The 72,089-nt window shown below is 43.5% G+C and overlaps 1 protein-coding gene across 2 annotated transcripts; it reads right to left on the minus strand.

The window, feature by feature from the left end:
* Window positions 1-10,898: 10,898 nt before the first annotated feature.
* On the minus strand, window positions 10,899-39,412 carry LOC137371764 (uncharacterized). 2 transcript variants are annotated; one of them, XM_068034618.1, is made up of 6 exons: window positions 39,334-39,412; window positions 39,079-39,203; window positions 35,831-35,953; window positions 22,373-22,612; window positions 16,554-16,829; window positions 10,899-11,251 (listed from the first exon to the last, which is right to left on the minus strand). In XM_068034618.1, exons 1-6 carry the CDS (start codon window positions 39,383-39,385, stop codon window positions 11,246-11,248), a joined length of 822 nt encoding a protein of 273 aa, XP_067890719.1. In that variant the 5' UTR covers window positions 39,386-39,412; the 3' UTR covers window positions 10,899-11,245. The 2 variants fall into 2 exon arrangements, with proteins under 2 accessions (XP_067890719.1, XP_067890718.1); XM_068034617.1 differs by having other exon boundaries at window positions 22,361-22,612.
* Window positions 39,413-72,089: the final 32,677 nt, after the last annotated feature.

Genomic DNA, 72,089 nt, shown 5'->3' on the forward strand with positions numbered 1-72,089 from the left:
TAATATTATGAATAAAATCTCAGTCAATCGGCCTCTTAAATACTTTAATTGCCTGCCTGGCATGTCACCAACTGATCTCCACCCTCCACCTTTGCTGTCATTGATAAAATTAGGATGGGACATCTGACGTCTCCTGTCTCATTTTATCCACCATCCCCCCTCCCCCATCTCCGTTCCCATCCTCAAGGTCTGCACAAAATTCAGCCCAAAGTCTGCAAAGGGATATGGATAGGTTAAGTGAGTCGGTAAGAATTTGACAAATGGAATATAATGTGGGAAAATGTGAGGTTTTCTACTTTGGTAGGAAGAATAGAACAGCAAAATATTATTTAAGTGGAGAGAGATTGCAGAATGCAGTAGTACGGAGGGATCTGGGTGTCCTTGTACATGAATCACAAAAAGTTAGCATGTGGTTACAGCAAGTAATTAGGAAGGCAAATGGAATGCTGGCCTTTGTTTCAAAGAAGGTGTTGCATAAAAGTAAGGAAGTCTTGCGACAACTGTACAGGGTATTGTTGAGGCCACACCTAGGTGGAATTTTATGCTCCCCCCTGCAGCAGGTTTGAAGGTGGGGAGAGCATAAAATCAGGTGGGATGGTGGTGGGGGGAGCGGGGGGTCTCTGCCACCATTCCGCGTCCGCTGGAAGTATTAAGCCTGTGAACGGCCTTCCCGCCCTGCCATCAATTGAGGCCCTTAACTGGGCAATTAACCTACAATTAAGGACCTCTTTCTGCTGCTCATCGTCAGTTTCCCCCAACGTCGAGACCCCACCACTCGCATAAATTTCACACCCTAGAGTAGTATGTACAGTTTTGGTCGGCTTATTTTAAGAGGGATAAACTTGCATTGGAGGCAGTTTAGAGAAGATTCATTAGGTTAATTCCTGGTATGAAGGGGTTGTCTTATGACGAAAGGTTGATCAGGTTGAACCTACACTCATTGGAGTTTAGAAGAATGAGAGGTGATTTTATTGAAACATATAAGATTCTGAGCGGGCTTGTCAGAGTAGATGGTGTGAGGATGTTTCCCCTGTGTGGGAATCTAGAACTAGGGGGCACAGTTTCAAAATAAGGGGTCTCTTTTAAGACAGAGATGAGGAGGAATTTCTTCTCTCGGAGGGTTGTTAATCTTTGAAATTCTCTACTGTAGCGAGCAGTGGAGGTTGGTCTTGAATATATTCGAGGTGGAGATAGACAGATTCTTGAAGTATAGAAGAGTCAAGGGTTATGGGGAACAGGCAGGAGAGTAGAGATGAGCACAAGATCAGATCAGCCATGATCTTATTGAATGGTGGGCAGGCTCGAGGTGCTGTATGATTCACTCCTGCTCCTATTTCTTATGTTCTTACAGACAGCTGAAAGCAGAGGAGTGATGAAAATCAGGCATGAATAAGAGGTCAAAATTGAAGGAGAACAGATATCTCGAGGGTTGTGGGGCTGGAGGAGTTTACAAAGATAGGGAGGGGCAAAGCCATGGAGGGATCCGAAAGCAAGTATGAGAATTTTAAAATCAAGGTGTTGCTCAATCAGGAGCCAATGTCGGTCAGCGAACACAGAGGCATTGGGCGAACAGGACTTGGTGTGAGTTAGGTTATGGATAGTAGAGGTTTGGATGAGCTGTAGTTTATGTAGGGTGGCAGATGGGAAGCTGGCCAGGAGAGCATTGTTATAGTCAAGTCTAGAGATAAAAAAGGCATGGATGAGGGTTTCAACAGCAGTGTGGAGAGGGGCAACGGTATGGAGATGGAAGTAGCAATGTTCAGCTGTTGTTCAACCACAAGGAAAGGATTTGTGGGTGTGCTCCAGATTCCCGAAGAGCTGCCATGATGCTATCGTCTATGGCAACCCAAGCTCCCGACATTGGACCTGCAAGCAGACCTAAAGTGTGGCTGCTAGGAGACAAGATCATTTAGCTGATGCCATCAATGAGAAAACCTACCAAAGAAGCCCAATAGCAGTACAATGAAAGCTGTTTGACAACCAGATGATTCGTCGAGCAAGTTACATGCATGTTCACGATGCATTTCAGGTGCCTGGACAGATTTAGAAGTCCCTTCAGTGCTAGCTGACCAGGGTGTCCAGAATAGTCATGGTGTACTGTGATCTGCAAATTGCACAGCAGTGAGGATTGAACCTGCAGCATGAACAGAACACTGACCACAATCCATCTGCAAATGAATCCAATGAAGAGGAGAAGGAGGAGGAGAAGGAATCCAAGGACAAAGTTGGTGACTCCATCACAGCATAGCCACTCACATTGCTGCTCATGATGTCTTCCCTTATAGCTGTAAATTCCAGTTAGTCACTGCCACTGGACCTATGCAACATAACATCCAACAGTCACTCTCATTCCCCCACTCACCCCAATCCGACTGATTCAAAGCAGCCACATAACCAACGATCCACCTATTGCACATACCCCCTCTCCATTCAAAGAACAGTACAGCACAGGAACAGGCCATTCGGCCCTCCAAGCCTGCGCCGATCTTGATGCCTGCCGAAACTAACACCTTCTGCACTTCCGGGGCCCATATCCCTCTATTCCCTTCCTATTCATATATTTGTCAAGATGTCTCTTAAACGTCGCTATTGTATCTGCTTCCACCATCTCCCCTGGCAGCAAGTTCCAGGCACTCACCACCCTCTGTGTAAAAAACTTGCCTCGCACATCCCCTCTAAACTTTGCCCCTCGCACCTTAAACCTATGTCCCCATCAATTCACATCCTTCCATTCTTCAAGAAGCAACTGAAAAGGCAAGTTATCACTCAGTAACCTGGATAGATAACGTGGGGAAATGGTGCAAAGTAATGCATTTTATGTGATTCTACTAAACAACAGAAATTTAATTTAACATTTTGCCGTATACCATGTGCAAACCTTTGTTGAGCTACAAATCTTTAATCTTCCTTTTTCTATTGCTCCGATGTAGTGCAACCCCTGTGTCTTCAGTAGAGGTACTGGTTGGCAGCTCACATCCCTTTCCTGATTGTGATTCTTTTGGTTGATGACCTCTGAGTTTTGCGGCTCATGAGGATCCCACCAAAGACTGCCCCACGTGTGAGGATGTATCATGTGGGGTACTGACTTAGGTCGCTGGTGGGGGTGGGGTGTGGCCTGGTGGGCAATGGGTGAAAAGTAGAAATGCTTTCAGCGGAGTCCCAACTTCCATGTCCCCTTTCATTAGTATCCCTTTGATGGCCCAGCTGCACTTCACTGTTCCAAGTCTGCTGGAGAACATCTTGGTGCAGATCAGTGTGGTTCCGTCATGCCCAGGTTAAGGAGTGTCAGACATACCAGACATGATTCAGAGTCTGCGTGGCTGTGATCAAGACCTGCATGTATTGAATTGTTTGGAGCATTTGGCTAATCTCGCCATGGAAGGAGACATGCTCGCAGTGCCCTGCGACATCAACACACAAAGACTTGAGTTGGATTCCTGCATTCTCTCTGCAATTGTGGTCAGTGTGTTTGGGTGATCTGTCAGTATTGCGCTGCCTCTGAATGATTATTCACTTCATCGATGATCCTCATGATACATTATCTGTGTCCAGCTGAGCAAAGCTTGGAGAGTGCTGGACAAGGACATTCCACTACAGTCCCTGCCATCACCACCTGCTCTTGCTCACTTGTGTGGTGTCATTCACCAGGTGAAGTCCCACCTCATTCTCTAACTGGTTCTACTGACGTGTATGGTTGGCATGTGTCCTGTGATGGTGCAGACTCAGAAGGAATCAGCTCCTCTGAAGAATCATTGTCCAGAAATTTCATGGACTGCTGTTCTACAAGCTCTGTATGAATTAGTGCTGTCAGCATTGTTAATAAACACAATTAAGGTGATAACATTTCACTCGCTGCTGAAATCAAATCGACATGACTGAATGTTGCATGACATGTGGGTTGCTGATGTTTAATTCTTCCATCAGGTAGCTGGGAGGTCACAACTTTCTGTCTCTGATGCTCAGTGATGTAGATGCATCATTGACCTCCATGGCCTTGACCTCAGATGATGTCAGTTACACTATGTGTGCTGGCCCACCTTAGGTCCTCTCCCTCTCCCTTGTGTTTTGTGCTCACTTCTCTTCCAATGGGGAAAATGACAGACCTATGATTGTCTCTAAACTGTGTTCACCTGATAGATGCAATGCATTCGGTGAGGGTGACTATCAGGCAGATGCACCACACTGCATAAAGACTGGGCTAAGTAGCACTGCTGGATGTAGAAAGGAGAAGATGAGAAAGTGTATGGAGAGTGAATGATGGGTGCTCTTCAAGTCTGTGTGTGTGTGTGTGTGTGAGATGAGCGATATAATGGAATATGCTTTACAAGTCTGAGTGATGGGAGTGGGAATCACAGGACGTAGGTGAATTTGTAACTGTACTAACCCTTCCTGATCTGGTTAGATCATTAAACTGCTTCCTGCATTGGATCCAGGGACACAGCACATTATTTCTGCTGCTTTTCTCCTCAGTCAACTCTAATCACTTCTTGCTAACAGCAATAGGTTTCTTCTTCCCATTGTTGGGAAGATTATCTCCTTCCTACTCCTTACTGCCTCCCTGCAGTACATCAGGGGAGGTGTTGTTAAAGTCCATCTTCATTCTGAATCCATCTCGTACAATCACCACCTCTACACAAAGCCTCCCAACTCCTCCAAGTTGCATCTTGGAACTGGCCCTTTAAATACTTGTATGTGTATTTTGGGGATGTGAAACTCAGAAGTAAAATTATAATCAGATATCCAGGCTGAAATCGAGGAGTTCTGACATCCTTAAATGTCTTCCAGGTTTCAGGCCCACTATTGTCCTCCAGCCCCTGCCCAGCCCCCTCCTCAGCTCATTTCAGACACTAAAAAAACAACATAAAGCACTCTGGTTGAAGCTAAAAAGGCAACAAAAGATCTGATTTTTTAGAACTTCTTTCGAAGCAATGAAGCAGTTGTAGATATAAAATTCTTTGGTTGATAACATAGTCCCCAGTCAATTGAAATCAGTACAACTTTTTATGACACAGACCCTCACTCAACTGGACAGCAGTTCAGACAATCAGCACAGGCATCAATGTGCCCAGTAGGACCCCCTATTTCCTGGTTATTAATTATGATAATGAGGTAGCTCTCTCACACTGACATCACATCTGGCCAACTTAGCCAGTCAACCGAAAGGACTATATGAGTGCCAGTAAGGTAGCAGGGACAGCCAGTCGGAAATGCTATTTGTGGCTGCAAGGTCAGCGTATAACTGAGCACAATAGAGCAGCAATACTACATCCATCCTCCAAATCCCAATGAACAGCAGCAACCTGTCACCACACTTGCTCACAACACTTAGCAATGCCAATAGAATTATTTCAAACAGAATTCTTTCAAAAAACTGACTGTCACCAAGGAGAAGAACCATAGAAACATTGATACAACAGACTTAATTCACTGTACAGAAATTAAATGGTAAAAAATGTGTTCAGTTTTGGGCTGAACCATTTCTTTGACAAGGCACATCAACATTGTAATTGATAGGTTAATAGCAACGGATCGTAGTCAAGGTGCAGCAGATGATAGTGGATGGCTCATGTTGATCAGGACACAATTGTAAATAATAGGACAGGACTGTTAGTGGAGGGATTGAACTACTTACTGAAGCAAATACAAAAGAAAAATACTGTGGATATAGGAAACCTGAAATAAAGTCAGAAAATGCTGGAGAAACAGAGATAATGTTTCAGGTTGATGACCTTTCATCAAAACTGGAAAAAGTTTGAGGTGTAACGGGTTTTAAGCAACTCCACAGATGCTGTCAGACCCGTTGAATATTTACAGCATTTTCTGTTTTTATTTCACTTAAGTAAATATTTTGCCAATCAACCTTCTTTGCTGAAACTTGCCTCCATCCATTCCTTCCTGTTCTTTTTCATCCATCTGTACAAATGCCATTGGAATCCCAAAATACTAATTTACTTGCTACAATTGTGAGATTCAACTGACAAGTCTGATACATGAAAAGCAGTGAGGAAGAAAGTTTTCCAATACAAAACCTTGGGGTAGTATACCTGTGGGAGATAAGGCAACATCCAAAACAGAGTTTAAAGTGTTAAAAATAATAAAGTCAAACCTTTGACCCAGCTGTAATCAATCATTAAAGAAACAACTCCCAAACATCAAAGCATCAAATCCTTTCTGCACCCATTTGATAATATAAAGGGCTTGATATCACGTGTAAGTGGTTTAAATTTTACCATCTTGGTGAGATATGGTTAACCATCACTTTATTCAACAATGTAAGACTGTGTATCTGTTTCCCAATTTGGGCCTCAAAAGATTTTTCAGATTACCTGCTCCCAGATCTTCACAGTTCATTGAGATAGAGGCATTATTATGATGAACCATTATTAGAGAGTTGTGTTTTAAGATACAACAGGCATCTCATATCAATTCAAGCTCTGTGCTTTAAGGGTAAATTCACAAAGGTACAACCTCCTCCCATTTGTTCTTGACAATTGGACAATTGAATGGGAACATGTGATTGAATAAGTTTGGCATGGGACACCCACGAGCCTCCTAGAAATAAGGTATATAAACAGGCACTTGGGAGAGAAAAATCACTTCGGATGGAAGAGAGCTTTTCAAGATGGATCCATGCTGGTTCTGGCCTAACACCATGGTTAGGTCAAGAAGACTGAGAACAGAAGAGACTGCCATTACCACCCCGCATCATCTGTCCTTTCATCCAATTCGGGACCGGGAAAACCTTCTCATCTGTTGTGGGTTGTATGTCTTCCCTGTCTATTTAACTTATGCACTGTATCTAAACTGTTGGTATTTAATAAACTGTTTTAAACTGCTACTAGTGATGTCGATCCCCTTTTGGGTAAGCTGTGACTCACAGATCAAATCTTACACACCTTCCAACACATGACCTCTACCACATCAGTGGTGGGTAAGGTTTTAGAAACAATAATCAGCGAAAAAATGAATGGGCACTTGGAGAAGTTTGAGTTAATTAAGAAGAACCAACATGGATTTGTAAAAGGCAGATTATGCTTGACTAATCTAATTGAATGTTTTGATGAAGTAAGAGAGAAGGTTGATGAAGGGAATGCAATGGATATTGTCTACATGGATTTTAAGAAAACATTTGACAAAGCTCTGCACAAAAGGCTGGTTAAAAAAATTGAGGCTCATGGAATAGGGGTGTCAATGTCAGCTTGGTTAAAAAGTCGGCTTAAGGACAGCAAACAGCAAGTCATAGTAAATGATTGTTTTTCAGACGGGAGGATGGTAGACAATGGTGTTCCCCAAGGTTCAGTGCTAAGAGCAATGCTTTTTTGATATATATTGTTACGACCAAGTGAGAAATGTGCCTAGGGGTCCTTCTCAGCTTTCACCTGGTCTTACCGTAACAGGGTTTGATTTTAAACACTCTGTGTTTTTCGCTCCCCCTTGGTGAATCCTTGTTCGCCGCTTTCCAATTATAAGGCAAAGAAACCAGCACAAACAGGCTTTCTTAGGTTTAAAGAAGAAAAGTTGAAATTTATTAAAATTAAACTCCAATTTAGTTAACGCCTACGGGTACACGATGGGATTAAAATTGATAGGTGCTTGATGGCCGGCACAGACACGATGGGCCAAAGGGTCTTTTTCTGTGCTGTATAACTCTATGACTCTATGACACGCCCATGCTAGCATGCATACATGATACACACATGCAAATAGAGACAGAAAACAACAGAAGAAAAATAAAGTGGAGAAGTTTGAGGCAACGTTTGAAGAGGTTTTTGTTATGGTTCTCCAAGTTAACTGTGGAGTCCTTGATTGTAGGTAGATCTTGCTTTTCGTTGAGGCCCAGTATTCTTCTTAAACCTTGTTCGTTGTGGGAGACTTTTCTCTCTTGGGCTTCATGTGTCTTCAGTGGATTCAGAGGCTTATGAGAAAGAGATTGGAGCAGATAGGGGAGAGATCTTCTCAGTCCAGGAGAAAGCAGACACTCTGCCTTCAAACTCTCTGCGGCCAGTTCAAAAGAAAACCCTGGAACAGCCAGGTAGACATGTGACCAGTTGGTCTAACCAGTCCTGGCACTTGTGGATTGTATCCTCCTTAGCAGGCCCTGGAATGCGCTTCCGCACCTTCGATGTCTGTTAGTATGTAAATTCTTTTTCCAGCCACGGCAGATCTGTTTAACAAGTCATTTCCTCACTCCAACAACAGTTAAAAAATCAATGTCCATGACAAAATTGATGTGCCTCATTCCTAGCAGGTGGTGGCCTAGCTTGACAATATAAATAACTTGAATATTGGAATGCAGAATAAAATTCTAAAATTTGCTGATGATACAAAGCTTGGAGGTGTGACAAACAATGAGGATGATACCAATCGACTGCAACAGGACATATAGGCTCGCAGAATGGGCAGACATGTGGCAGATGGAATTTAATACAGAGAAGTATGAGGTGATGCATTTTGATGGAAGGGATAGGGAGAGGCAATTTAGACTAAATGGCACACTTCTAATGAGTATACATGGATAGAGGTACCTGGGGGTTCATGTGCATTGATCTTTGAAAGACGAGGACATATTGAGAGAGTACCTAGCAAAGCATATGGGAACTTGAGCTTCATGATAGAGGTATTGAGTACAAAAGCAGGGAAGTTATGCTGAAACTTTATAAAGCTCTGGTTAGGTCACAACTAGAGTTGCATCCAGTTCTGGTCACTGCACTTTAGGAAGGATGTGAGGGTCCTTGAGTGAGTGCAGTAGGGATATACCAGAATAGTTACAGGGATGAGGGAATTTAGCTGCAAGGTTATGTCGGAGAAGCTGGTGTTGTTCTCCTTGGAGCAAAGGAGATTGAGGGGAGATTTGAACGAGGTATACAAGATTATGACGGGTTTAGATAAGGTAGTTAAAGAAAAACTGTTCCCGTTAACTGATGATACAAAGGCTAGAGGACACAGATTAAAGGTTTTGGCCAACAGATGCAGAGGGGATGTGAGGAAAGACTTTTTTATGCAGCAAGTGGTAATGATCTGGAACTCACTGCCTACGAGGGTGGTGGAAGTGAGGACGATGAATGATTTCAAAAGGAAATCGGTTGGGCACTTGAGGGAAATAAACTTGCAGGGCTACGGGGATACAGTGGGGGATTGGGAGTGATTGGATTGTTCTGCAGAGAACCGGCATGAACTCAATGGGCTGAACAGCCTCCTTCTGTGCCATAATTCTATGACCGAGAAGGGATCACCCATTTAAGACAGAGATGAGGAGAAATGTTTTCTCTCAGAGGGTCGTGAGTCTTTGGAACTCTTTTCCTCAAAAGGCGTTGGAAGCAGAGTCTTTGAATATTTTTAAGGTAGAGGTAAGTAGATTCTTGACAAGCAAGAGGGTGAAAGGTTATTGGGGGTAGGCGAGGATGTGGAGTTCAGGTTACAATCAGATCAGCCATGATCTTGTTGAATAGCAGAGCAGGCTCGAGGGGCCAAGTGTCCTTCTCCTCTTAATTCGTATGTTTGTATGGAAGGTCAGCGGTAGGTAGATGCAGTGCAAGATCCCATCTGCAGGTTCCCCTCCAAGCCACACACCATCCTGACTTGGAACTAGATCATCGTTCCTTCAGTGACACTGTCAAAATCCTGGAACTCCCTTCCAACACTCCCTGTGGGTGTACCTACACCATATGGACTGCAGGTCACCACCACCTTCTCAAGATCATTTAGAGATGGGCAATAAATTCTGGCCTTGCCAGCGATGCTCACATCCCAAGAATGAATTTTTTAAAATGCAAATTAATCTGTTCATTTAAAGTCTAAAATGGAGATAGATTTTGTTATCCAAAGCCATTAAAGGAGATGGAGCAAAGGTGGGTGTATGGAGTTAGGTCACAGATCAGCTGCGATCTCATTGAATAGTGGAACAAGCTCGAGAGTCTAAGTGGTCTATTCCTGCTCCTATGTTCCTATCAGTTTGTGCTAAATACACTGGTTCAGCTTCAGAGTTATTAGAAGTTAGCAAAGTGTGACATATTTATTATTTTCATGCTGTTTTTCTGCTGATATATCTTTCTGATCCTCTCCAGTTATGCTTTTAATAAATCTGATTCATAGCCTTGCATTCACAGTCTGAGTTGCTTGATTTTGGTGAATTGCGCACTCTTCACTAACTGTCTAAAGAAAAATGAAGCTGCATGTCAATTGCGGTGAGTTAGTTACAGTAATATAGGTCTCTGTTTGATCACTGGACAATGATACATTGACAGATATTTTGCACTAAAATCACACTCACTTCATAAGAAACAAGTGTATGTATATAGGTGTGATTTTTCGTGCCAAGCATGAGAAAAATATCAAACAACATCCTAAAACATTAACTCATACATCTGGGATGTATTAGCACCTGAGCCAGGAAGTGAGTTAGGGAAAATCCCAATTAAAAATCCTGAAGGATTATATGCAGAATGAATTGTTCTGACTGGAACATGACGCAAATTGGGCGTTGCCTGTTACACCAGAGCTTGAACCTATGGTCAGGCAATCAGCTAAACCTGGGCTCCAGACTTGGTAACTACTTTGGACTCCATGACATCTATATTTGCCTCTGGTGACCCAGTCTTTTACTTAATAGACTGGTATTCTGGGTTCTTTAGCTGCTGTGTGGGCTCTAGTTGGGATGGAGAAGGCCTCTGGGTATTGGTGAGAAAAGCTCTAAACAGATTCACATGATATTATCCTCATTCCTGGCTCTCACTGAAGCAATGAATTTCCTCATGAACATGGAACTGACTGAGAGCTGGAATTTGTGACAACTCACCACAAATTTTAATAACAACACATAAAGAAAGATATTCCTTTTTTATTGATCTGCTGTGTATTGTGGGAGCTCCATCATGCATGTAAAATCTCCCACTTGGTTAACAACTTGGGACTGTTACTTCTTGTTTTACAGAATTGAAAGAGTTCCAGTGATACAGAAATTAGAAAGCAATGTTCTGTTTATTAACCAGGTTCATAATGATGTCTGGTATGGAATATATCACATTGTTGATTTAGTTAAATTTAGATCACATCCCAGACATTGCTGAGCAGTGATAATATGATGAACACCAGGGTAGTTAGCTATAGTATGAAATACTAACAATTAAACAGTAAACTGCTGATAATCAAATGCTTTAAAATTAAACAGTTTAAGCCATGTGGAATTTTCTTCACGTTTATCATATTCCATTGCACTGATATCTCCATCCAATCTTCAGTTTTCTTATCAAATCTGTAATTTAATCAGCAAAATTAATTCAGTGGGACTTTCCAGTAGTTTCAGCTGAATATTAGTTAAACATTTTTCTAAGAGATCTTGGTGATTATTATTCAGTTAGTGAATGAGCTGAAGAGTCTCTTAGTGAAATAAATGTGCCCTTGATTTAACTACCCATGTAGAAAGGGGCTGATGTTTTCCTCGGGATATTCATGGTGCCACCATTAGGTTAATTGTTAATTCTGGAAGTATCATTCACAGTTACTGCAATAAAAGAGCACAAATACTTTTTAACTCTGCTCACACACAGCAGCTGTGGGAGGAAAGGAAATTTAAAAGAAATTACTTCACTCTCAAAGATTTCGTAAGTCCTCCAATATGTACAAATGCTGGTAACACTTCAGTGTACACAATGGCCCCAATATTTATAGGGATGGGTGGGGAGTGCGCTTGTTGAATTGAAACCCGGAAAAGTCATGGGCACAGAGGTCCGACCAAATTTAATGACAGAGACCTCATTATTGCATATACAATATAAAATAAAAACAGAAAGTGCTGGAAATATGCAGCAGATCTTGCAGCATCTGTGGAGAGAGAAGCAAAGTTCACGTTTCAGGTCTGTGGCCTTTCATCAGAACTGGCCTCCATCGCGAGACGATTCGAGTACAGGAGCAGGGATGTCTTGCTGCAATTATACAGGGCCTAGGTGAGGCCACACCTGGAATATTGTGTGCAGTTTTAGTCTCCTTATCTGAGGAAGGATGTTCTTACTATAGAAGGATTGCAGCGAAGGTTTACCAGACTGATTCCTGGGATGGTGGGACTTACGTATGAGGAGAGATTGAGTCGGTTAGGATTATATTTGCTGGAGTTCAGAAGAATGAGGGGAGATCCCAAAGAAGCCGATAAAATTCTAACAGGACTTGGTAGGGGAGCTGCAGGAAGGATGTTCCCGATGCTGGGAGAATCCAGAACCGGGGTCATATTCTAAGGATACAGGGTATACCATTCAGGACAGAGATGAGGAGAAATTACTTCACCCAGAGAGTGGTGAGCCTGTGGAATTTGCTACCACAGCAAGCAGTTGAGGTCAAAACATTGTTTGTTTTCAAGAAGGAGTTAGATATAGCTCTTGGGGCGAAAGGGGTCAAAGGATCTGGGGGGAAAGCGGGAACAGGTTACTGAGTTGGATGATCAGCCATGATCATAATGAATGCTGCAGCAGGCTCGAAGGGCCGAATGACCTACTCCGGCTCCTATTTTCTATGTTTCTATGTTTCTGGCAAAGGTTAGAAATGTAATCGGTTTTAAGCAAGTAAAGCAGGGGTGGGGGGGGGTGGTGGTGTGGGGTGGGCAAGAGAACAAAAGGGAAGGTGTGTGATAGGACAGAGGACAGGAGAGATTAACTGACAAGGAGGTCACGGGCAAAGGCAAAGTGAGTATGCTAATGATGTGGTGAAAGAAAGCATTAGTGCAGAGTGAGTGTTAATGACAGAATAATGAACAGCCCTAGCCAAAAGCACCAATATGAAAAACCCAGTTGAAGGCAGGCACATGGTAAAAAATTGATAAAACAAAATAAAATATTAATAAAAAGAGCCAGTCATGCTATGAAATTATTGAACTCATGTTCAGTCCGGAAGGCCGTAGATTGCCTAATCAGAAAATAATGTGCTGTTCCGCGAGCTTGCCTTGATGTTCACTGGAACACTGCAGCAGGCCAAAGACAGAAATGTGGGCATGAGAGCAGGGGGCGGTGTTGAAATGGCAAGCAACCGGAAGCTCGGGGTCATGCTTTCGAACTGAGTGGGCACCCAATCTGCGTTTGGTCTCCCCAGTGTAGAGGAGGCCACATTATGAGCAGCGAATACAGTATAGTAAATTGAAAGAAGTACAAGTAAATCATTACTTCACCTGAAAAGAGTGTTTGGGGCCTTGGATAGTGAGGAGAGAGGAGGTAAAAGGGCAGGTATTACACCTCCTGCCATTGCATGGGAAGGTGCAATGGGAAGGGGACGAGGTGTGGGAGGTAATGTAGGAGTGCACCAGGGTGTTGCGGAGGGAACGATCCCATGATCTCTTCAGAATGCTGACAGGGGAAGGGAGAGGAAGATGCGATTGGTGATGGCATCATGATGGAGGTAGCAGAAATGGCAGAGGATGATCCTTTGGGTGTGTAAGCTGGTGGAATGGATAGTAAGGACAAGGGGAACCCTGTCGCAGTTCGAGGAGGGAGGGGAAGGGGTGAGGGCAGAAGTGTGGGAAATGGGTCAGACACGGTCGAGGACCCTGTCAACCACAGTGGGGGGGAATCCTCAGTTGAGGAAAAAAGAAGACATATCAGAAATGCTGTTGGGGGAGATTGCATCATCAGAATAGATGCGTTGGAGATGGAGAAATTGGGAGAATGGAATGGAGTCCTTACAGGAAGCAGTGTGTGAGGAAGTGGATTTGAGGTAGCTGTGGGAGTAGGTGGGCTTATAATGAATATTAGTAGACAGCCTATCCCCAGAGATGGAGACAGAGAAGTCAAGGAAGGGAAGGGAAGTGTTGGAGATGGACCACGTAAAGGTGAGAGAAGGGTGAAAATTGGAAGCAAAGTTGATGACGTTTTCCAGTTTGGGGCGAGAGCCGGAAACAGCAACAATACAGTCATCACTGGACTGGAAAAAGAGTTAGGGGAGGAGGCCTGAATCAGACTGGAACAAGGAATGTTCGACATACTCCACAAAAAGACAGGCATAACTAGGACCCATGTGGGTACCCATAGCAACATCTTTTATTTGAAGGAAGTGAGTGGAGTTGAAGGAGAAGTTGTTCAATGTGAGCACAAGTTTAGCCAGGCAGAGGAGGGTGGTGGTGGATGGGGACTGGTTGGGCCTCTGTTCAAGGAGGAAGCAGAGAGCCTTCAGACTGGTGGGTGATGGAGATGTAGAGAGATTGGACATGCATAGTGAACAGGCAGCAGCTAGTGCCAGGAATCTGGAAATTGACAAAATGGCACAGGGCGTCCGAAGACTCACAGATGTAGATGGGAAGAGAGTGGACCAGGGGAGAAAAGGTAGAGTCAAGATAGGAAGAAATATTATGTTCATTATTGCTTTGTTTACTCAGTTTCCTGCCAGGCAGCCAGCACAGATTGGCCGGTTGGAAAGCCAGCCACAGAGGCAGGGAACTATCCCAGCAAGCAGGAGGGAGGGAGCACTGACAATCGGAACGGGAGGGGAAGGACCGGGGTGAGGGGGTGGGGTGCAATCATGGGTTTGGGGGTTGTGGGGGGAAATAGACCGATTGTGGAGAGATTTGCTTGATGTGCTGGGGGAAGCATTCCCGTTTCATTGGCCCACAAGCAATGCTGTTACCTGCTGGATCCAGCTGTTTCACAAACCCTGGGAACCCAGCCAGCCAGTGTTAAATTTAAATAGCTGCCGAATTCTTAGACCTTATTAAAATATTACAGTGACATACCCGCCTCTCCAGAGCCACAAACCTGCCACCATTAAACACGGCATGTTGGGGGTTGGGTTTCGGTAATTTGACAATTTAACCCCAGGCATCTCATGGGAGAGTTAACATTTCCCCCCAGTGATTTCTACAGCCTATATCTGCAGCAGAGAATTGAGTTATAATGAAAAACTAGAGAAACCTGGTCCAGAATTTTACACCCCTCTGCAGAATCAGGCTGGCGGTGGGTGCGGGGGGGGGAATCATAAAATTGAGTGGGACGCAGCGGGGGGCGGTGGTGGGGGGGGGGGGGTGCCATTCGTGACACCTTCCCACCCCCACAGCAAATTTATGGGTGGTGGTGGCAAGAAACAGCCTGCCCACCCCAGGCCAATCAAGGCCCTTATATGGCCAATTAACTCCACTACACAACACACCCAACCAACCCCCCTCCCCTTGCCTCACCAGGGCCCGGCCATTCGACCCCGGCGAGGCCCCACAAACTTACCTTTTTTCTGGGCGGCACCCCTCTTGCTGTTGAAGCTGGGTGCAGTCCTAGCAGTGGCCACCACTCCCAGTGGTGCAGCTGGGTCTGTGAGCTGTCAGCCTGCTAATTGACGGGCAGCTCTTGGAGGTGGGACTTCCTGCGTCAGAGGGATAGAACTCCTGTCCAAAGCCAATTAAAGGCCTGGGCCACGCAAAATCCTGGCGTGGCTCCCAGGCCTGGTGGAGGCGCTCGCCCCTGACTTTTTGGCCAATCTCCCGCCCAACGTAAAATTCCAGCTTTGGGCTTTTGAGCCTTGAGTTGAGGCATCTGAGAGGTGACCATATTGAGATGTAGAAGATAATAAATAGTATAGAAGATAACAAATTCATAATATTACTTAAAATAGAACCACCACAGTCAACCATATCAACATTTAAAAATAGGTTGCAAATGAAGCTGAAGGAAAAGGGGGTAGAAAAAAGAAAAAGTTCCATTTCATTGGCACATCTCACCACCTCAGAATGTCCCAAAGTGCTTTACAGCCAAAGAAGTACTTTTGAAGTGTTGTCACAGTTGCAACGTATGAAATGCAGCAGCCAATGTGGACACAAAATGCGCCCACTAGCAGCAATGTAATAATGACTAAATTATCTGTTTTTTTAACATAACATTGATTTCGGGATAAATATTGGTAGTGATACTGGAGATAACTCCCCTACTCTTCTTCATGGGATTCCTTGCATTCACTTGAGGGGTTAGACAGGGACTTGGTTTAACATTTCATCCAAAAGATGGCATCTCCAACACAATGCAGGAATCCATCAGTGTTGCTCTGCGCTGGCAATACAGATGTTTTTTTATTTGCTTGTGAGATGTGGGTGTCGCTGACTAGACCAGCATTTATTGTTCATCCCTCATTGCCCTTGACAATTGAGTGGCTTGCTAGGCCATTTCAGAGGGCATTTAAGAGTCAATCACATTTCTGTGGGTCTGGAGTTACATGTAGGCCAGACCAGGTAAGGATGGCAGATTTCTTTCCGTAAAGGACATTAGTGAACAAGATGGGTTTTTACAACAATCGACAGTGGTTTCATGGTCACCATTAGACTAGCTTTTAATTCCAGATTTATTTTCATGCTCAAGTCTCTGGAGTGGGACTATGAACTCACAAACTTCTGATTCAAGGGCGCGACTGCTCCCAACCGAGCCACAGCTGAGACCTATTAAAAGGATATGGGAACTAGGTGAACACATAAATATCAACACTTACGAACAGCCTATTTATGTACTGTGTAACTCTGAGACACAAAAATTGAATGAAAATAAGGAGAATTTATTCTTCAAAAAATAACAAATCTGGTGATACTTGCTAAATCTGTATTTTACCATTCCTAGTTTCTTCTGCGTTGCAAGTTTTATTTGTAGATTCCCTCTAGGGTTGCCCCTTCTTCTTTTCCATTTGGGTTTTCTTCCTACTGGATTGCGTTTCCCTTGTTTTGGGTTACGTTTTACTTTGCGGTCCTTTCCTCTTCTCCATATGGGATTTCTTCCTACTGAAATGTGTTTTTCTTGTTCTGGGTATTGTTTTCTTCCATTCCAACCATGTCCTTTTGAACCAAGTTTCGTCGTGCAATGTTGATTTCTTTCATGTTTGCAGTTTTTCTAAATCAAAGCACATTATTTATATTCTAGGCCAGAGAAAACATAATTTTCTTCATGTATGCAGTTTTTTAGAACAGAATGTTAATGTTAAATATCTGATGGATCCACGTCTATATAAACCAATCAGGTCGTACTTGCAGTTAAACCTGATAATCATCCATTCCTGGCTTTAGTATCGTGTCCTCAATAGACAGCTTTAAATTTGTCTCAGGTAGCGGTGTGGCAGCTTAGTTCAGTAATGCAGCTCCTTCCTTTGAGCCAAACAATCATGGGATTAATCCTGACTGCAGGAGATGAGCATATAATCTAGTTTAACATTTCAGTGTGGGTCTTCGATTGAGGTTATTTATAGATTAAGTGAATGGTCAAAACTGTAGCAAATGGATTTCAATGTAAGCAAATGTGAGGTCACCCACTTTGGGCCTAAAAAGAATGGAACAGGGCACTTTCTAAATGGTGAAAAGCTGAAAACAATGGAGGTCTGAAGAAACTTGGGGATCCAGGTGCATAGATCATTAAAATGTCATGAACAAGTACATAAAATAATCAAAAAGGCTAATGGAATTCTTGCCTTTATATCTGGAGGACTAGAATACCAGTGGGTAGAAGTCATGCTTCAACTATACAAAGTCCTGGGTAGACCACACTTGGAGTACTGTGAGCACTTGCTTAATAGGGCAATATTGACCTTGGAGGGAGTGCTGCGAAAATTTAACAGAATGACACCCAGACTCCAAAGATTAAATTACAAGGAGAGATTACACAAGTTAGGGTTGTATTCCCTGAATTTAGAAAGTAAAGGGGTGATTTGATCAATGTTTTCAAACTATGAAGGGGAACATATAGGGTAGATGGAGAGAAATTATTTCCGCTGGTTGGGGAATCTTGGACTAGTTTAAAAATTAGAGCCAGGCCTTTCAGGAGTGGAATTCGGAAACACTTCTACACGCGCAAAGGGTGATAGAAGTTCGGAATGCTCTTCCACAAAAGGCAACTGATGCTAAATCAATTGTGAATTTGAAATCCCAGATTGATAGATTATTGTTATTCAAAGGTATTAAGGGATGTGGGACAAAGGCAGGTATATGGAGTACGGGCGCAGATCAGCCATGATCCCATTGAATGTCAGGAAAGACTCCGGGGACTAAATGGTCTCCTACTGTTCCTATGTTCTTGTGTTTCTATGAGGGAGTGCTGTATGATTGGTGGTGCAAATCTTTAAATGAGATGTCAAACAGAGACCGTCTGCTCATGTAGGTGGCCATACAAGATCCCACAATGTTACCCGAAGAAGAGCAGGGGGCTCTCCTGGCCAACACCTACTCCCTCAACCAGCACCACCAAAAACAGATTGATTCATTTGCTATTTGTCGGGCCTCACTATGAGCAAGTTGCTTGCTGCATTTGCTAAAAGAAATACTGTGCATTGTGGGTTTAACCAGTCACATTCATTCGGTTTGAGAAGATATCAAGTGCTGTCATCAGTGATCTGATTATGGAGTCACTGTGCCAGCTTTGTGTAAGAATCCACCCTTATTCTCTCTGAGAAATGGGACCGAGATTTCCGAGGTCTCTCGGCGCTGCCAGGGCCTCATACGCAGCGAGCAGGGAATCACAAAATCATGGGTGCACTGCCTGCAATTATTGGTCCAATAACAAAAGAATTTATCAGGCAGTTAGAACATTGGAAAGAAATATATAAAGGGTCACAAAACAGAAGGATGCCTTTCAGGCCATCATGTTCCTCCTCTATGCAATAGAGCTATCCAGTCTAATCTGGAGCCAGGGTGTTAAATTTGAACAAAGTAAATTATAAAGGTATGAGGTGAAAATTGGTTGAGGTGGATTGGGAAAATACATTAAAAGGTATGACAGGACATAGGCAATGGATAGTCTTTCAAGAATTCTTACATAGTTTGTAGTAACTATATATTCCTTCAAGGCACAAAAACCCCAAAAGAAAAGGCAGTCAACTGTGGCTAACAAAGGAAGTTAAGGATTGTATAAGATTAAAAGAAAAGGCTTATGAGTTGCCAGAAATAGTAGTAAACCTGAGGATTCAGAGGATTTTAGAATACAGCAAAGGAGGACGAAGAAACTGATAAAGAAATAGAGAATAGGATATGAATGTAAACTAGCAAAAACATAAAAACGGGCTGTAAATGCCTCTCTAGATATGTAAAGAGGAAATGTTTGGCTAAGACAAATGTGGGTCCATTACAGGCAGAGTCAGGAGAATTTATAATGGAGAATAGAGAAATGGCAGGGAAGCTAAATGATTACTTTGGGTCTGTCTTCACTGAGGAAGATACAAGAAATCTCCCAGAAGTAGAGGTCCAAGGACCTACGGAGAATGAGGAATTGAAGGAAATTAGTATTAGTAAGAAGGTTGTATTGGAGAAATTAATGAGGCTGAAGGTCAATAAGTCCCTAGGATCTGATATTCTACATCCCAGAGTATTGAAAGAGGTAGCTATGGAGATAATGGATGCATTGGTGACCATCTTCCAAAATTCTATAGATGCTGGAATGGTACCTGCAGATTGGAAAACAGAGAGGAAGAATAAATGGTTCATTCTCACGTTGGCAGGTTGTGACTAGTGGGGTACCGCAAGGATCAGTACTTGGGCCCCAGCTGTTCACAATAAAGGCCTGCTCAGGTCGGAAAAAGAACCCGGCCCGAACCCAACTGAACCACAGCGGACCTGAGCCTGACCCGGCCCGTGTTCGTGCGATTTTGCCCTGAGCCAAAACCCCACCCGAGCCTGACCCCGACTCGACCTGACCCGAGCCCGACCCAACCATCCCTTTACTTACCTTCCTGACACCGAACCTGCAGGAAGCTTCAGTGCATGAGTGATGGCGTCATAGTGATGTCACTCGCTCACTGTGCAGGCTCAATTTCACCACGGACTCCCGGCTCAAGTAAGGTTTTTAATTTCAATACTTACCAGCAGAGCACTTATCGTGTCTGCCTGGCCCGACCCGAGCCGTGCCCAAAGCCTTTAGTTCACAATTTATATCAATGATTTGGATGTGGGGACCAAATGGAATTTTTCCAAGTTTGCGCATGACACAAAACTAGGTGGGAATGTATGTTTTGAGGAAGATGCAAAGCGGCTTCAAGGGAATTTGGACATGCTAAGTGAATGGGCAAGAACATCGTAAATGGAATAGAATGTGGAAAAATGTGAGGTTATCCCCTTTGGTAGGAAGAATAGATGTGCAGAGTGTTTCTTAAATGGTAAGAGATTAGAAAGTGTAGATGTACAAAGAGACCTGGGTGTCCTCGTTAATAAGTCACTGAAAGCTAACATGCAGGTGCAGCAAGCAATTATTGCAAGAGGATTTGAGTACAGGAGTAGCAAAGTCTTGTTTCAATTGTATAGAACCTTGGTTAGACCGCACCTGGAGTACTGTGTGCAGTTTTGGTCCCCTGACTTTAGGAAGGATATTATTGTCGTAGAGGGTGTGCAACGAAGATTCACCAGACTTGTTCCTGGGATAGCGGGACTGTCCTATGAAGACAGATTGGGGAAACTGGGCCTATATTCTCTAGAGTTTCGAAGAATGAGAGGTGATCTAACTGAAACCTACAAAATACTTAAATGGATAGACAGGGTAGATGCAGCTAAGATACCTCCCCTCGTTGGGGAGTCTAGAACCAGGGGACACAATTTCAAAATAAGGGGGAAGCAACTTAGGACTGAGATGAAGAGAAATTTTTTTACTCAGAGAGTTGTGAATCTTTGGAATTCTCTACCCCAGAGGGCTGTGGAAGCTCAGTCACTGAGTCTGTTTAAAGCAGAGATTGACAGATTTCTAAATACCAATGACATAAGGGGATATGGGGATAGTGGGGGGAAAATGCATTGAAGTGGAAGATCAGCCATGATCATATTGAATGGTGAGGTAGGCTCGACGGGATGAATAGCTGACTCCTGTTCCTATGCTCCTAAATCCCTAATCTCATTTTGCAGCTTTTATTCTGCAGCCAATAATTTTCTGGAAAGCTATCTATGGCATGCCCTGTCCTACCAGTGGCCAGGGGACTTAGATAGCTCCTCCTACTGTTTCCTCAAGGTGTGCTTTCCAAATGATTTTGTCCAGAATTTTCAAAAACAGTATAACTGACAAATTAAGTTGAAATTTATGTTGAATTTCCAATTCACAAGTTATGTTTGGATTCTCGAAGAATCTCATTAACATATGCCAGAATGTAAAAACCAGTGTCATAACAACCTAAAAACATAAAAATAGGAGCAAGAGTAGACCATATATCCCTCAAGCCTGCTGCGCCATTCATTACGATCATGGCAACTAAGAACATAGGAAATAGGAGCAGGAGTAGACCATTCAGCCCCTCAAGCCTGCTCTGTCATTCAACTAGATCATAACTGATCTTCTGTTTCAATTCCACTTTCCCACCTGTGTCCCATATCCCTTGATTCCCAGAGAGGCCAAAATTCTGTCGATCTCAACCTTCAATATATTCACAACCCTCTGGGGTAGAGAATTCCAAAGATTCACAACCCCTTGATTGAAGAAATTTCTCCTCATCTCAGTCCTAAATGATTGATCCCTTATTCTGAGACTGTGCCCCTGTGTTCTAGATTTCTGTGCTAGGGGAAACATCCTCTCAGTGTCTACCCTGTCAAGCCTCTTCAGAATCTTGTACGTTTCTAGAGATCACCTCGAACTCTTCTAAACCCCGGAGAGTATAGGTCCAATTTACTCAGTCTTTCATTATAGGACAAACGTCGCATCCTAGGAACCAATCTAATGAATCTTCGCTGTTCTGCCTCCAAGGCAAGTATAACCTTCCTTAAATAGAGACCAAAACTGCACACAGTATTCCAAGTTTGGTGTCACCAAAGCCCTGTAAAATTGGAGCAAGACTTCTTTATTCTTGTACTCCAGTCAGCTTGCAAAAAAGGCCAAGTAAGTGGAAATAAGTGTAAACACTTGTAGGCCCAGGAAAGTGCTGAACTTACAATATATTCCTTCGTTAAGTCCTTTTTTATGCATGGGAATTAAAATTTAAAGTGATTGAACCATCTTTTATGCACATTAGAAACAGCATGTTGACGAAAATGCAATCAAGAGGGAAGAAATTCTTTTGTGTAGCGCCGCATCGAGGAGCAGAATGCAGACTACGTTAATTCCCCAAAGGCAGGCAGTGTGTGGCATTCTTCAATGATGTCATTGAAGAACGCTGTGCCAACCGTACAGGTAGCAGCCTGGGTGCTGTGTGCCTGCAGGGAATTGACGTAAGTCTGCATAGCACTGCTAGAAGCAGCACTACGTGAACAAATTTCTCCCACAAGAAGTTTTTCAATTTTTAATATTTGCCATGAAGATGCATTCAAAGATGCAGAAAGCCCCCAGTAACTCTCATGAGAAGTCAGTGATGCCATAATTTGCTTGATCTTTTTTGTGAGAATCTGCACTAGACTGTACTTACTGCATTGGTTTACAGAAAATATCAGGCAATTAGAACATTCAGATGAAGTTCAAAAACAAAAAAATACCTTTCTGGTTACCTCTGATGATTTATTTTTTTCCAATGATGATTGTATTGATGATAATGTTGGAGTTGATGTTGATGTTGGAATTGATGTTGTTGTTGGAGTTGTCAATAAAGTTGGTGCTGGTGTTGATGTTATTGGTTCACTGGTTACGGGCACTATGGTTGTTGTCAAGTTTGTGTTCCTGCATTCTATTTCAACACTCTGGATCTCACCCTTGTCAAGCATGACCCAACTCGTACAAGTAGCAGTTTCCTACAGATATAGAGGGTGGGATTGTAACTCAGTAACAACGCTCCGAAACAGAATGGATTTTGTAATAGTGAGTGGGCATCAACAGTGGAATATTGAACTAATGGTCACACGCCTGAGTGCCAGGCTATTGTAAACATCAAGGGTTTTATTAACACAGAACATTGGTTCATCATCAGGGTAGCTGTTGCATTGCACATCAATGTGATATTGTGAGAGTTCTACAGTGAGGGAGAGCTTTCAAGCAGTTCAGTGCAGGAGACTGAATCCGTGTCATTCCTTTTCAACTCCCTGAACTTCACTGCCACAACCAGGATTTCAATTGGGAGGGACAGCAGGACTGCCCAAAGGCAAATTGTAGGTGAGGGACGGGACTCTGTCACCTGCCATATTTCCCGTTGAGTCATAGTCATGTATGACATAGAAGGAGGCCATTCGGCTCAGTGAGTCTATGCTGGCTCTCCACAGAGCAATCCAGTCAGTCCCATTCCCCCACTCGATCCCCGTAGCCCTGCAAGTTTATTTTCTTCAAGTGCCCATCCAATTTCCTTTTCAAATCATTGTCTCCGCTTCCACCACCTTTGTGCACAGCGAGTTCCAGGTCATTGCCACTCGCTGCGTTAAAAGGTTCTTCCGCACATTCCCCCTGCATCTCTTGTCCAAAACCTTTAATCTGTGTCCCCTAGTCCTTGTACCATCAGTTAATGGGATTAGTTATTCCTTTTCTAACTTATCTAAGCCTGTCCTATTCTTGCACACCTCTATTAAATCTCCTCTCAATTTCCTTTGCTCTGGGGAGAACAATCCCAGCTTTTCCAACCTACGCTTGTAACTAAAATCCCTCATCTCTGGAACCATTCTAGGACCCTCACATCCTTCCTAAAGTGTGGTGTCCAGAACTGGACACAATACTCTAATTATGGTCCAAACAGAGCTTTATAGAGATTCAGCATAGCTTTCCTGCTTTTGTACTCAATGCCTCAATTTATGAAGCCCAAGATCCCATATGCTTAGCTAACCACTCTCTTCAAAGATCAATGCACATGCGCCCCCAGGTCCCTCTGTTCCTACACGCTCTTTAGAACAGTGCTATTGCCTCACCCTATCCCTTCTGCCAAAATGCATCACCTTTAACAACACTGGGCGTCAGGAATGCTGTTGCATTTTGATATCCAGCATTAATAAAACAGTGGAAGTGGATGCGTCAAAAACGAAAGAGCTGCCTTCCTTAATAGAAATGACCACTGAACCAATCTGTGGGATCCAAAAAGTAAGGCCACTGAGAGAACAGGTTTGGGGACACAAATTATTTTATCCTCACCTATCTATCTGTCTCAGTTGCATCTGTCCGTGACAGTACAAGTAGGAGTTACCACCGCACAGTCCTTGTGAAGGCAAAGTCCTGTCTTCACACTGAGCATTCCTCCATTGAGATGTGTGGCACTACCACCATGCTAAATGGGATAGATTCAGATCAGATCTAGTAGCTCAAAACTGAGCATCCATGAGATGCTGTGGGCCATTAGCAGCAGCAGAATTGTATTCAACCACGACCTGTAACCTCACGGCCCGGCATATCCCCCACGCTACCATTACCATCAAGCCAAGGGATCAATGCTAGTCCAATGAAGAGTGCAGGAGGGCATGCATCAGGAGCAGCACCAGGTGTACATAAAAATGATGTGTAACCTGGTGAAGCTACAACAAAAGACCACTTTTATGGACTGAAATGACAATGTAACTGATCAACTTCCAGCTGCATACCATGTGTACAGCTATACCTGCTATGCTATGAGAATGTTCATAAGGCATGATATAGTAAGTCAAATTGGCCACTGTTAAATTTGCTAGCTTGATCTTTGTGGGGACACAAGGGTTAAGGGAGTGAACAATGTTCAGGAAAAGCTGGGCAATTCACTTGTGCAAGCAAACACAGAAATCAGGATGGAATATCCTGTGTGCTGCATTCCTAAGACAGGATATAAGCAATAAAATGATCAAAGGCCTGTAATTCAAAGAAATCAGGTATGGATATGTTCTTATTGCAACATTCCAATGGTACAAATACCTATGATTATCAAACACTGTCAGGATGAACCTCATTAATTATGTGTTTAATTATGTGCAACTTTAATCTGCAAATAGATTGTGCAAATCAAATTAGTCACAATACCGTGGAGGAGGAATTCTTGGAGTGTATAAGGAATGGTTTTCTGGACCAATATATTGAGGAACAGGCCATCCTAGACTGGGTATTGTGTAATGAGAGAGGAATAATTGACAGTCTTGGGTGTGAGACCCCTTGGGGATGAGCAACCATAATATGATAGAATTCTTCATCAAGATGGAGAGTGATGTAGTTGATTCTGAGACTAGGGTCCTGAATCTCAGTAAAGGAAACTACGAAGGTATGAGGCACGAGTTGGCTGTGACAGATTGGGAAACGTTACTTAAAGGGATGATGGTGGATAGGCAATGGCAAACATTTAAAGAGCGCATGGATGAACTGCAACAATTGTTTATCCCTGTCTGGTGCAAAAGTAAAACACAGAAGGTAGCTAAACTATGGTTTACAAGGGAAATTAGAGATAGCATTAGATCCAAGAAAGAGGCATATAAATCTGCCAGAAAAAACAACAGACCTGAGGATTGGGAGCAGTTTAGAATTCAGCAAAGGAGGACCTAGGGATTGATTAAGAAGGGGGAAATAGAGTACGAGAGCAAGCTTGCGGGGAACATAAAAACTGACTGTAAAAGTTTCTAAAGGTATGTGAAGAGAAAAAGATTGGTGAAGACAAATGTAGGTCCCTGACAGTCAGAAACAGGGGAATTTATTATGGGGAACAAAGAAATGGCTGACCAACTAAATGTATACTTTGGTTCTGTCTTCACAAAGGAGGACACAAATATCATACCAGAAATGTTGGGGAACACAGGGCTCAGTGAGAGAGAGGAACTGAAGGAAATCAGTATTTGTAGAGAAACGGTGTTGGGGGAATTGATGGGATTGAAAGCCGATAAATCCCCAGGGCCTGATGGTATGCATTCCAGAGTACTTAAGGAAGTGGCCCTAGAAATAGTGGATGCCTTAGTGGTCATCTTCGAAGATTCTATAGACTCTGGAACAGTTCCTACAGATTGGAGGGTAGCTAATGTAACCGCACTATTTAAAAAGGGAGGTAGAGAGAAAGCAGGGAATTATAGACCAGTCAGCCTGACATCGGTAGTGGGGAAAATTCCAGAGTCCATTATCAAAGATTTTATAGCAAAGCACTTCGAGAACAGTGGTTGAATCGGGCAGAGTCAGCAAGGATTTGTGAGCGGGAAATCATGCTTGACAAATCTTCTAGAATTCTTCGAGAATATAACTAGTAGAGTTGATGAGGGGCAGCCAGTGGATGTGGTTTATTTGAACTTTCAGAAGGCTTTCGACAAAGTCCCACATAAGAGATTAGCATGTAAAATTAAAGCGCATGGGATTGAGGGTAGTGTATTACAATGGATAGAAAATTGGTTGGCAGACAGGAAACAAAGAGTAGGGATAAATGGGTCTTTTTCCGAATGGCAGGCAGTGACTCGTGGGGTACCGCAGGGATCGGTGCTAGGACCCAACTATTCACAATACATATTAATGATTTAGATGAGGGAACTAAATGTAATATCTCCAAATTTGCAGATGACACAAACTGGGTGGGAGGGTGAGCTGTGAGGAGGATGCTCAGGGTGATTCAGGGTGATTTGGACATGTTGAGTGAGTGGGCTAATGCATGGCAGATGCAGTATAATGTGGATAAATGTGAGGTTATCCACTTTGGCAGCAAAAGCAGGAAGGCTGATTATTATCTGACCGGCTATAAACTGAAAGAGGGGCATATGCAGCGAGACCTGGGTGTTCGCGCACACCAGTCGCTGAAGGCAAGCATGCAGGTCCAACAGGCGGTTAAAAAGGTAAATGGTATGTTGGCCTTCATAGCGAGAGGATTCGAGTACAGGAGCAGGGATGTCTTGCTGCAATTATACAGGGCCTTGGTGAGGCCACACCTGGAATATTGTGTGCAGTTTTGTTCTCCTTATCTGAGGAAGGATGTTCTTGCTATAGAGGGAATGCAGCGAAGGTTTACCAGACTGATTCCTGGGATGGAGGGACTGACGTATGAGGAGAGATTGAGTCGGTTAGGATTATATTCGTTGGAGTTCAGAAGAGTGCGGGGGGGATCTCATAGAAATCTATAAAATTCTAATAGGACTTGACAGGGTAGATGCAGGAAGGACGTTCCCGATGGTGGGGGAGTCCAGAACCAGGGGTCATAGTCTTAGGATACAGGGTAAACCTTCCAGGACTGAGATGAGGAGAAATTACTTCACCCAGAGAGTGGTGAGCCTGTGGAATTCATTACCACAGAAAGCAGTTGAGGCCAAAACACTTGTATGTTTTCAAGAAGGAGTTAGATATAGCTCTTGGGTCTAAAGGGATCAAAGGGTATGGGGCGAAAGCAGGAACAGGTTACTGAGTTGGTAGATAAGTCCCCAGGGCCTGATGGGATCTATCCCAGAATACTGAGGGAGGCAAGGGAAGAAATTGCTGGGGCCTTGACAGAAATCTTTGTATCCTCATTGGCTACAGGTGAGGTCCCAGAGGACTGGAGAATAGCCAATGTTGTTCCTTTGTTTAAGAAGGGTAGCAAGGATAATCCAGGAAATTATAGGCCAGTGAGCCTTATGTCAATGGTAGGGAAATTATTAGAGAGGATTCTTCGGATTTACTCCCATTTGGAAACAAATGAACTTATTAGTGAGAGACAGCTTGGTTTTGTGAAGGGTAGGTCGTGTCTCACTAACTTGATTGAGTTTTTTGAGGAAGTGACGAAGATGATTGATGAAGGAAGGGCAGTGGATGTTGTCTATATGGACTTCAGTAAAGGCTTTGACAAGGTCTCTCAAGGCAGACTGGTACAAAAGGTGAAGTCACACGGGATCAGAGGTGAGCTGGCAAGATGGATACAGAACTGGCTCGGTCATAGAAGACAGAGGGTGCTTTTCTGAATCGAGGGCTGTGACTAGTGGTGTTCCGCAGGGATCAGTGCTGGGACCTTTGCTCTTTGTAGTATAAAGAAATGATTTGGAGGAAAATGTAGCTGGTCTGATTAGTAAGTTTGCGGACGACACAAAGGTTGGTGGAGTTGCGGATAGTGATGAGGATTGTCAGAGGATACAGCAGGATATAGATCGGTTGGAGAATGGGCGGAGAAATGGCGGATGGAGTTTAATCCGGACAAATGTGAGGTAATTCATTTTGGAAGGTCTAATACAGGTGGGAAGTATACAGTAAATGGCAGAACCCTTAGGAGTATTGACAGGCAGAGAGATCTGGGCGTACAGGTCCACAGGTTACAAAGTGGCAACGCAGGTGGATAAGGTAGTCAAGAAGGCATACGGCATGCTTGCCTTCATCGGTCGGAGCATGGAGTATAAAAATTGGCAAGTCATGCTGCAGCTGTACAAAACTTTAGTTCGGCCACACTTAGAATATTGTGTGCAATTCTGGTCGCCACACTACCAGAAGGACATGGAGGCTTTGGAGAGGGTGCAGAAGAGGTTTACCAGGTTGTTGCTTGGTCTGGAGGGCATTAGCTATGAGGAGAGGTTGGATAAACTCGGATTGTTTTCACTGGAACGACGGAGGTGGAGGGGCGACATGATAGAGGTTTACAAAGTTGTGAGCGGCATGGACAGAGTGGATAGTCAGAAGCTTTTTCCCCGGGTGGAAGAGTCAGTTACTAGGGAACATAGGTTTAAGGTGCGAGGGGCAAAGTTTCAAGGGGATGTGCGAGGCAAGTTCTTTACAGCAAAGAACAAAGGGAGATACACCTTTCCTACACCCTTCTGTACATGTGTTCAGAACCTGTGGCAATCAGGGATTGGTTACTCCCTGCATGGACAACTCTGTGTGACGCCTGGAACTTGCTGCCGGGGGAGGTGGTGGAAGCAGGTACGATAGCGACGTTTAAGAGGCATCTTGACAAATACATGAATAGGATGGGAATAGAGGGATATGGACCCCGGAAGCGCAGAAGGTTTTAGTTTAGACAGGCATCAAGATCGGCACAGGCTTGTTGGGCCGAATAGCCTGTCCCTGTGCTGTATTGTTCTTTGTTCTTTGATCAGCCATGATCATAATGAATGGTGGAGCAGGCTCGAAGGGTCGAATGGCCTACTCCTGCTCCTATTTTCTATGTTTCTATGTTTCTATTAAGGGAATCTTGTAACTTCTTTTGATTCCGTGGCCTTCATTACAGTTAGGGGAGTGAGGAACCTTGAAACAGTGTGACGGAGGACTGTTTGACTGGGTGATTGAGAGATAGACAGACATTCACAGTATGTTTGGTTACAGAGGCCATCTACTTTGTCCTTGTCACTAGCATCTGCTAGGGATTCTGTCCATGAGAGGTAACATCACCATTGACCCCATGAGTTGTCCATGCAGGGAGTAACCAATCCCTGATTGCCACAGGTTCTGAACACATGTACAGAAGGGTGTAGGAAAGGTGTATCTTCCTTTGTTCTTTGCTGTACAGTCGGACCATTGACCAATGTATCAGAAGCTACGTCTTTTGCCCTGGGCATCTGATCAGCGCTCCGGGTGTGAACAGAGACGAGAGAAGACCAGCTGGACTGGGTAAGAGAAAAGCTTGTGAGCATCATTCAGGGAATGTGTAACCCTTTAATCTCCTGGTTGAGTTAAAGAGTTTGAAGGGAAAGGCTGGGGTCTGTGTGGAAGATTCAGCTTTGTGGATATCATCCAGATAGCTGGATGTGTAGCCCTTTGATCTCATAGCTTAAGTTAAGACAGGCCAGTTGTCCTGTGGATTGGGAGGATTCAGCTTCTGTGGGGTATTTATAAAATGAGGACTCAACTGAACTGAATTGAAAGAGGTCAGTTTAGTTTAGTTTAGAGATACAGCACTGAAACAGGCCTTTCGGCCCACCGAGTCTGTGCCGACCATCAACCCCCCATTTTATACTAATCCTACACTAATCCCATATTCCTACCACATCCCCACATTTCCCTACCACCTACCTACACTAGGGGCAATTTATAATGGCCAATTTACCTATCAACCTGCAAGTCTTTTTTGGCTTGTGGGAGGAAACCGGAGCACCCGGAGGAAACCCACGCAGACACAGGGAGAACTTGCAAACTCCACACAGGCAGTACCCAGAATTGAACCCAGGTCGCTGGAGCTGTGAGGCTGTGGTGCTAACCACTGCGCCGCTGTGCCGCCCCACCACTGTGAGTTTTGTTTTCCATTGACAGGTCCTGCATGGTGTTCATCAGCTATCAGTGTGCTATTCATATCCTTGTGATTTTGAAGCATAGTTCAAAAAGGTTAGTTCGAGAATTTTGTAATCCTATGCCTTTGCCACTGTCATTATTTATTCTTTTCGAGTCTGAATCCTTAAAACAGTTCACATGTTACAGCTTGCATGCCAAAAAGCGGAATTAGCATGCTATAGACAGAGCTAAGCGATCTCACAACCAACGGATCAGATCAAAGCTCTGCAGTCCTGCCATATCCAGTCATGAATGGTGGTGGACAATTAAATAACTAACAGGAAGAGGCGACTCCACAAATATCACCTTCTTCAATGAGAGGGGAGCCCAGCACATCAGTGCAAAAGACAAGGCTGAAGCATTTGCAACCATCTTCAGCCAGAAGTGTCGAGTGAATGATCCATCTCAACCTCCTCCTGAGGTCCCCAGCATCACAGATGCCAGTCTTCAGACAATTTGATTCACTCCATGTGATATCAAGAAACAGCTGAAGGCACTGGATGCAGCAAAGGCTATGAGCCCTGACAACATCCCAGTAATAGTACTGAAGACTTGTGCTCCAGAACTAGCCGCGCCTATAGCCAAGCTGGTTCAGTACAGCGACAACACTGGCATCTGCCCAACAATGTGGAAAATTTCCCAGGTATGTCCTAGTCCCAAAAAGCAGGACAAATCCAATCTGGCCAATGACCATCCCATCAGCCTCCTCTCGATCAACATCAAAGTGATGGAAGGTGTCATCAACAGTGCTATCAAGTGGCACTTACACAGCAATAACCTGCTCACTGCTGCTCAGTTTGAGTTCCCCCAGTCTGAGCTCCTGACCTCATTACAGCTTCGTTCAAACATGGACAAAAGAGCTGAAGTCAAGGCAGATGATGAGAGTGACTGCCCTTGACATCAATGCAGCATTTGACTGAGTATGACATCAAGTAGCCCTGGTAAAATTGAAATCAATGGGTATCAGGCGGGAAACTCTCTGCTGGTTGGAGTCATACCGAGCACAAAGGAAGATGGTTGTGGTTGTTGGAGACCAATCATTTCAGTCCAAGGACATCACTGCAGGAGTTCCTCAGGGTCGTGACTTGGGTCCAACCATCTTTAGCTGCTTCATCAATGACTTTCCCGCCTTCATAAGGTCGGAAGTGCAGATGATTGCACAATGTTCAGCACCATTCGTGACTCCTCAGATACTGAAGCAATCTGTGTCCATATGCAGTAAGACGTGGGCAACATCCAGGCTTGGGCTGATAATTGGCAAGTAACATTTGTGCCACAAAAGTGCCAGGCAATGACCATCTCCAACAAGAGATAGTCCAACCATCTCCCCTTAAAATTCACTGGCATTCCATTGCTGAATCCCCCACCTGGGAGTTGCCATTGACCAGGTACTTTACTGGACCAACAATATAAATACTGTGGCTACAAGAGCAGGTCAAAGGCTGGGAATTCTGTGGCGAGTAACTCACCTCCTGACAGTCCAAAGCCTGTCCACTATCTATAAGGCACAAGTCAGGAGTGTGATGGAATACCATCCACTTGCCTGGATGAGTGCAGCTCCAAAAACACTCAAGAAGCTCGACACCATTCAGGTCAAAGCAGTCCAATTGATCAGCACCACATCCATCAACTTAAACATTTACTCCCTCCATCAGTGATGCACAGTGGCAGCAGTGTACACAATCTACAAGGTGCATTGCAGCAAATCACCAAGTCTCTTTTGACAACACTTTCCAAACCCACGCCCATACCACCTAGAAGGGCAAGGGCAGCAGATGCATAGGAACACCACCACCTGAAAGTTCCCCTCCAAGCCACACACCATCCTGACTTGGAACTATATTCACTGTTCCTTCACTGTCGCTGGGTCAAAATTCTGGAACTCCCTTCCTAACAGCACTGTGGGTGTACCTACACCAGATGGACTGCCGCTGTTCAAGAAGGTGGTTCACCACAACCTTTCAAAGGGCAATTAGGAATGAGCAACAAATGCTCTGGCCTTACCAGCAATGCCCACATCTCATGAAAAAACATTTTTTAAGGGTGGAGGAAACTCTTGTATTGATATTTACTGAAAGGTGCCTTTGTTGCATTCCTACTGTCACACCATGGAGTTTCTACCCCTCTCCATATTGTCACACTGTAGACTGTGTAAACCCCCCCACCCCCCTTACTATCACACCATGGACTGTGTATACTTCCCCTTACTGTCATATCATAGATTTTGTACCCCTCCCCTTACTGTCACTCCCCCCCCCTTATTGTCACGCCATGGACTGTGCACCCCTCCCCTTATTGTCACACCATAGACTGTGTACCCCATCCCTTACTGTCACCCCTCCCCTTACTGTCACACCATGGACTGTGTATCCCTCCCCTTACTGTCACACCATGGACTGTGCACCCCTCCCCTTATTGTCACACCATAGACTGTGTACCCCACCCCTTACTTTGACCTATCCACTTACAGTCATACCATAGACTGTGTACCCCTCCCCTTATTGTCACCCCTCCCCTTATTGTCACGTCATGGACTGTGTATCCCTCCCCTTACTGTCACACCACGGACTGTGCACTCCTCCCCTTATTGTCACACCATAGACTGTGTACCCCACCCCTTACTTTTACCTATCCCCTTACTGTCACACCATGGACTGTGTATCCCTCCACTTACTGTCACACCATGGACTGTGTACCCCTCCACATACTGTTCCACTATGGACTCTGCACACCTCCCCTCACTGTCACACCATAGACTGTGCACACCTCACTTATTGAGGGTTCTCTGGGGGTGATTACAACAGTATATCAGTTTTTATAACTACTGCATGAAAACAGGGAACTTGTATGAAACGAGTCATTCGGGTGCGGGAATTGTTAATGAGCAAAGCACACTCTGTATCTGTAGTGTTGTTTTACATGAGTTCCTTTTGCAAAGAAAAATCACTCTCAGTTTGATAAATTGAGCTATTTGTGATGGTTTTCTTTCTGATTTTATTTGACTGCTAAATAATTAATATGAATTATTACAGGTTGGTTGAATTAACTTTAAATGTATTAAGAAAGCATGCTTGCAAAGTTATCAGAAATCTGTGACTGTTGTAGAGAATACCAATTAAAAATTCAAAGCAACTTGGGTAATTTTTAAACTATTTATAGAATGGACAATTTTCTTAATCAAACCAATCAGAGCAAAACAAATTCCCCCAGATAGGTAAAGGATGGCAATCAATCAAACCAAACAATAAACAACCCCCTTTCTGGACGACGGCCCTCAATCCTCTGAGTGAGCAGTTGGTGTTTCTACATGTTACTTAAGGTTGAAGGCTACTTACAATGACATTCCATTGCATTAAATGCTCATCTTGAACAACTGTCTGTGCTTGTTACCCGATGTTATAGTAAAAACATGTTGTAATAAAATGACATTAAGGCAGCATTTGACCAAGTATGCGATCAAGGGCCCGAGTAAAATTGGAGTCAATTGGAATCAGGGGAAAGCTCTCCACAGGTTGGAGCACATCGAGTACGAAGGAAGTTTGTTGTAATTGTTGGAGGCCAATCATCTCAGCTCTAGGACACTGCTGCAGGAGTTCCTCAGGGTAGTGTCCTAGGCCCAACCATCTTCAGCTGCTTCATCAATGACCTTCCCGCCATCATAAGGTCAGAAGTGGAGATGTTCGCTGATGATTGCACAGTGTTCAGTACCATTCACAACTACTCAGATACTGAAGCAGCCCAGTCCCACATGCAGCGAGGCCTGGGCAGCATTCAGGTTTGGGCTGATAAGTGGCAAGTAACATTCAGGCCACACAAGTGCTAGGCACTGACCATCTCCAACAAGAGAGAATTTAACTACCTCTCCTTTACATTCAATGGCATTACCATCACTGAAGAACAAGGACAGCAGATGCATTGACACCAGCTGCAAGTTTCCCTCCAACTCACACATCATCCTGAATTGGAACAATTTCGCTGTTCCTTCACTGTCGCTGGGTCAAAATGCTGGAACTCCCTCCCTAACAGCACTGTGGGTGTATTTACACCAGATAGACTGCAGCTGTTCAAGAAGGCAGCTCACCATCAACTATTCAAGGGTAATTAAGGATGGACAACAAATGCTGGCCTCGCCTGTGATCCTCACATCCCACGAACAAATAAAAAAAACACTCAGACAGACACACTCAGAAACACACACAGAGAGACACACACAAACACATACATACAAAGAAACTAACCCTCAAAAATAAAAGGACTGTAGATGCTGGAATTCTGAAAAATAAAAGAGAAAATACTGGAGACGCTCAGCAAGTCAGGCAGAATCCATCAAGGAAACGCAAGTCAGATGATGTTTCATGTTTAAACCCATCCTCAGAACTGCAAATGACTACTGAAAATGATAAATACAGGATTTAAAAACTTTGCAAGTTCACATTTTGTGCTCAGATGTGGAAAATATGTGAACTTGCTTCAGGAATGCCATCCTTGGAGAAATAGGCAGGGACTGAATGAATTTGAATGCAGCCAGCACACCTCCTGCACTAATTTCTCCTCCCATGCCTATTTCTTGTATTCCCCAAGGTTCCTGCCTCCTATAGCTACATACTGCTTCTTGGTAAAATTTTCTTTAAGAATGGAGTCAGTTTGCAGTTGTATCCTGACAGCAGCCAGCTTTACAATTCGATCAATAAACTTAATTGATGTCTGACTGCCGGCCAGCATAAGTTTGTGCCTAAGCTACAACTTTCTTCAGCTCAGAACAAGTCATCACATTTACTCCGATCAGAGACTTAACCCACAGCTATACTCTCCTTCCCAACTTTTCAGTCAAGATGAACTTTGGGATGTTTGGCTCTAAGCTGAGCTTCAAAATACCAATCCAAAATTCCATTGCCTACATCTTGTGCCAAGTGCTGTTCTGTCCTTGATAATCTCCTCATCCTCTGGTGCATTGATCTGAATATCCTTTTTCTCATTTACAAATCCCTCCGTTGTTTTTCTCCATCTTACCTCTGCAACTTCCTCCAGCCTCACATCCTGGCCAACACTCTCTACTTCTGACTCTAGTTCACTGCGAAGATCTTCTCCCTCCACTCTACCATCAGTAGGAGAGTTTGCAGCCATTCTGCACTTTGGAGTTCTCTTCCCAAACCCTTCTGGGTTGCTACATCTTTTCCCATTTATAAAAGCCCTCTCAAAACCTACCTCTTCAGGGATTTGTGAGTAAAGTTCAGGCTTTTAAAATCAGTGCACAAGGGGACAGGAAGGGAACTGGTATCAGTGAAAACAGTGGTATACATGACTGGGGCTTAATGCAGGATGTTTGTGATGAAGACTTGGATGAGTTACTGCATGTGGTAATATAGCATTACTGGGGGGAAACAGGAAGAAGGAAAGATTTCTTCTCAACATCATTACAGGAAATCATAGAGACAGGAGCATCCAGTGTACAACATGCCCATGGCCACATTGTACACCACAGTTTCTATAGAATGCTTTCAAACATGAGAAGATAGCAACAAAAAAAATCTCCTTCAATAAAATAGAAACTTTCCAATTGTTTAAAACATGACATCTTAAAAAGAATTGGACATAATACCAAAAAAATAGTTGGGTGCTTTATCGGTTTCTGCTGTGTGGAGGCCTGTGATAAATATCAACCAGAAAGTTTCATGGTATGTTCCATTTTACCCTTACACCAAAGCAGTGTTGTCCAGTACATTTGTCATTAGCCAGATGTAGCTAACTGAAAATCCAAATGCGATGAATTGCATTTCTGATTCGTAGATAAAAATGGGTGATGGGCAGGATCCTTGCACATGTGATCTCAATACTCATATTGCATGCATGTGTAATTAAAACCTTTTGTGAGAGATTTTAATACTTACAGCATCTGGGAGAGGTTTCAGCTGACATTTTACTGATTCATTTCTGGCATCTTTGAGACATATAGTTTCCCAGACATCAATTGTTAAGTTTACCTGGAGGAAGTGTTCTTCTAAAGGAAGAATCTAACAAAAAAAAAATGTTCGATTGTTGTCATTCAGAGGAGACACACTGAGGAGTGTTTGAGATAATACTGTCAGGCAAGCCCCCCATCTGCCAAGAATGAGGAAAATTAATTTTGCCGCATGAACATTGATTTTAAACTGCTGATGGTGAAGAAAGAACTTGCTTTAAAAATAATTGGAGACTTTGGCTGGAGAGAGGCATTAGCATATCAACAGACAAGTACTTCAAAGGACAAAGGAGCTATCCCTGCTCCAATTTAATCCACAATGGACTTTTGATTACCAGACATTGAAGCATTCCAGGTTAACTACTAAAATGGCCGAATACACAAACAGACATGGTCAGGCCAGTTTAGTCACATGACTGACTGTTGGAGTTTTTTCAATTTGAACTTCCAACAAGGAATTTGAAATCAGAAAGCACTTTACTCCTGGACAGAGAACACCTCTCTCCTGTCTGCCCTCATCTCGCTCTCACCAGCTATGGAAACCATTGAAGACATATGAAACTCAAGAGACAAAAGCCTCTTACAGTGAACAAGGTTTAAGAAGAATATTGGACCTCAATGAAACGTAAGAGCTGTCCACAATCAAGGACTCTGCAGCTAACTGGAAGCACAGAAAAAGAAGCAAAAAACACAAGTTATGGCAATTATAAGGCAAAGAAATGAATGCACCAGGTTTTCTTTAGGTTTGAAGAAGAAAAGTGAAATTTATTAAACCTTAAACTTAAACTCCAATACAGTTAACGCCTACGGATATACAACTCGCCCACGCTAGCATGCACATGTGATACACCACATGCTAATGGGACAGAAAAGAGCAGAAGAAAAATAAAATGGAGAGGCTCGAGGCAGTCTCTAAATGGGGGTTTCTTGTTTCTGGGATCCAGTGAAGACAAATATCTACCGCATTGATTTATTGACATGTTAAGATTTATGATAACACTTACCAATCTCTTTCATATTGCACATGGTAAATCAGAGAATCTGGCCCTTCTCTTACCTGCCTTTGTGTTGCCATTTCTCTCTGTCTCCACCTTTGCCCATAATTTGTATTTTTTGCTTCTTTTTCGGTTCTCACCAGCTTCTCTCTCTTTTTCTTTTCTTCTTTTCTATTGGTGGGAGTTGGCGAGCAGCATGACACAGTGTTGTGGTGAAAGAAGCCACCAACAGCTGTAGGCTGCATTTGGAGTAAAGTTTGCAGGAAAAATATGGCCATCAGCCACTCCCTCCTCACCACCTCCCCAATAGTCATGTTTCCTTCATCTCCTTGGTCACATTGCATCTCCTACCCCTTCACCTTTCCACAATCTGCTGTCCTTCTTACCACCCCCTCATTCCTATCATTACACTCTTCACTCTTGGATTGCCCACTATATCTGCCCCTCTCTTGCTCCACTGTTACTCACAGCTTAAATCTACCCACTCACACTTTCTCCCACCAAGGATGAGTGCTGAGAGACCAGAAGCCCCCACCCTCAAACATTTTCCCTCATATCTTCCTCCCTGTACTCTCCCCTACATCCTACCGTTTACCTCACAGGCTTTGTCTGCTTTTAGAGCTAACTTTGTTGATAGAAAAAGAAATCAAATTAGAATGAAGAAACTGCTTGCCCGTCTTTCTCTGAAATTGAATCTCCATTTCTCTCTCTCGCTCTCATCAGTGTTATAAAGTAAAACTGCTGCCTCATAAGTGTAAGAAATAAACACTGATCTTTCTAACTGTCAATAAAACACAGGTAAAGTAATCAGATAACTTCAAATTTCAACAGTTTTTTTTTATTCATTCATCGGATGTGGGCGTCGCTGGCCAGGCCAGCATTTATTGCCCATCCCTAATTGCCTTGAGAAGGCGGTGGTGAGCTGCCTTCTTGAACCGCTGCAGTCCATGTGGGATAGGTACACCCACAGTGCCGTTAGGAAGGGAGTTCCAGGATTTTGACCCAGCGACAGTGAAGGAACGGCGATATAGTTACAAATCAGGATGGTATGTGACTTGGAGGGGAACTTGCAGGTGGTGGTGTTCCCATGTTTTTGCTGCCCTTGTCCTTCTAGTTGATAGAGGTCGCGAGTTTAGAAGGTGCTGTCTAAGGAGCCTTGGTGCTTTTCTGCAGTGCATCTTATAGATGGTACACACTGTTGCCACTGTGCGTCGGTGGTGGAGGGAGTGTGCAATCAAGGATTATTGCAGTAAGAAAAATAACTAGTAGTGGGTTAGCCTGTGAGAGGGAAATGCAGTCAGTGGAGGATTGGGGAAAAGTATTTGGCATCCAGTGGATGAGTTGGAATGGGAAATGGAACCATCAAGTGCTGGTGAGCAAGGGTCAAAACCTTGTCTGTCGGATTTTGGTTGGGGGAGGGTGAGATGGCCTAAACCTTATTCATTAGGAGGAAAGGGGAGGTAGGGGAAGGACTGAAATCTCATTTGGATGGAGAGCTGAAACATTGCTCATGGAGGGATGGGGAAAGACTGGACTATAACACTGCTCAGTGTGTAGGAGTAAGTGACCCTATCGTTCATTGGGTTTTTCTGTTGGATCTCAGTTTCTTTACTTTTCAGTAGCATGAATTTTGCTTAAAAAGCTGACACATGCGACTAAATATGTTTTCAATAGACTGTCACATAGCATTATGTCTGTCTGATTATAATCTATTGGTCATGTGATTCTGTTTAGATGAAGATTATTTCATTACTTCACACAATGGAGATAGAGGTTTTTGTAAAACATGTTGACTTAGAAATTCGGCTGCGCAGCACCCCTTTCTCAGATCTGAGCAGGTCTACTGAGCTTTTCACATGGCAGACAGGAAATGCATGCTGGGAACAGTTAAAGGCCAGAAAGATTTATCCAAAAATTAGGTTCTGAGTGCCTGGCAAGACCCATTTTCGATTTTTAATTGCCCCAAAGCTTCATTTGTCACATTCTGAACTGGCACAAAAGAACATGCTCCTAATTAAATATAACTCATTTCTATACATAACTATTTACTATTTCTTGATAGTGCTATCATTCCCCACAGTAAAATTTTACAAAGTCATCAAATAAATAAAATTCGTTATCTTAATGAAAATGTATTTGTTAGTGAGAGACAAAAAAGGAAAAATGGTGTTCTGACACTCACAGCATCTACTTTATGCTTGGTTACACTGAAGCAATTGTCAATTGTAGAAATTTCATTCAGTTTTATAACTGAAGCAGTTATGGCCTCGGAAACCACAGGAAAGCCGCAATTTTCACACGTTAGTTCTAAATCAAAAAGCAAAGCAATTTGTAGATCCACTATATTTCTGACCCATGCTAATATCATCCAACAATAACTGATCTTTATCAGAAGAAATATTATTGTAATAGTTTTAAACAACACCTCAGTGCTTACCACAACAATGGAGAATCCGAACTGCAGCAAAGATGAGGAGAATGATCTTCATTCTGCCTGTTCTGTAGTGATGGAATGTTCTCCCTGCTCTGTATTTATTGTTGGGTTGTGTTCAGTGTTTATATACTTCAGCTCATGAAAGTAACAGTAAATTACTGAACAATGATGTAATCAGACCACAGCAACGACACTAACTTGTCTTCCTTTACTTTCTGAGAGAGTGTCACAGTCCACAGAATTACATGCTTTCAAAAAGTATGATTTGCAGCTATACATCAGTTATAGCAATCCCTTCAAATGCCATTTTTCACCTGCCCTTTTCATAATAATTCATGTTGTGATTTCCCAAATATAGTGATACTTTGTCACACTCTGTGCAGCACTGCAAGGCAAAATTGAGGCGATAAGTTGTCACACAAAATGAGTAACTCTTTAATTTTTTTTTAGAATATTACAGCACAGTACAGGCCCTTCGGCCCTCGATGTTGCGCCGACCTGTGAAACCATCTGACCTACACTATTCCATTTTCATCCATATGTCTATCCAATGACCACTTCAATGCCCTTAAAATTGGCGAGTCTACTACTGCTGCAGGCAGGGCATTCCACGCCCCTACTACTCTCTGAGTAAAGAAACTACCTCTGACATCTGTCCTATATCTATCACCCCTCAACTTAAAGCTATGTCCCCTCGTGTTTGCCATCACCATCCGAGGAAAAAGACTGTCACTATCCACCCTATCTAACCCTCTGATTATCTTATATGTCTCTGTTAAGTCACCTCTCCTCCTCCTTCTCTCCAACGAAAACAACCTCAAGTCCCTCAGCCTTTCCTCGTAAGACCTTCCCTCCATCCCAGGCAACATCCTAGTAAATCTCCTCTGCACCCTTTCCAAAGCTTCCACATCCTTCCTATAATGCGGTGACCAGAACTGCACGCAATACTCCAGGTGCGGTCTCACCAGAGTTTTGTACAGCTGCAGCATGACCTCGTGGCTCCGAAACCCGATCCCCCTACTAATAAAAGCTAACACACCATATGCCTTCTTAACAGCCCTATTAACCTGGGTAGCAACCTTCAGGGATTTATGTACCTGGACACCAAGATCTCTCTGTTCATCGACACTGCCAAGAATCTTCCCATTAGCCCAGTACTCTGCATTCCTGTTACTCCTTCCAAAGTGAATCACCTCACACTTTTCCGCATTAAACTCCATTTGCCATCTCTCATCCCAGCTCTGCAGCTGTCTATGTCCCTCTGTACCCTACAACATCCTTTGGCACTATCCACAACTCCACCGACCTTCGTGTCATCCGCAAATTTACTAACCCACCCTTCTACACCCTCTTCCAGGTCATTTATAAAAATGACAAACAGCAGTGGCCCCAAAACAGATCCTTGCGGTACACCACTAGTAACTAAACTCCAGGATAAACATTTGCCATCAACCACCACCCTCTGTTTTCTTTCAGCTAGCCAATTTCTGATCCAAAGCTCTAAATCACCTTCAACCCCATACTTCCGTATTTTCTGCAATAGCCTACCGTGGGGAACCTTATCAAACGCCTTACTGAAATCCATACACACCACATCCACTGCTTTACCCTCATCCACCTGTTTGGTCACCTTCTCGAAAAACTCAATAAGGTTTGTGAGGCACGACCTACCCTTCACAAAACCGTGCTGACGATCGCTAATGAAATTTAATGACTGAACCGAGGAGACATTCTTGGATATTGGAAAGCAATTAGCATAATCCACGTTTTTTTCAAAAAAGGGTTATGGGGCATTGCTTTGTAGGGTTGGTCTTCAAAACAAACTGCATAGGTGCATTGGTTGAATATTTGAAAAAAGTTAACTTGTTAAACAGCATTTACCTTTCAGGTCAGGAAAGCGAGGTCATGTTGAAATAACCTGGTGAGATTTTTTGAGGACGTTATTGACCTGGTCAATTGAAACTGATATTATATTTGGATTTTCAGAAAGCTTTTAGTAAGTCGAGGGAAAGTGTCATGGAAGTGGGACAATATTGTGCTTTAATTAATTTTTTCTTCCTCTGTTTGACCATAAGACATACTGCAGCATTCATTCTAACCTCAAAGTAACCATTAATGCTCAACACCGTTTCTCCTTTTGTCAGAAATATACTGATCTGGTTTCATGGATGAGTTGATGCAAGAAAAATTGGTTCGAATACCATTGCGCCAAGAAACAGAAAGTCTCAATCCTCAAAGCCTTGTTTATGCCCAATTACCAATGACGTCATGTGGGTATAATAAAGAATTCTTTAAAGAGAGTCCATGTGTTACCCATTCAGTTTTCCTGGCACTAATCCGAACCACATTATTGCAAACATTTAAAGCAAGCATTTTTTATTGTTTTGTTTGGCCACTTTTACTGTTCCCACATAAAGCCAAAGTAAACACATTATATTTTCTGAATGATGCCTGTTATCATGTGATTTCTAAAGACTCACTGATTACCCATGATGCTCTTACACTGCAGCATTTCATGCCGAGGGCGAAGGGGAGATTTGTTTAAAAGAGTTTAAAATCATAATGAGTTTAGACAGAGTAAATAAAGAGAAACTGTTTCCAATGGCTGAAGGATTGATAACCAGACGACACAAGTTTAAAGAAATTGGGAAAAGAACCAGAGGCAATGTGAGAAAAAACTTTTTTATGCAATGAGTGGTTAGGATTTGGAACACACTGCCTCACCAAAAACTTGAATGGACAGTGGAAAAAGATTCAACAGTAGCTTTTGTTATGACCAGATGAGAAAGGTATCTAGGGGTCCCTCTGAGCCTTCACCTGGTCTTACTGTAACAGGGTTTAATTTTAAACACACCGTGTTTTTAGCTCCTCCTTGGTAAATCCTTGTTCACCGCTTTCCAATTATAAGGCAAAGAAACCAGCACAAACAGGCTTTATCACTTTTAAAGAAGAAAAGTTGAAATTTATTAAATTTAATCTTAAACTCTAATTCAGTTAGCGCCTACAGGTACACAATGCGCCCCACGTTAGCATGCATACGCGATGCACACATGCAAATAGAGACAGAAAAGAGCAGAAGAATAATAAAGTGGAAAAGTTTGAGGCAATATCTGAAGAGTTGTTGTTGCAGTTCTTCGAGCTCACTGTCGAGTCCTTGATTGTAGATAGATCTTGCTTTTCATTGGGGCCCAGTATTCTTCTTAAACCTTGTTTGCTGCAGGAGACTTTTCTCTCTTGGGGTTCATGTGTCTCCAGTGGATTCAAAGGCTTATGAGAAAGAGATGCGAGCAGACAAGAGAGAGATCTTCTCAGTCCAGGAGAAAACAGACACTCTGCCTTCAAACTCTCTGTGGCCAGTTCAAAAGAAAACCCTGGAACTGGCAGGTAGTCATGTGACCAGTTGGTCTAACCAGTCCTGGCTCTTGTGGATTGTATCCTCCTTAGCTGGCCCTGGAATGCGCTTCCTCACCTTCGATGTCTGTTAGTATGTAAATCTTTTTTTCCAGGCATGGCTGACCTGTTTAACAATCATTTCTTCGCTGCAATGACAGTTAATAATCAATGTTCGTGACAAAATTGATGTTCCTCATTCTTGGAAGGTGGAGGCCTACCATGACACCTCCACACCCAGCGGAATGAAATGTGATTTGAGTAAAGCGCATTTCGTTAAAATGGTTGAGGGAAAATATAAGATACAGTAAAAAAAAACATGCATTTCTCTCATTCATTCACAAATCCTAACACTTTTTAAAATCACCCCTTTTTTGGCATCCCAATAAACATGTGTTTTTTTGTGAGGACATTTCTCTTCCATTTGCCCAATTCAATTGCTGCCTTGGTTCTTTGTACCTGCTGAGGTAATTCTTTTTCCCCAGGAGAGTCAATAGTGGGCGGATCTATCCTGAACTCTCCTTCAGTGCTTTGCTGAGTCATGCAAAGGCTTTTGACTTTTGGGGGATGGGTGGTTTTCTTTTTCTGACTGTGGGGGAGGATTCATTGCCACTCTCCCCTTTGTCCTCTGGGACACTCCTGCCTGCAGGTATTTGTGCAGATTCGACTGCAATCCCCTGTGGCACTTTGACTAGGTGAGGCATCACCCTCACAGCTTCTCTGCTCCCCATAGATCTTTCTTTGTCTTTGCCGGTTCCTGTAAATGCTGTTGGCAACTCTGGTGGGGTGCTTCTAGTCTCTGCATTTACATAGGAGGATGTGGGTCTAACTTTTCACATTTTCCCGGGGTTGGCTGACTGGACAGTAGGAGTTTTCATCCAGGATTCCTCCCAGACTTCCTTTAACCTGCCATCTTGGTCACTTTTTCCCCTTCCCTTTCTAATCTTTTGCCAGCCTTGTGCCTGCCTGTCCTTTTTCTGTTTTCAGCAGGGGTCCCTTACAATTCACCAGCCCTCTGCTGGAGGGACCTCCAAACACCAGTACAGGACTAAGGGGTGCAGGTTTCACTGTAGGCTGAGCGTTCCCCTCAACCTGGCACATAGGGCAACTCCTGTAGTACTCCACCACATCTTTGTGGAGTTTTGCCCAGTCAAACTGCTGTCTTACGTGAGCTTTGGTCTTTCGTATACTGGCATGTACAGACACTGTAGTCTCGCGAATCCTTCTTAATATTTCTCTCCGGTACCTCGGCGGCACCACTAACTGGTGAACTACTGTCCACTCCTTGCTCTCAGATCTGTGAAGAGAACTCCCTTTCCTCATCAGTATCTCATTCTTTAAATAGTTGCAATCAGGGACTCCCTCTGCTTCACTTTCAGACTGGGCAGCCTGTGCTAACTCTTGCAATACTGGGTTGGCTCACTAAGTCTCAGCTAGGAAAAATCCATTCAATTCATTCCCTGGGTGTCCTAATGTTTCAAAGAAAATCTCAGACAGACAGACCTGGTCATCTGCCTGCAGTGCTAATGCAGTCTCCTCTGGGGGAGCTGGTTTGATCATGGTCTGATCCACTACACATTCAGGGAAACTGCAGGGGTCCATCTCCTGCCACTGCCCTGTCTCTCTGACCTCCTGCGGTCTTTCTTTCACTATTGGGGACGCTACCACCTTCACTCCTGTCAGATCATTACCTAGGAGCAGGTCAACCTCGTTCACAGGCAAACTAGGGACAATCCCTACCCTCACTGGTCCCGAAACTAAGTCGCACTCCAGGTGCACCGATGTACAGGACAGGCATACACTGCCCTCCAATACCAGTCACCACCATTCTGGTGTTCACTGCACTCTCTGGGGGAAAGGTCTGGCCTTTTCTCAGTAAAAGGGATCTCGTGGCCCCTGTGTCCCTGAGAGTTACTGTGGGCTTGCTCACCCCACTCGAGGGATACGGGGTTACTTTCCCTTCAAACACGAAACCCTAATAACCTTCAGGAATCCTATTAGCTTTTCCTGCACTTGCAGCCGTAAGCTTCCTGGGTCTCACTCTTACTGCAGTTAAAGCCATAGCTTGTTCTGCTGTGCTTTCCATCAGGTTCCTGTCTTCACTGAGCGGGTGTGTCCTGATTAACCTTACCGGTTTTCCCTTTAGTTTTCAGCAGTCAGCTATTAAATGCCCTGCTTTATTACAATGGTAACGCACAGGTCTCTGGGTCTCATTCCTGCTCCCAGCACCTTCCTGTTTGGCTAAAGGAGGGCCCCCTGTGTCTCCTGCTTTTCTTTCTCTCCCAGGACTGCTTGGGCTCCTATCACCTTCCCACCCTTTGTCCTTTTTGGATTTGTTGGGGTGACTACAAATGTTCTCCCCTGGGAAACTGACTTATAGTTTAAGAAAATCCATCAGCCAGAATGTCCGCTTGCCGGGATCTCTGAACCTGCTGCTCCTCTACACGGGTCCTTATGGACAGTGGGAGAGGGTGTTTAAATTCCTCTAACGGAATTGCTTCTCTGAGATTCTCATAACTGAGTTCTACTTTACGAGCCCTCAGCCACTGGACAAAAGCCAGCTGCTTACTTCTTTCAAACTCCAGACAAGTTTGATTAGCTTGCTTCTTGAGGGTTCTAAACTTTTGGTGATAAGCTTTGGGTACTAATTCATATGCCCTGAGGATAGCAATATTTGTCAGTTCATAATTTGATGAACACTCATCGGGCAACAGGGAATAGACTTCATGGGCTTTTCCAGTTAGCTTGCTTTGCAGTAAAAGAGGTCAGGTCTCAGCTAGCCATTTTAGCTGCCTTGCCAGTTTCTCAAAGGACACTGGAGTTACTCTGTAGCCCTCGAGTTAACTCAAGCTACTTCAGCTCTCTTTCTTCACATTCCTTCCAGAATATTCTTCCTATCTCTCTCTCCTCTCTCTCTTGTTCCTTCTCCTGTCTTTCTTTTTCTTCACATTCCTTCTGGAAGACTCTTTCTTTTTCCCTCTCCTGCCTCTCTCTCTCTTTTTTTCCTCTCGCTGTCTGTCTCTTTCCCCGTCTTCCAATTCAAGTTTCCTTTGTTCCAATTATATCTTTGCGAGCAGTACCCTGTCTGGGTCCACTTCTAACACAGCTTCTGCTTCTTCAGATTCAAGGGAAAAATGGTTCTCCACCAGTCTTAGGAGTTCAGATTTCCTAGCCTTGCCATGTACAGTGATCCCACACTGCTCAGCCATTTTCCTCAACTCCTCCATAGACAGTGCTTTGAACTTATCCCATGTTACTTCACCCTGGCTTGGAGAGCTACTAGCTTCGGTTGCAGACATGTTAGTATTCAATCACACACAACCACAAGAAAACCTGCATCGAAATCTTGCTTTTTTTTGATTGGGATCAATTTGGCTTCCCACTTCCAATTTCTCTCATTTGTCTGTGGGTCAATTCTGGAATCTAGCACCCAAATTTCTGTTACGACCAGGTGAGAAAGGTGTCTAGGGGTCTCTCTCAGCCTTCACCTGGTCTTACTGTAACAGGGTTTAACTTTAAACACACCGTGTTTTTAGTTCCCCTTTGGTGAATCCTTGTTCACCGCTTTCCAATTATAAGGCAACTAAACCAGCACAAACAGGCTTTCTTAGGTTTAAAGAAGAAAAGTTGAAATTTATTAAACTTAAACTTAAACTCTAATTCGTTTAACACCTACGGATACACGACAAACCCTATGCTAGCAAGCATATGTCATACACACATGCAAACAGAGACAGAAAAGAACAGAAGAAAAATAAAGTGGAAAAGTTTGAGGCAATATCTGAAGAATTGTTGTTATGGTTCTTCAAGGTAATTGTAGAGTCCTTGATTGTAGATAGATCTTGCTGTTCATTTGGGGCCCAGTATTCTTCTTAAACCTTGTTTGCTATAGGAGACTTTTCTCTCTTGGTTTTCATGTGTCTTCAGTGGATTCAGAGGCTTGTGAGAAAGAGATGCGAGCAGGCAGACAGGAGAGAGATCTTCTCAGTCCAGCAGAAAACAGGCACTCTGCCTTCAAACTGTCTGTGGCCAGTTCAAAAGAAAACCCTGGAACAGGCAGATAGTCATGTGACCAGCTGGTCTAACCAGTCCTGCCCCTTGTGGATTGTATCTTCCTTAGCTGGCCCTGGAATGCGCTTCCTCACCTTCGATGTCTGTTAGTATGTAAATCTTTTTTTCCAGGCATGGTTGACCTGTTTAACAAGACATTTCCTCGCTGCAACAACAGTTAAAAGTCAATGCTGATGGCAAAATTGATGTGCCTCATTCTTGGCAGGTGGGGGCCTAGCATGACTCTTTCAAAAGGGAGTTTGATAAATACTGGCAGGCGAAACGACTGCAGGGATACGGGCAAAGAGTATGGGCTGGGACTGGTTAGATTGCTCTATGAAAGATCAGTGAGCCGAATGGCCTCCTTCTGTGCTGTACCATTCTATGATTCAATTAGCCTTCTTTTTTGGCCTCCAGTTCTACAGCTGAATTTGGGACCATTGCATTGATTTTGGATTGCTCCTTATGAGTAGATGGGTTTATGTCTGAATCATCAATTTAAAGAAGGTGATCAAAAAAATTCAGGAGAAATATATTCTGCTAAAAACAACAAACTAGCCAATAATGTAAAGCACATTGTATTAATGAAGAAATGAGGGAAATATTGTAACTAAGGAAATAAACACACAATAAATACAGAGACTTAAAGGAGAGGATAACAAAAAGAAATATGAAGAGTTTACGAAAGGAGTCCAAAATAAAAGGAAGGCAAAGTGGAACTAGGAAATGAAATTAGCAAATAATATAAAAATAAATTGTAAAGTATTGTACAGACACATAAATAAAAAAAGCAAAATTACTATAGAGATAGGGTCACCAAGAGATGCATAAGAAAAATTCACAGGTAACAACAGTGAAGCAGCAGAAATATTGAGTAACTACTTTGCCTCAGTGCTTACTCGGAAGACTAACAAAAGTGGTCAAGACATGAGAATAAGACAAAAAAGTCGACATTTAGGATAGAAAGGAAGGAGTAAACTGATAAGCTGGATAAATGTACAGAGAACAAAACCTTTTTACTCATTCTTTAATGGGATGTGGGTATTGCTGGCAAGGCTAGCATTTGTTGCCATCCCTATTTGCCCTTGACAACTGAATAGCTTGCTAGGCCATTATAGAAGGCAGTTAAGAGTCAACCACACTTTTGTAGACCCTAGCAGGTGAAGACATACATAAAGACTAGGAACAGCAGTAGGCTATTTTTCCTCTCAGACCTGCTCTGCCATTCTCTAAGATCATGGCTGATCTGTTTATGGACACAACTCCACATTCCTGCCTACCCATTCCTAAAGGACATGAGGGAACCAGATGGGCTTTTTTCACAACACTCAATGATAGTTTCATAGCACCATTACTGAGAATAGCTTTCAATTCCAGATTTTTATGAATTAATGGAATTTATTAACTAATTGAATTTTAATCCCAGCAGTTATCATGGTGGGATTTGAGCCCCTGTCCCCAGAGCATTAGCCTGGGCATCCAGACTACTAGCTCAGTGACATTACCATTATGCCACCATCTCCCATTGTTCCTGAGGGACTGGAGCTGCGCATATTACTAGAAGTTAGGGAACAGGCAGCAGAGAAACTATTAAATATATATAAAATAAAATGCTGCGAACACTCAGTGTAAGGCAGCATCTAGGGTGGTGGACAAGTGGGACTTACTACAGCACAGTATGCAGTTGAGCTTTGAACATGTTGTACTTTATGGAGGAGGGAGGATGGTACACCAGGAAGGAGAGTGATGGAATCATGGGGCTAACGTTTTGTTTGTGCCATTAACTGAGCACATGCATAGTCATGCTCAATTAATACATCTTCACATCATATCCCAGACCCATCAAACCACCAGTTTGTCACACTGCCCAATACACCACATCCCCATCACTCACTCAGCAGCTGTCCCCAAAACTCTGGACTCACATCTAAGATCCAGATATTTCACCTCACCCACGTATACTTTCCAATGATACCAGCCTCACACCCAACTCTCACTGCCTCCACAGAACTCCAGCTATGGGATCTGGCGGCACTGAGAACATCAAGGATGATGGTAAGTTACAGCTTCATGCCCCTTCTCAACGCTCTACTTACCTTCACTCTAAGATCTGCCCATAAATTGAAAGCTGCAGGTGGTGTGGCCATGGGCTCCCTGCTTTCCTCCCCACAACTGCGGCCTCCCATCCCCCACTCTTACCCCAATGCTTCCCTTCTGCTTTTCTGCTTTCAGATACTCAAGATCTGCTACCTGGTCAGCCTCAACAAAGCCAGGAGGAAGAAAGAGAGCAAGCCCACACTAGCGATGAGGAAGCACCATTGCTTGATGTGCCATTCGCAGCCACCAGGTCAGCTACTGACACGGCACGATCTTTAGAAGGTAGTTATAGAGTGAGGAACAGCCATGAGCAAGCTGCAACCAAGTCAGGGGGTAGGGGGGCTCATGTGCCGGCCCATTGGAGGGCAAGGTCACATACAATTTCTTCTGCAGGGATTCAGATGAGAACTTTGATATGGTGTCAGACAGCAGAATGGTGATGGCGATGCAGACCCAAATGCTTGGTGCATTAGCAGGCGTTCTGTCACTGTCAAGGAGCATAGCGGAGTCTGGCTGCAAAGTGGCAGAGGGCATTTCTCAGAGTTTGGAGCCCATCCTTTTCACCATCGAAGTGGTGGCCAATTGCATGACTGCACTAACAGACCCATCCAAGATGGAGCATCTGGTGGCTGCTGTCTCAGCTTTCACTGCAGCACAAGCAAAGGCCACCTTTTGGGCTGGATTTTACCAGCCCTCTAGGGACAGGCTGGGAAGCCGGCTGTGGTGGGAGCTGGGGGATATAAAATGGCGAGGGAAGGTGGGTGTGACAGCCTTCCCACCCAGAGGCCAATTGAGGCCCTCCCCCATGTGAGAAGGCTGCCCAGTAAAAGCTGGCAGCCTTCCTGCAGGTTCGGGGTGGAGGGGGGGTGGGGTAGGGGGGGGCCCTCCTGATCCTGATCAGGCACCATGTGGCCCATGCAGGAACCTCCAGTGGCAAGGGCCACCCCATTGAAAGACCTACTGCCCTCTGACTGAGTGACCCCGGCGAGCCCAACCCCACTTACCTTCATTATGGGATCTCCTCCATGGCTGCTGCTTTGGGCCTCCTGCTGTACCAGCAGTGGCCAACGCTCCTGGGTGGCTGTCTTCCTTGACTGGAAGCACCAACTGCCAAAAACCAACTCCAAACGCAGCACAGTGCTTCCACAAACTCAGCCTAGGCAAAAATAACTCAAAAGCACCTCACCTGCAACTTGTTGAATGACCCTTTAAAATAGGCCCCATCTTGCAGCTGAAGGTTGGATCTTTGTGGAGTGATGCGTGAACCCGTCCAATGGACCTGCGTAGTCCAGATTTGATATCTGGGTGTCACATCAGCAACTGGGTCTGTGTGACGTCAGGTAAACGCCAAATCAGTTGCTTCCGGCATACATGGGGACATTTGTGCATGAGCCATTCTCAAGGTGGTGTGCCGCGAGTGCAGTGCCGGAAGTGGCTGGCAATGCAGTGCACACCAGTCAAAGGGCGCTAGGCCTCCGTAGTAATGTCTCCAGTGGCGTTACAGAAACTAAATTCAAGCCCATGAAGTCTAGAGAAGATATATACAATGACTTCAGTGGTGGAGAGTTTGAAGAAGGACAGGATGGACAGGATATGGGGACTGAAACTTACCTCTAGATTGGGCAGAACACCAAGATTGTGAAGAGTTGCTTCGCTTGAAGGGAGTAGCAGGGCAAAAGGTTGGAATCAATTGCAAGGGAACAGAGGTTTTTTGTGGGGCCCAAAGACAATGGGTTTGTTCTTCCCAATATTTGGAGGAATTTAATATTTATCCAAGCCTGAATGCTGAACATACAGCCAGACAAGCAATGAATTTAAGTCATCTCTCATGCTGATTATTAATACCATGTCTGATAGTTAAGGGAGTTACAACTCACAATAAATTGTAGGGCACTGCAAAAGTAAAAGATTCATTGATTCAGTGGTAGAAACTTCACGGAATCTTAAATGCTCAGAATCCCACATCACAAACTAAATTAAAATACCAGTGTCCAACTCACAGTATAAAATACACTAATATTTTACAGACAAAACGTAGGAGCAAAGAATCCAATGGATAGAAATTCTTCCACATGCTAAATTTATCCCACAAGCAATGTCGTATACTCACCGATTTTACCAATGTAACATGGGATGAGAGTAGCCACAGGAATCTGAAACATGGGGCTGAATTTTCCCGACGGGGCAAGAAACAGAAATCCGGACTGTTTCCAGGTCCCAACCTCCCGCCCTCCCCCACACAACCGCCCCCTCCCCACCCCTGGGGGGCAGCAGTCACTCTTTGGGATTTTCACGGAGGTGCCCCCTTAATTGGCATGGAGACAAATTCATTGTCCAAATCAGGGCAGCAGGCAGGCTCTCGAAGCTGGAGGACCAATCAGAGGTCTTCCAGCTTGAGAGGAGCAGAAGGCTGCAATGGATGGTAACCTTCAACATGCAGGCGCCCTCTCCCCAACTTTTTACAATTTTAAATAAAAACTGGTTCCACAGGCAGGCCACCGCTGCTGGGGGATGTTCCCATTACAGTGTGGTCTGTGGCTGCTCTCACACCAAGGCAGACAGGGAGGGCCTGTATGCCTGCCTCAAGCGCTGGCACACTGGCCTGCCACTGGGTGCCCATCTCCAGACAGTTAAGCTGCCCCCACTGGTTCAGGAAACTGGAAAGTCCCAGTTGGCCTCCTTTAGAGTTAACAAGGCTCCCAGCCTTGTGGGGACGGGTAGTCCTGTCAGCCCCGCACCCGTTGCTTCTAAAATGGGCAGCACCAGGAGCACTCTCAGCTATTTACAATCTGTTGAAGGCACTGGTATTCCAGGCCCCATCCGCCTCCATTCCCACCTCTGGCAGAACCCAAAATTCAGCCTGTATTGGTTGCATGAGTATCATGTTGTCTTGGGAAGTAAAGGAATAAGAAGTAGGAAGACTTTGCCACAGCTTTGCAATAGCAATTAATGAGGAAATCACAAATGCCAATTGCCATACCTTGGACACATGACGCATATAAACATTGAGGGCAAACAAACTAGGTCTGACAAAACTTAAAACTATATCTTAATTTCTCCCACAAGGGAAGCAACAGAAATGTGATTGATATCAATTAAATGTGCAACTTCATCAAGGATGAAGGTGTAAGGGCTGATACTCTAGATTTTTATGAGCACTTAGACATGAGTCAATGTGTTAACGCTTGTTGGTACAGAATTTGTGCTTATCCTGTAAGGTAAGCCTACAGTGGGCTGAATTTTACTAGCCCTCTAACATTGAGGGTTGTGGCAGGGGGGCCTGGAAAATTCTGCTGGGAAAGGCCCGCCATGACCCCCGATGCCGGGAAGGCCCCGTCACATTTTACTGGTGACAGCGAGGCCTGGTGCAGCCCCCCACCGCCGAGCAGCAGGGCCTTCATTTTAATATTAAAATTAATTTAAACACATCAAGTTAACTTACCTTACCCCGGTGGCCGTCCCACACAGTTATTCCGGCCGCCGGCTGGAACTCCCGCGACTTCAGAACTCTGTTTGGCGTTCCGAGGCATCGCACTGGTGGGGAGGGAGAAGGAGTGAAATTATCAGGGCGGGGGGAGGAGCGGGGAAAACACTTTGTATTGGCTGAGGGGATGGTGGGAAGGGGTTGAAGGGCAAAGGCGATGAGGTTGGGGGGGTGGGGGGAGGTTCGAGTTAGGAATAAAGTTTATTTTGGTTCGATAGGCCAAAGACAAATGTTGGGATGGGGTGGAAAGGGCCTCCAGCTTTTATTTAACTTTTTACAGACAATGGAAAATACAGTTCCTTTAAAAATTCAAATTTCTTCAAAGAGCTTGAAACCCTTTAAAAACGGGGCAACCGTTCTGCCCCCTCCATTGAAATGTGGCCCCTGCACAAAATATTGCAGGGGCTCAGCGACGGTCTCGCCGCGCGGGCGGACCGCTAACTTCAAAGCGCACTGCAGCGATTTGCGGCAGCAGGCGAGTGCTTCAGACTGACTGACGTGCCCCAATAACCACAATACAGTCAGGACCTGTTTGTTTTGCCACTGCTGTTTTGCCCACCAACTAAGCATTTTTCATTGACTATTTTAATCAAAGCAGAAATATTTTGGAGTGGTTTTCAAATTTGTGCTGATGCCAAAACCTGTTCCGACCGATCTCGTATTTTCAAAGAGGGTTATAATGAACACAAGAATGTTCTGATAATTCTTATTGATTGACAAATTATGATGTCATTTATGGTTCCCTCAGGGCAATTGCATGCATAAAGGGCAAAAACAAAACTTATAAAAGACTACCTTGTGAAATTTGTCAGGAATGTTAGCATTGGGAGGTGGAACACTCGACCATTTTAGACCCTAAGGCCTAGATTTTTCAACCATCAACATTTTAACATCAGTGTTACCCTGGTCATTTTAAACAGGTTAACACCAGCATTAAATATGGCTGATTTGAAAATCTAGGTGCCTTTTTACCATTAAATATCCCCAGGCCAAGTATTGTATAGTTAGATTCTAACTAAAGCTTTACCCACACTGCCATACACAAATTCTTAAGGGCCAAAGTGCATCAATATGACATTTTCCATACTTAACCATATTGTGGCTGCTAAGCTGCCAGCCCTTTGATTGAGCCAGAAACTCTTGGGGGCAGGCCGCCATCCTTAATAGGCATGGCAGCCCTGGTGGCAGCCACTGCCGCCGGCAAAATGCAGCCCCAGGTCCTGCTGCCCACCAAAGCAGAGCCGACTCTACCTCCCCTACAGTAAACCTGTATCTACAATGAACACTCCCTCATGGACAGAAGGGGGACTACTACAGTCTGGAATCTGCTCTACTGTTTTCCCTAAATCTGAACATTACTTGAGGATTTTAATTTGTGCTTATCTTGCGCTTCAAAGTTCACTGACACGCTCTTATATTCATGGCTCGCGGCATTTTGAACACCTGAACTGCATATCTTTATAAACCCATTTCTCCAGGGAAAATAAACTCTAACTCCCGCACTTCACTTTATTGTTCATCTCTAAATAATTTCCTCCAACATTTTGAAAGTGGGCTGCCCCAAAGTATCAACAGATTACCTCACCAATCACTTATACAAGATCGGGGAGCCTTTGAGGTGCTTCCCTACATTACAGCAGTGACAAACTTCGAAAGTACTTCATTGGCTGTAAAGCACTTTGGGACATTTTGAGATTATGTAAGGCTCTATAGAAACACAAGTTCTTCAACTTTCAAGTACTTGGTCAGTATTTTTGATAACCTGGGCCGGATATGTATATTGAATGGCCAATAATCATCCCAAAGAACAAAGAACAGTACAGCACAGGAACAGGCCATTTGGCCCTCCAACCCTGTGCCGATCTTGATGCCTGCCTAAACTAACACCTTCTGCACTTCCGGGGCCCATATCCCTCTATTCCCTTCCTATTCATGTATTTGTCAAGATGTCTCTTAAACGTCGCTATCGTATCTGCTTCCACCATCTCCCCTGGCAGCAAGTTCCAGGCACTCACCACCCTCTGTGTAAAGAACTTGCCTCGCACATCCCCTCTAAACTTTGCCCCTCGCACCTTAAACCTATGTCCCCTAGTAACTGACTCTTCCACCCTGGGAGAAAGCTTCTGACTATCCACTCTGTCCATGCCGCTCATAACTTCGTAAACCTCTATCATGTCGCCCCTCCACCTCCGTCGTTCCAGTGAAAACAATCCGAGTTTTTCCAACCTCTCCTCATAGCTAATGCCCTCCAGACCAGGCAACACCCTGGTAAACCTCCTCTGTACCCTTTCCAAAGCCTCCACGTCCTTCTGGTAGTGTGGCGACCAGAATTGCACGCAATATTCTAAGTGTGGCCTAACTAAGGTTCTGTACAGCTGCAGCATGACTTGCCAATTTTTATACTCTATGCCCTGACCGATGAAGGCAAGCATGCCGTATGCCTTCATGACTACCTATTCCACCTGCGTTGCCACTTTCAGGGACCTGTGGACCTGTATGCCCAGATCTCTCTGCCTGTCAATACTCCTAAGGGTTCTGCCATTTACTGTATACCTCCAACTTGCATTAGACCTTCCAAAATGCATTACCTCACATTTGTCCGGATTAAACTCCATCTGCCATTTCTCCGCCCAAGTCTCCAACCGATCTACATCCTGCTGTATCCTCTGACAATCCTCATCATTATCTGTAACTCCACCAACCTTTCTGTCGTCCGCAAACTTACTAATCAGACCAGCTACATTTTCCTCCAAATCATTTATATATACTACAAACAGCAAAGGTCCCAGCACTGATCCCTGCGGAACACCACTAGTCACATCCCTCCATTCAGAAAAACACCCATCCACTGATACCCTCTGTCTTCTATGACCGAGCCAGTTCTGTATCCATCTTGCTAGCTCACCTCTGATCCCGTGTGACTTCACCTTTTGTACCAGTCTGCCATGCGGAACCTTGTCAAAGGCTTTACTAAAGTCCACATAGACGACATCCACCGCCCTTCCCTCATCAATCATCTTCGTCACTTCCTCAAAAAACTCAATCAAATTAGTAAGACACGACCTCCCTTTCACAAAACCACGCTGTCTCTCACTAATTTGTTTGTTTCCAAATGGGAGTAAATCCTGTCCTGAATAATCCTCTCTAATAGTTTCCCTACCACTGACGTAAGGCTCACCGGCCTATAATTTCCTGGATTATCCTTGCCACCCTTCTTAAACAAAGGAACAACATTGGCTATTCTCCAGTCCTCTGGGACCTCACCTGTCGCCAATGAGGATGCAAAGATTTCTGTCAAGGCCCCAGCAATTTCCTCCCTTGCCTCCCTCAGTATTCTAGGGTAGATCCCATCAGGCCCTGGGGACTTATCTACCTTAATGCTTTGCAAGACACCCAGCACCTCCTCCTTTTTGATAATGAGATGACTAGGACTATCTACACTCCCTTCCCTCGGCTCATCATCCACCAAGTCCTTCTCTTTGGTGAATACTGATGCAAAGTACTCATTTAGCACCTCGCCCATTTCCTCTGGCTCCACACATAGATTCCCATCTGTGTCCTTGAGTGGGCCAACCCTTTCCCTGGTTACCCTCTTGCTCTTTATATACGTATAAAAAGCCTAGGGATTTTCCTTATTCCTGTTTACCAATGACTTTTCATGACCCCTTTTAGCCCTCCTAACTCCTTGCTTAAGTTCCTTCCTACTGTCTTTATATTCCTCAAGTGCTTCATCTGTTCCTAGCCTTCCAACCCTGACAAATGCTTCCTTTTTCTTTTTGACTAGGCTCACATTATCCCGTGCTCCGGTTTCCTCCCACAGCCAAAGACTTGCAGGTGATAGGTAAATTGGCCATTGTAAATTTCCCCTAGTGTAGTGAATATGGGATTACTGTAGGGTTAGTATAAATGGGTGGTTGTTGGTCGGCACAGACTAGGTGGGCCGAAGGGCCTGTTTCAGTGCTGTATTTCTAAATAAAATAAATATTCTTTATCTTCCATTCCCTGAGCCTCTGTATTATTTTAACCACTCAACAGCTGAAAGAAGCTATCTTTATCACACTCTGTCATTTCCTATGTAAAACAAGATTTGTGAATTTGTATTTTACTTCTTCTCATGTTCATTTCAGTTATCTTTGCGCGATCTTTGTAAGAATACAAATGTTCTTAACTTTTATAAAAGCAAAATACTGCAGATGCTGGAAATCTGAAACAAAAACAAAAAGTGCTGGAAATGCTCAGCAGGTCTGGCAGCATCTGCGGAGAGAGAAGCAAAGTTAACGTTTCAGGTCTGTGACCTTTCATCAATTTAATGACTGTGATGAAAGATCACAGACTTGAAATGTTAACTTTGCTTCTCTCTCCGCAGATGCTGCCAGACCTGCTGAGCATTTCCAGCACTTTTTCTGTTTGTTCTTAACTTTCAATTTCCTTGGATCTATGAAAATAATTCTTCTTGATCTTTGTGTCAGTTGTGAGCACCTTATTCAGCTATCGTCTCTTCTTCTCTTCTTTGGCCTCCTTGTCTCGAGAGACAATGGGTGAGTGCCTGGAGGTGATCAGTTATGGTGCTCTGGAAATTCAGCTATGGTGCTCTGGAAATGCTATGTTCCTCCACTATTTTAAAAGGCTGTTCATTCTTTCTTTAAAATTATCTTTAAAGGTTCCACTTTTCTTCCATCTGTTACCCATTTAACTATCTTTAGACTTCTTCTGAGGTTTGAAGTTTGATTTAAAGTCATGCACTTCATGTACTTTTGTATAATGTTTGACCTCAGCCTATGTGGCTGGATGACAATAACTAGAACCATAGTTTTCATCTGTTTCCAGATGTATCCACCTGAATAAACAGATGGTGCCTCAGTTTAGTGTGGCACCTGCTAGCTAGACAGCATCTCTGACAATGCAGCATTCCCTTAACACGCCATTGAATTATAATGTGACAAGACCAAAGATTCAGTTCAAGTGTAATCCCTATTCTTGTGGAACGATTCATAGCGATGGGAAATGCATTCCAGGTTTTTAATCACAGAGCTTTGAAGACAGGCTGAGAACTCGAAATCTATTTTCAGTTCTGAATTGCAGTAGATATAGGAACATAGGTACAGGACTAGGCCATTCAGCCCCTCAAATCTGTTCTGCCATTCAATCAGACCATATCTGATCTGTATCTTAACAAAGTCTACCTGCTTTGCTTTTGTAGCCTTGATACCCTTACCTAAAAATCTACCAATCTCAGTTTTGAAAATTTCATTAAGCCCTGACTCAACAGCTTTTTGGGGAGACAGTTCCAGATTCCCACTAACTTCTGTATGAAGAATTGCTTTCTTCAGGTCCCCCTCACCAGAAACTACTGGCCTTCAGGTACAACCATAGGATCTACCACAAGCACCCTCATAGCCCCAGAAAGTAAGTAACTGTTTTAATCATAAGGGTATAAAATGGGCCATTTAGTTTATTCAGCTTGCTTCATCATCCAAGTACTGTTTCAGAACCCAATATATTTCCCAACCCCAAGTCCTCATCCTTGCATTCATCTCTAATTAGAAATTAGATTTCTTGAATTGAGTAACTTGCAACAGCAGGAAATATTCTATCCCATGACTAAATGTCTATGTAGGAAGTTATTCCTTTCAAAAGCTTGTGGTTTCTGCTCACTTGCCAGTTTTTATTTTTGGTTATGTAGAGTACACTGCTTACATATATCTTATTAATTCACCTCAGTTCTTGAAAATATTGAATTATGTCCCTTTTTATTTTTTGTCCTAATGAAAATAGATTTTTTGAGTTCTCAGCCTCTCTTCAAAGCTCTGTGATTAAAAACCTGGAATGCATTTCCCATCGCTATGAATCGTTCCACAAGAATAGTGATTACACTTGAACTGAATCTTTGGTCTTATCACATTATAATTCAATGGCATGTTCAGGGAATGCTGCATTGTCAGAGATGCTGTCTAGCTGGCAGATGCCACACTAAACTGAAACACCATCTGTTTATTCAAGTGGATGTAAAAGATCCCGTGCCACTATTTGAAACAACATCTTTTAGTTCTCTAGTTATCCTGATCAACATTCATTGTTCATCCAGCAGCAACAAACAAATTAACAGGTCAATTATCTAATTTGCTGTTTGTGGGATCTTGCTGTGCACAAATTGGCTGCCACCTTCACCCACAAAACAAAAGTGACTACAATTCAAAAGTAAAGCATTGGCATTGAAAAACTTTGGGATTTCCTGATGATGTGAAAGATGCTAAATCAATGCAAATTCTTTCATTTACTTCTTAATTTCAATGCCAATATCACTTTCGTAAAATTATGTTCTCTTTACGTTTGCCGTTTTGTTTAATATGCCTGTGCTCTGCCACTGTAAATTGAGACAACCCTTTGAATATTACACACAGATCCCACTCTCTGTAGGTACACAGGGTGATTGGGACCTGTCTGAAAGTTTTAGTTTTCTAGATTCAACTTTAATTGATCTGAACAGAACATAACCTATATATTTCTTAAAGTTAAGATGCTCAGCACTTTAAATTCATAATATTAAATTGATATAAAAAATTATAATTTTTGGTTTGTGAGATGGTAACTCTAGAGATCAGCACTAGTAACATTAAAGGAACTTTAGGTGCCAGGGACTGTCCAGGAGCAATTTGAACAAAGGACATCAAGACCTGATTCCCCTGTTGGGGGCTAAGTCTTGGAGTCAATTTACATATCAGTGGCACAAACCAGGCATATGTAGCTTTGCATTATTGGCCGCAGAGAAACCAGAAGTCTAAGCAGTGCCCGGGCCATAATGGCAGCATCACCTTGGACAGGTAAAATGGAGAACCTATCACAGAACTAGAGGACTTGGAGCATTACAGTTCTGAATACTGCTAAATCATTCAATCCATTTATGTCAACTAACAACCGTGCTTTCCATGACTGTGGTTACACATTTACTGAAATATCCCTTCCCCTGTTAATAAGTTTGCGCCTCTGTACCATGACTGGGATGGTGAGCAAGCTTTTGGCTCAGTGTTGGCATTCTTGCCTCAGTCAAAAATTGCAGGATGTTAATAGTACTTTAATTGCATTTAATTGTATTGTTATGAGCTTGCTTCTATGTCTTTTGTAAAAAAATGTGTTAAGGACTTATTTTTGAATTATGTACATTGATTCATCTGGAATCTTGAAGAGATGGCTGAACTTTGTGTTTTTTTTATAAAAGAAGTTACTAGAAGGTTCCTAATTTTGGCGAGTAAACAAGTCGTACTGGAAGGTACCTGGCCTGTGGATGGGTGTTGCTTTTGACTTGGAGAGATGTTTACCCCCAGGAAGTGACAAGCCAAGATTTATAGTTGTCAAGAGGCTTGTTTCTGGAAAGCTTTAGTTTCAATTTGAACTGTTAAATATATTTTGTGGCCTGTGGAGAAATGGGACTGAATTGCCAATGCACTCCTCCCACCACAGTCATAACAGTATGCAGGTATTGGGTATTAACTGGAGATTCCCTTGTGTTCTTTTAATATTATGCATCTCCTCCCTAAATATCAACAAAAATTGAAAACTATGAAACCTGTCAGGAAAGTGGTTAAAGTCTGGGATAATGTGGCCATTCAAGATCTGCAAACTTGCTTTGACAACACAAATTGGAATTTTTTATGGAAGACAGTAACATAGATAGCAACACAGGTATTATAAATGATTATATTTTGTGAACAGCTTTCTGTCTAAACAAAAACTATCAACATCTATCCAAATGAAAAACCTTGGATGACAAAGGACCTAAAAGTAAAAATGAAGGTGTTACAGACAAGGGAGAAGTGGTGTGAGTGACTTCCAGTTTTCAGCTCTCAACTAACTGAAGATAGTGTTTTAAAAATAGTGTTTTAGCGCTGAGTGATTTTAACGGTCAAATAAAAAGACAAATGACAGATTTTCTTGTAGATTAAAAAAAGGATAAATGTTTATTTTTAATCAATAACCAAAAAATGTTTGCAAGCTCTTCCACTCATGCATTCACACACACACACGTGTGTGCTCGAAAAGATAGCTTGGGTTCATGCAGTTAGTGTCAATTGCGGTAAAAGAGTTTGTTGTTTTAAGAAAAGCTTTAGAAACTTTTTGGGAGGAAATCTTCCATTAGTGCAGGCCTAAATTTGTCTTGAAATGGATAAAGTGTTGTAGGCTTCTTGTGGTTACACCTCACTCCAAACTCGATGGGGACATTCCTGGTTCACTTTTGCAGATGGGGGTTCCAAAGTCACCTTGCAATTTCTCTGCTTCTATGGTTAGAAGATGGAGTCAGCAGGGCAACTGCTTAGCTGTAACAGACCTTCTCTGGCTGTGCTGCTGTTCTGCACCTCTCTCTCTCCGAAGACATACCTTTTAAGGTAGAAACATGTCAGGTTGGTGTGTCACTCAGGTGACTAAAGGGTTCTCTTCCTTGGGGTGATTCATACAATGTTCCAGGATATGGGAACCATTGTTCCTTGATGACGTCTGAATGTGGTCCATTCTGATGAATAGGTGCTACTTCACATCGATTGTTTTAGTTTTGATTGTAGAGTCAGTCTGTCTCTAACAGTCTTTGTTGGTCCATTCCAAAAGATAGAAGTTGTTTGAATGAAATGGGTTGTTTTACATTTCAATGTATTTTCCACAAAGCTAATTCAGGCGTGGATAATGGGTTCCGTTTTCAACAAACAGATATATTTGTTAACAGTACAGGAGGGGCCACCTGACCACTACTCCATTTTGTTTGCGGCATAAATGTGTCCATTTGTAGTTCAGTTCAACAGTTGACTTTGTTTCATAATTCCTCCTGTTAATTTCATATTTCATCACTGTTCCCTTCGTGAGTGAGACAAAGGAAAGACAATTTGTATTTAGTCGTTCAGGACCAAGACAAACTTGATGAAATAAAAATCAAAGTAAGAAAGGAAATTCAGAATGTGAAAAATGCATATAGAGACAAGCTGCATAATTGTTTTAGGACAAAGAATTCCAGAGAGGCATGGAAGTATATGAATAAAATGACAGGCTTCACATTGAAAAAGAGAAATGATCCTTTTTTGTCCAGTGACAATCCTCGGGATGTTGTGAATTAATTGAATGGATTTTTTAGCCCGTTTGAAAATGATGAATTTAAGAAGCATGTGATTTGGCAGAAGGCTTCACTTCGTGAATTAGGAGGATCTCAACTTACTATTAACAAATGGGAGGTAGAGAAGCAATTCAAGCGAGTGAATCCATGGAAAACATTCAGCCCAGATCAGATCAATGGAAAAATTCTTAAGATGCTCATCTGTGGGCAGTTCCTTTCTCTCTGGTTTTTCAGAAATCATTTGTTGGAAATCAGCCATCATTGTTCTGGTTGCTAAGAAGTCATGGCCTGTTGAGCTGAATGATTACCAACCAGTTGCTCTTACATCAATCGGCATGAAGTGTTTTAAACGCATTGTGTTGAAGCATCTTTTAGATCATCTTGTTCCACATATCTATCAGTTACAGTTGGCTTATCAACCTCACAAGACAGTGGACGATGCTGTCCTGACCCTGGTCCATTTGATCAAATGGACAGATCAGGCAACTATGCCCATGCCACCTTTATTGATCTCTTTTCAGCTATAATACCATGCAACCATTCAAGCTTATTGAGAAACTGAAAAACCTTGATGTTAATCGTACTCTCCTACTTTGGATTAGTAATTTTCTTCACAATAGGACCCAATGGGTGTTAGTCTCTGGGATTTACTCAGAGCCCATTTTAATGAATACTGAATCTCCTCAGACTGTGTACTTTCATCCTCTACATGAATTATTGTTGATCAGAACATGACATAACAATTCTGAAGCGTGCTGACTATACGGTACTTTTGGGCTCATCAGGAATAACAAAGCACCCTATTGGGACTCGGTGAAGAGGTTCGTAAAATGGTGCGATGCCAATTCTCTTAAATTGAATGAAAACAAGGCAAAAGAACTAATTATACACATTAGGAAAAAGCCAGATAATGATCTTGTTCCTGTGAAGATTCATGATGTGGACACTGAAATAGTCAACCAGTTATCAGTATTTAGGTATTAAAATCGATGATAAGCTGAATTGTGGGGACCAGTGCAGCGATATGATGGCCAAGGGACGAATGAGATTATATTACCTCAGAAAGTTAAAATCCTTTCAAGTAGAACACACAATCATGAAACTCTTCTACACGGCTGTAGTTGAAAGTGTGATCCTTTTTAGATGTCTCTCTGCTACTATTGTCTTAGGAATGGAGATGCTTCAAGAGTGCAGAGATTGCTGAAACGGGCTGGAAGGGCATTTGATGAGCAGATCTTTCTTGATGAAATCTGCTCTCAAAGAATCTTAATGAAAGTAAAGAGTGTTATGAACAGTGAGAATCACCCCTTGTCTCAGCATTACTGTTGGATGCATTCAGGAAAAAGGCTACAATCCCTTAGATGTAGGACAAATCAGTTCTTGAACTCATTCATGACTTTTTTATAACATCTTTTAACAGAAGTCTGATGAATGGATGAGGATACACACTCATGGTGAGACTCATTGATTGATTATTTTAATGTACTGGAATTAGTTCCTAACATATATTTTAATCAAGTTACACTTTTGTGATAGGGCAATTTTCTTTCTTTTGATTGTTATTATACATATATAATTTGAATGAATGAGCAATATACCCAAAATGAATTTCTGTATGGACAATAAACTGAAATTGAATTGAAATGGACTCAGACTGGAACTGTGGTTGTGAAATAGAACACAGGGCTTGACCCACACCACTAACCCCACCCCCTTCTCTCCAGACAGTCCTGGTGAGTGGAAACCAGAGCTCTGGCTTGGAATTCTGCATTGATCACCAGCAGGATACTTGCAGCAGGAAGGTACCACTGAGCCAAATACTTGTGCACCATCTCAGTCATCATGTGGATTGTTGGGAACCCATAAACTCCTGCCCCATCCCCTATAATAAGGACTAACTGCACTACCAGCCAGTATAAAGATGGTATTTGTGTTTAGGCATGGTCTGTCAGACTGTTGATCAGCCTATGCATTCTTTTACTGCCTCACATTATTCTCCAGAGGAAGATAGTGAAGAGATGAACACAACAGTCATGACTGGGATTCAATCCAGCCCCTTCAGCCTGCCTTTGAAGGAACTGGTAAACAGGCCAAGTAGTGTAAGACACAAGAAATAGGAGCAGGAGTAGGCCATTCGGCCCCCTTGATCCTGCTCTGCCATTCAATAACATCATGGCTGATCTAATTGTACCTCAGCTCCACTGTCCTGCCTGCCCCCCATAACGCTTGTCTCCCTCGTAGATCAAAAATCTAACTCAGCCTTGAATATATTCAATTACCCATCCTCCACTGCTCTCTGAGGAAGAGAATTCCAAAGATTAGCGACCCTCTGAGAGAAGAAATTCCTCCACCTCTCCATCTTAAGTGGGAGACCCCTTATTCTGAAAATGTATCCTCTCCTTCTAGACTCCCCCGTGAGGGGAAACATTCTCAGCACCTACCCTGTCAAGCCCCCTCAGAATCCTATATGTCTCAATAAGATCACCTCTCATTCTTATAACTCCAAAGAGGATAGGCCAAACATGCTCAATCTTTCCTCATAAGACAATCCCTTCATCCCAGGAATCAGTGAACCGTGTCTGAACTGCCTCCAATGCCATTATCTGTAAGTACAGCATAAAAGCATGTGAGTGTGAGGAATGATGGTAAGAGAAGAGGAGGGAGGACTGGTTTGACTGTGAGGCTTCTATTTATTCCAGGTAGAATGGAGTAGCTATATGAACTGGAAGAGGGTTTCTCTTTGCTGGCAGGGAACTGGCTCAGGGGATGGCCAGGCAAATAACTTAAGCAGATGCCAAGATGCTTGTGGCTATGTAAGATTATAGTTTTGACCAAATTTTTGACCAGCATGCTTCGCAAGGCCAAGAGATTTTTGAAAATTAAATACAATGCAGAATGCCACAAATTGCCTTTTCACAGATAAGGAAAGACCTTGGACAAATGAGCTGCTGAGACTGTACCTGGTATGGGCAGTTAAGATAAACAAGGCCATCTCTTTACCACAAGTTGTTATCGAGTCAGTTTCACATTTATTGCACAGAGTAAAAGGATTGGGCGGCACAGTGGCGCAGTGGTTAGCACCGCAGCCTCACAGCTCCAGCGACCCCAGTTCAAATCTGGATATTAAAATAAAAGCAAAGTTCCGAAGAAGGGTCACTGACCCGAAACGTTAACTCTGCTTCTCTTTTCACAGATGCTGTCAGACCTGCTGAGTGATTCCAGCATTTCTTGTTTTTATTTCAAATCTGGATACTGCCTGTGTGGAGTTTGCAAGTTCTCCCTGCGTCTGCGTGGGTTTCCTCCGGGTGCTCCGCTTTCCTCCCACAAGCCAAAAGACTTGCAGGTTGATAGGTAAATTGGCCATTATAAATTGCCCCTAGTATAGGTAGGTGGTAGGGGAATATAGGGACAGGTGAGGATGTGGTAGGAATATGGGATTAGTGTAGGATTAGTATAAATGGGTGGTTAATGGTCGGCACAGACACGGTGGGCCAAAGGGCCTGTTTCAGTGCTGTATCTCTAAATAAAAATAAAATAAATAAATGAGCTGCTGAGACTGCACCTGGTATGGGCAGTTAAGATAAACAAGGCCATTTCTTTACCACAAGCTGTTATCGAGTCTAAGCCTGATATGGTGGAGCAGGAAAGTGAAATCTTGAGCATTTCTCATATTGATTGGGAGCTGCACTTGAGGGTAAGCTTTAACTCTGTGGTTTAAACAAAGAACTCAACATTATATATTAAGGAGAATTTTTATAGGACAATAAGGTTGTGCCAATCTAACATCCAGGGCTGCTCTTGGAAGAAAAAAGTATTAAAAATCTTGAAAAGAGCATTCTCTGCTGCAGCAAGAAGGAAGTGACTTAACCAATTGTCTCACCCACGAAGAATGAAGACCTATGATGAACAAGGACTGATCATCCATTAGTTGCTTTATGTGTGGTTATCTCTTGCAACATTACCGGTGTACTGCTCACATTGTAGTCTTTTAATAACTAATTTTAGATTGTGTGGTAGTGGTGGTTTTGAATCTGTCTTAACAATACAATAAAATCTTACAGACAAAACTTAAGCATCCTTTGTATTTTCTCATAAAATTCAAGTAAAGGAATCATAAATCTGTAGATTCCAGAAGTTGTTTCCCTCATCTGCTTCACTCACATGAGCAATATTGGAAAAGGGTGAGTGCAGACACAGACTAAATGGACGAGACTCTGAAACAGAAATACAATTTTTTGATTCAAAACACCAAAAAATAAAGGGCTTTCTTGACACTACTAGTCCCTGTCCTCAGGACAGGTAGGGTGTAAAATTCAATCACCCTGAGTTCGGGGGACAGGGGGCCACGATTCGTGACATGCTTATACCTACTCAGATCAAGACACAAAATTGGTCCACACACCTTACTGCATTATTGTGGCTCAAGTTCCTGGGCCTCGAATGCAGGTTTCCTCTTCACAATGTTGCCAGTAAGCTTTGTGCACAGCAGGTGTCACCGGCTGCACTGTTTTATGATCGCATGGTTCAGGCAGCCTGTTTTTTCTCAAAGACAGGCTGCCTTTTTAAGAGAAGGTGGAAAAAAAATTGGTGCAATAGAAATTCTTGAAAAATGAACAGCAGGGCTTACAGAGGGATCCAGACTGACAGATGTGGCGCTAGAGGAATTAGTGGTGCAGCTGAGTCGGAGGAGAGGCACCATGATCCCACAGAGGGCCAGGAGACCCTCCAGGATCATCCTCAGTAAGGAGTCGGAACAGATGGCCAGGGGGGTCATGTTCCAGAGTCTGTACCTGAGGGCCTGACAGCTGTGCCGCAAGAAGGCTAATAACCTCACGTGGGTGGTCAAAGTCCATGAATGCATCTTCGTATCACATCCACCATCCGTCACACCACCAGCCTCTCACCCTGCTCAATGCATCACACCCTCACTCACCCAGGAACATGCTCTGGCATCCAGAAGGCTGGATTTTATAGGCCCCTCAAGGCAAGGTTCGAGGCGGGGCAGAAGGCCCGTCGCCAAGCCATATTACCAGGGGCATGACAGGCCAATGACGGGCAATTGAGGCCCTTAAGTGGCCTATTAACGGCCAATGAAGGGCCTCTTCCCACTGCCACTGGGCTTTTACCCAAGAATTCTGCCTGCCCAGCCGCAGCAACCCTAGGAGGAGGCAGAAAGAGAGAAACAGCACAGCAGTGATGAAGATGTCCCATCCTTTAATGTGACTCACACAGCCACCAGCTCAGATATGGGGCTAGCATATATTTGGGATCAGATCATGGGGAGTCATGGGCACAAGTGGGCTGCAAGCAAGCTAGGAGTAAAGGATGGTTCATTTGCCAGCTCACCAGCCAAAAGACCTCCAAAAATACTCCAGAGCACTTTCACTTTCCAGTAGAAAAAGTTCCATAAATTTAACTTAGCTGCAATCAGGGTGCCTGGTCCTTTAAATTACACTACTGCTGGGGGAGGTGCTTTCCAGGGCAAGAGTGAGTGCATTGCTGACAGGACCAGAAGCAGAAAGGCCTGCTTCATTTTCTTGGTCCATCTTGCTGCTTCACACTTCTTGTTACATTTCTGAACAATGCAGGCATTGCCAGGACCTGCGTGGCCCAATTTTCATATCCTGGCATCACATCAGCCTGTTGGAATGTGTGGCATCAGTTGTTTCGAACATATATGTGTCCAACACCGTGCAGGCCACACAGGTAATGGCCCACGGCGCTGCCTGCTCCTGGAGAATCAAGGCAAGTCTGCGTAGCACCGTTAGAAGAGGTTAGCAACAGGCAACAGAGGAGGAACAAGAAAATGAACCAGGCTTCTCTGCTTCTGTCTCTGTCAGCAATGCAACATCTGTACTCACTCTCTCCCTGGAAAGCACCTCCCCCAAAACATCTAGCCAAGGGACTCTACAGAGTGAATCAGTGGGTAATGCATAACACATACAAAACCAACAACAATAACTTGCATTTATACAGCACATTTAATATAGTTAAACATCCCAAGGTGCTTCACAGGAGCATTATCAAACAAAATTTGACACTGAGCTACATAAGGAGATATTAGGACAGAAAGAGGTAGGTTTTAAACAGCATCTTGGAAGAGGAAAAGAGGCAGAGAGGTTTAGGGTTGGAATTCCAGAACTTCAGGCCCAGGCACCAGAAGCCACAGCCATTAATGGTGGAGCGATTAAAATCAGGGACATGTAAGTGGCTAGAATTGGAGAAGAATTGACATCTCGGAGTGTTATAGGGCTGGAGGAGGTTACAGAGATAGGATGGGGAAAGGCCATGGAGGGATCTGAAAACGAGAATGAACATTTTAAAATCAAATCATTTATAGGTCAGTGAGCACAGGGGTGTTGTGTGAATGGGATTTGGTGCAAGTTGGGATATGAGCAGCAGTGTTTTAGATGAGTTCAAGTTTTGTGGAAGGTGAATGATGGGATAAATTAAAAGCAAAATACTGTAGATGCTGGAAATCTGAAATAAAAACAGAAAGAGCTGGAAATACTCCGCAGATCTGGCAGCATCTGTGGAGAGAGAAGCAGAGTTAAGGTTTCAGCTCTGTGACCTTTTATCAGAACTGGCAAAGGTTAGAAATGTAATAGGTTTTAAGCAAGTGAAGCGGGGGTGGGGGGGAGAAAGAGAACAAAAGGGAAGGTGTGTGATAGGACAGAGGGCCGGAGAGATTCACTGACAAGGAGGTCATAGGGCAAAGGCAAAGGGAGTGCTGATGGTGTGGTGAAAGACAAAACATTAGTGCAAAGAGACTGTTAATGACAGAATAATGAACAACTCTGTCCAAAAGCACAAAGATGAAAAACCAAGTTTAAGGCAGGCACATTGCACAAAAATGATAAAACAAAATAAAATAAATGGTGGGACACCGGCCATGAGTGTGGTTCAATTGTTAAGTCTAGAGGTAACAAAGGCATCGATGAGGATTTCAGCAGCAGATAAGCTGAGGCAGGGCAGAGTCGGGTGATGTCGCCAAGGTGGAAATGGGCAGACTTAGTGATGGCACAGACATGTGGTTGTAAGTCCAACTTGGGGTCAAATATGACACCAAGGTTGTGAACAGTCTGAGTAAGCCTCAGACAGTTGCTAGGGAAGAGGGATGGATTCGGTGGCTAAGGAATAGAGGTTATGGCGGGATCTGAAGAATCTGGTTTCAGTCTTCCCAATATTTTTTTGGAGTAAGTTTCTGCTCATCCAGTACTGATGTCAGACAAGCAGTCTGGCAATGTAGTGACAGTGCAGGGGTCAAGAAAGTTGGTTGTGAAGTACAGCTGAGTGTCGTCAGCGAACATGTGAAAACTGACTCTGCGTTTTCAGATGATGTTGCTGAGGGGCAGCATGTAGATGAGAAATAGAAGAAATTAAGGATAGATCATTGGGGTACAGCAGAATTAACACTATAGGAGCAGGTACTGCATGTGATTTTCTGGCTATGATTAGATAGATGAGAATGGAACCAGGTGAACGCAGTCCCAACCAGCTGGACAATAGTGGAGAGGTGTGAGAGGAAGAGGTGTTATCAGCAGTGTCAAAGGCTGCAGACAGGTCAAGAAGGACAAGGGGGATAGTTTAACTTTGTCACAGTTCTCTAGGATGTAATTTATGACTTTGATAAGAGCCATTTTGGTACTGCGATGGGGTGGAGACTTGATTGGGGGTATTTGGAGCGTAAGTGGGTCAGAGAAGCACCCAGATCTCACAGGTCCTGCTTTAGATAAAAAGACCTTTACAGAGTATCAACTGTAAGTACAGTCACTGAGGTTGCTGTCCAAGATTGTGCAGTAAATAGTAGGCCAAATCATCAGACTTCATTTTTGAATGGGCACTTCTGCTGTTGGGCAGAAGTGATATTGTTAAAATCGGGCACCTGAACAAAAAGAGGCAGGGTTGAGAAAGGAACTGGCTTCTATGAGAACTGCGACATTGCCAGATTTCATTGCATTGCATTACAATAATGCACAGCGGTCTTGTGACATACGCTGTGTCACTGTGGTTTTTAAATAAGTACCAATATAAAGGGCATGTGGGAATTTTGGAGACAAAACAGTAATCTAATACCAATCTTGGTTTTCTTTGTCATCTCATTTATGACATCTTTTACTGTGGCTTTCTGATACATTTCTCACCAAAATCAAAGCAAACCAAAGCAAAATGATGTTGTAACAAACAAATAATTGGGTTTCTTCTTGTGTAAGTGAGATAATTCAGACATCTGTGATGTGAATACTTTGGCCACCTTCCCAGATGCCAATCAAGGGAGTTCACAGCAAAGTAAAAACCTCCACCCAGAGTTGGCCTTTTTTTGATCCAGAAAGAAAGCCACTCACCAGCTCTCGAGTAACCTTTGTACCTATAGCCCCTCACACGAATGATTCTGTGCTTCCAACTTTTACTACATCTAACCTTCTGACACTTCTTACACATTTTGCCTACTGAACTGGTAACTCCAGATTTATGCCAAAGGGTTCCATGTTTGGATTAATTTCCTCTGGCTATAACTGATGTTTTGGTTAAGTATAAGATCATTTGGGTGGAGTTTTATTTTTATAAAAAAACGCCCTCATCAACCACTGCGTAACCTTTGCCATAATAGTCGAGAGGAATTTTTCAAATATGTTTGTGGGTTTAGAAAGACAGCATAATCCAACCACAAACACCTTCCTTCAGTTTGAGATGTAAAAACATAGGAATTAACCAACTCATGTGATCTATTTTGTGACATCTGCTTTACATTAAACATTTCTGTACCATGGCTTTTGGAATAAGTTGTACTTGTGATGAAGCTAACAAAGACTTTAAAAGTTGCACACATTGGTTATCTCAATTGGGTTCAAACAGTCCTGTCAAACTAGGCTTGTCGTCTGCAGGGATGGAAGTATCCCAGGAGCTCCTTGTGTTCACACACTGCACAGTCGTGTAGTGGTTATATTTCTGGTTGGCATCCTACCATCTATGAAAGATGATGGACACGCAGCAAACAATCAATATAGGTGGGTGTCTTCTCTTGGTGCACCTTTGCTGATTGCTGTGAAGGCTAATCCTTGAGAGGCAGGTTTTGCCACAAGTGCCAGACGTGAAGATGCCAAGTGACACTGTGAGTTGCTGTTTTCGGTGTTGGCACCTGTTGCCAAGCTGCTGTAGCCACTGGTCATCATGGTAGTGCACACCAGTCCACAGGATGTGTGGCCATTTCCCTCTTTCACCAGCTAGTGACTCCCAGGTGCGATAGTTGACATTTAGGGCATTCCTGTCACACTTGCAAGCATCCTTGAAGCGGAGCATTGGGCACCCCACTGATCATCTGGCTCCAGTTAATCTCACTATACAGAAGGTCCTCGGGTATATAACCATCTTCCATCCTGCGGACATGTCCAATCCACTGAAGCCACCTCTGTTTGATTAATGCCAACACACTTAGGAGCTCTGCCTTTGAGAGGGCTGCCACATTTGTGATTTTGTCCTGCCAGGATATACACAAAATGCGCCGCAGACAGTGAAGATGGAAATTATTGAGTTTCTTTTCCTGGTAGCTGTAAGTCGCCCATGTTTCACAGCCATACCTTACTTTCATAGATCTCACTAAGGCATTCAACACTGTCATCAGAGCAGGGCTCTACACGATTTTGGGAAAAATTGGCTGTCCACCAAAGTTCCTCAGTCTCATCCGCTCCTTCCATGACAACGTGCACTGCACTGTACCGATTGATGGCTCCACTTTCAACAGTTTCGGACTGAAGAATGGAGTGAAACAGGGTTGTGTCCAGCCCCCACTCTGCTTGACATCTTCTTCTCCCTGCTCCTGACCTTCGCCTTACCTGCTGCTATGGAAGGATTCTACTTGCACACTAGGTCAGACGGCCAGCTCTACAATCTATCAAGGCTGAAAGCGAAGAGAAAACCACATCACATCCTGATCAGAGAACTCCTCTACACTGATCATGCTACACTAGTTGCTCACATGGAAACTCAAATACAAAGACCCATGGACTGTCTGTCCCATGCCTGTAACTTGTTCCCTTCAACTATAAGCATCAGGAAAAATGTGGTCATGGGACAAGGTGTTGCATCTCCACCCCTGATCACACTAAATAATATCCCACTGGAAGTGGTTAGCAAATTCTGCTACCTTGGGTCCTCAGTGACAGACAATCTGCCCCTTGATGCAGAGCTTGATACACACATAGGGAAAGCAGCTACTACCTTTGACGATCCACAAAGCTGACACTTAGGAACAAGCTGATGGTTTATAAGTCTTGCGTTCTCAGTGGTTATATTACTAGACTAATTAATCCATTGGTGTAGACTAATAATTCAGTAGAACTTAATTTCAAATCACATCCTGGTAGTTTCAGATTTTAAATTAAGTCTAAAAAAGCTGGAAATAAAAATAATGCTGGCATCAGTAAAAAATGTCTATGAAGCTGTCAGAATTTTGCTCACTAATGTCCTTTAAAGGAAGGAAACCTACTGTCTTTACCTGGTCTGACCTATATATGATGCCAATCCCAGTTAACTCTGAACTGCTCTCTAAAGTGGCTGACCAAACCATTAATTTGTATCAAACCACTCTGCAGTGGATTCAAGATGAAGGCCGAACACCACCTTATAGGGAAACAATGGCTAGGC

Source organism: Heterodontus francisci, chromosome 7 (genome assembly GCF_036365525.1).
Source record: "Heterodontus francisci isolate sHetFra1 chromosome 7, sHetFra1.hap1, whole genome shotgun sequence".
In the NCBI taxonomy this organism is placed as follows: domain Eukaryota; kingdom Metazoa; phylum Chordata; class Chondrichthyes; order Heterodontiformes; family Heterodontidae; genus Heterodontus; species Heterodontus francisci.

Bases quoted from the DNA above. Each gene is read 5' to 3' on its own strand.
- LOC137371764 (XM_068034617.1), bottom strand. From the start codon at position 39,385: ATGAAGATCATTCTCCTCATCTTTGCTGCAGTTCGGATTCTCCATTGT. The intron at 35,954-39,078 runs GTGAGTGTCAGA...TTTTTTTGTTAG, and splicing joins CCAAGCATAAAGTAGATGCT to ATTCTTCCTTTAGAAGAACA. The intron at 22,613-35,830 runs GTAAGTATTAAA...CTATATCTGTAG, and splicing joins TGAAACCTCTCCCAGATGCT to GAAACTGCTACTTGTACGAG.